At 35.3% G+C, this 72,089-nt stretch overlaps 3 protein-coding genes across 3 annotated transcripts in view; 1 reads left to right on the top strand and 2 right to left on the bottom strand.

Annotated features, from left to right (window-relative positions):
• Positions 1 to 12,978: 12,978 nt before the first annotated feature.
• aasdhppt (aminoadipate-semialdehyde dehydrogenase-phosphopantetheinyl transferase) lies at positions 12,979 to 30,928 on the bottom strand. Its single transcript, XM_056474469.1, has 6 exons — positions 30,581 to 30,928; positions 28,662 to 28,881; positions 22,675 to 22,796; positions 20,484 to 20,645; positions 13,304 to 13,372; positions 12,979 to 13,237 (listed from the first exon to the last, which is right to left on the bottom strand). Exons 1-6 carry the CDS (start codon positions 30,722 to 30,724, stop codon positions 13,073 to 13,075), a joined length of 882 nt encoding a protein of 293 aa, XP_056330444.1. The 5' UTR covers positions 30,725 to 30,928; the 3' UTR covers positions 12,979 to 13,072.
• Positions 30,929 to 31,072: 144 nt separating this feature from the next.
• msantd4 (Myb/SANT-like DNA-binding domain containing 4 with coiled-coils) lies at positions 31,073 to 42,219 on the top strand. Its single transcript, XM_056473992.1, has 3 exons — positions 31,073 to 31,132; positions 36,106 to 36,688; positions 41,134 to 42,219. Exons 2-3 carry the CDS (start codon positions 36,209 to 36,211, stop codon positions 41,893 to 41,895), a joined length of 1,242 nt encoding a protein of 413 aa, XP_056329967.1. The 5' UTR covers positions 31,073 to 31,132; positions 36,106 to 36,208; the 3' UTR covers positions 41,896 to 42,219.
• Positions 42,220 to 61,871: 19,652 nt separating this feature from the next.
• Positions 61,872 to 72,089, bottom strand: part of gria4a (glutamate receptor, ionotropic, AMPA 4a) — a 154,950-nt gene continuing 144,732 nt past the window's right edge. The window contains exons 11-13 of the mRNA XM_056474044.1: positions 72,043 to 72,089; positions 67,900 to 68,037; positions 61,872 to 63,039 (exon numbers count right to left, since the gene is read on the bottom strand). The exon at positions 72,043 to 72,089 is cut by the window's right edge and continues 68 nt beyond it. Coding sequence (XP_056330019.1) covers positions 62,875 to 63,039; positions 67,900 to 68,037; positions 72,043 to 72,089 — 350 coding nt within the window. The 3' untranslated portion in view covers positions 61,872 to 62,874. The remainder of the gene's footprint in view (positions 63,040 to 67,899; positions 68,038 to 72,042) is intronic.

Below are 72,089 nucleotides of genomic sequence, written 5' to 3'. Positions count from 1 at the left end.
ATGACCGGAAATGACCGTATTTTTACCATCTCTTACTTCATATGAGACCAGACGATGGCGACTGCTGTAGTTATTCCAGTTGTGTTTTTTTTTGGTATTTATCTTCAGGAAATCACTGAAGGCATATATCATCAGGGCTTCACATTAACACCCGCCAAATGCGGGTAGATTTCAGCGGTGGCGGGTAAGACAGACACTCCCACTAGCCACTTTGGCTGGTTGAAAATAATTTTCCCAGATAATAATTCTTAAGCAAAGCAAAGCAGGTGAATACCGAATGAGAGGATAATCACTCGCACTAACAGCTGAGGTCATGCGCGCGACTGTTTATAACGCGTGCGCGCTCTCGTTGCCTTTCGTGAAGCAACTGTGCCTAGATCGGTTCTCTTTCATATAAACTAGACAAAAAGTTATGAACGTATATCCACAGTCTTGCTGCTTTCAAAAGTTGACTTATTGTAGACTTATTTCAGAGTTGACTTAATGTAAGTAGCGCCATTGCTTTCGCTTTAACCATAATTTGAACAGATTATTTATGGGTCTAACATTACCCGTGTGTGTGATCACCCTTTCAATATCACATGGTATGTTTTTTTTACCTGCTTTCTTTTGCGTTAATATGGTTTAATTGTCATTTTTTACAATAACATTACTTTAATGGGAGATTAACTCCCCATTTTCAGTTAACTGGAGTTACTCTGGGACTGTTAAATTATTCTTTGCATCTTCTTCAGTAGCCCCAGTCCTCATGTCAACCTTTACTTGATTCCACCATTTTTGTTTTGGTCTTCCTTTGGGATTAGATTTCATCAACTTCTTCAGTTGACATTCTTCTCCTCTCCTCAGTACATGTCCAGCTCATCGGCTCCTTCTACACTTTATTTCACTTATGTCTGCACTGTTGTAGAGGTTCCTGATCTCTCTCTATTGTGTTTCCTTCTCCATTCTCCATGTTCGCAAGTAGGCCCCATATCAAACTTCATGCAGGGCTCGACAATTAAGACGCCTTGTCACTAGGGCTGTGAAATTAATCGAAAATACGGTTTCGATTTTGATTTTGGCTTCTAACGATTATGAAAAAGGATTAATCGAGATAAACGGTTATTGCATCATATACCGCCCCCTTTCCAGTTGTACACGTGTTGCTCTGCAAAGCTCAGTTTCACATGAAAATGACTAAAAGCATGTACTGTATTGTAACGTTTGCAGCACGAGATGTGCATCATTCATTGATATACATTCTAATCATTCATGCTTTTAAACGCAAGAAAGAGCGCATGCCGTTGTGTGTGTGTGCGCTTAGCCTCGGAGACGAGCGGAGCACACACATCTAACGGCTTCTTAATACGAGCGCTTTAATGGTCAAATACATGCACATTTGTATCAGAGCGCGATGTTTAGTAAATATTCATATTAACCTTCATTTGGTTGGGAATCAAAAGTTGGGAATCAAAAGACATGTGAAAGTGAAACCATATCAAAGCCGCACTGTTCTTAAAGTGACAGCACAATATTCCTCCTGCCGCCTGTTTTTATTAGTAATCAAACAACAAATGGAGAAAATCCCTCACTGCTCTTGACCGAAGGACTTTTGTAGCTGAAGTTTTTTTTTTCTTACATTGAAGATGCTTAAAGCACAGTTTTTCATATTTTTATTCTATTGTATTTATTTCCCTTTCCTTATTTACAGGGAGGAAAATAACTGCATATATACAGTTAAAATCAGAATTATTAGCCCTCGTGAATTATTAGCGGCCCAATTTCTGTTTAATGGAAAGATTTATTTTCAGCCCATTTTTAAACATAGTTTTAATAACTCATTTCTAATAACTGATTTATTTTATCTTTGCTATGATGACAACATAATATTTTACTAGGTATTTTTCAAGATACTAGTATTCAGCTTAAAGTGACATTCAAAGGCTTAATTAGGGTAATTAGGTAAGTCATGGTATAACAGTAGTTTCTTCTGCAGACAATCAAAAATATTGCTTAAGGGGGCTAATAATATTGAGCTATCAAAATAGGTTTCAAAATATTAAAAACTGCTTTTATTCTAGCCAAAATAACAATAACTAATAAGCTTTTCTCCAGAAGAAAAATATTATAAGAAATACTGTGAAAAATTCCTTTGTTAAACATAATTTGGGAAATATTTACATATAAAAAGTTCACAGGAATGCTAATAATTTTGACTTCAACTGATAATAATTTTGAATAATTGTGATTACAATTATGACCAAAATAATCATACGATTTTTCCCATAATTGAGCAGCCCTACTTGTCACTAAAGTTTCATTTTGGCTGCAACGTGCAAATACAGTCTTTAGGGTGCTTTCGCACCTAGACAATTGTGTGTATATATGTGTGTATATATATATATATATATATATATACTACTACTACTACTACTAGCGGGCTTCCAGCTAATTCTATCAAACCTCTTCAGCTGCTTCAGAACGCAGCAGCACGAGTGGTCTTTGATGAACCCAAAAGAGCACGTCACTCCGCTACTTTTGCACTGGCTGCCAGTTGCTGCTCGCATCAAATTCAAAGCTCTGATGTTTGCTTACAAAGCGACCTCTGGCTTTGCTCCTTCGTATCTGCTCTCACTTCTGCAGATATATGTGCCCTCCGGAAACTTGCGTTCTGTGAATGAACATCGCCTCGTGGTTCCATCCCTAAGAGGGAAGAAATCACTTTCCCGAACTCTCACATTCAATCTGCCCAGTTGGTGGAATGAACTCCCTAACTACATCAGAACAGCAGAGTCACTTGCTGTCTTCAAGAAACGACTAAAAACTCAACTGTTTAGTCTCCACTTTCCTTCCTAATCTTAACAGCCTCTCTATCTATACCACTAACTGTACTCTCTCTATATATATACACACATATATACATATACATATATACATACATCACAATTGTATCGGCCAGTAGAAAAAATCCTTAGCATTTAACCCTGTCATAAACAAATAGAATTTTAATAATCTATTCTGCTATGCACGATCCTTTGAGAAACATATTGTACACACTTTACTGTAAACACTTCAGAGTGGTCAAAGGATTGCTTTAATGCTGAGAGAACATGAGGAAGCGCATTAATGCATGTAAACACATTTGTTTTTATGCAAATAATGGTTAAAACATCTAGATTTATTTTCTTTTGCACTTTGCGTGTGTTAAAACAAGGCAGTCGTCTGTAACTTACAACATTCTTTCTTTGTAACCATGCCGACGCTCTTCATCTCAACAGCACATTGTGACGCTACACTGTTTTCAGTGTAATGCTTATGAAAGGCCCGACTGTCACTATGGTAACAGGGATCCTGTTCAGGTAAAACCACAAAATAACCAGCAAAGACAGACTCATTCAGGAGTGTTATTTTTAGTTTGTTTTTTATCCACACATGCACATACGCATAATGAGTCTGAGTCATTTGATGTAGTGATGTTGTCTCGTCACCAGTCTTCCATTACTGTGATGTCACTGAAATCTTCTATCCGCTCTTTCATTGGTCTCGTTGCACCACGTTTGCTTTTGTCCCCCACTGAATGCACATCCTTCTGGACAAACATGATGCGCATTAATGCTGAAAATAACCAACTAAATTGCTCCTTTTTTTTCATCTGTTGAGTAGACATTCTGATATTTAATAGTACAAATATATAGTGATCATGAACGTGGATGATAGTTATTGTGAGCACTTACAAAATACAGGGAATAATTATTTATTATAGAAACTTTTAGAAAGCTTTTTATGGAATATTCAGATCATTTGAGCCAAATAACTTTACACAGCTGCAACAATTAAATGATACAAGGAGAAAGTACTGAACATATTCAACACTTTATATAAAAGGCTTTGTTGGTGCTGGCAGCTTAAGGACGCCTCTCATATGGAGAATGAGGTCACATGCATTGCTCAGGTGTGTGTTTCTCACAGACTTCAAGAGAATGTCACAATCGTGATGCTTCAGTGGGTCTCGTTTATTAAATCTAAGCTTTATTTTGTATTTTCTATTGGATTCGCATCAGGTGATTGGCTGGGCCATTCTACAGCTTGATTTTCTTTCTCTGAAAGCATTTGAGAGTCTCCTTGGCTGTGTTTTGGATCATTGTCTTGCTGAAATGTCCACCCTGGTTTCATCTTCATCCTCCTGCTAATGTAGATGTTGGACTGAAGCAGCTGATATTCAGTTACACTGAGGAAGAGCAGATGGTTGCTAAAGAACTACTGAGAGATTTCAGCTGCTGTCTGGGCTTTCACTGCCGGAATACACCTCCCTTTCTTCATGTGTTCAATCTAGGGATCCTCAAAACTGAAAGGGTGCATTTGTATCCGATTAATGGTATCAGTTAAATGATTAAAAAATATTATTTTATATTATTTTTGCATTGAGAGGCGCATATTTTGAATGGTTTACTAACGGCTGCAAATGTTTTGCATGCCTGTTGAAATAGAACTCAACTCTGAGCGGGAAAAAGCACGTTACGTCAGTCGCGTCTTTTTCATTCTTCAATCAAATGAAAGCAGAGGTTGGGTTTCCGTTGAGAGGCCTGCAGTTTTTGTGCTGTCAAGACGACTATGGGGAACTTCTAATGAGGAGAGACTAGTGGTCATGGTTTCAAGATATTTTGAGCTGTATGACTTTACAAATCTTAAATATCACAATATTATTAAATATTACAATTATAACAACATCGTCAGCAACACTCGCGCACAATACGCAGCTAATTTAGTCGTTTTCTAGCGACATAAAAAAAGAACACCGTGCTTCTTTTTTCTTGTCAACGAAAAAGGCAGTGTGTGGTGCTCCTCATGTTTTTGGAACGGAAAAGCGTGTTCAGTGTGATCGGCCCCACCAAACTAAGGCTTTCATTTTACATCTTATAAAACACGTATGCAAATGCAATATCATATGTAAACAACAAAATTGAGCAAAGCACGCACACATGAACCGCGAGTGAGAGAGGAAATAAAAGCGCACGAACTCTAAGGTAAAATCAGATGCTTAAGACATAATATTTAATCTTTAATGACTTGTATTAAAAATGGTGACAGAGGCTTGTTATATAAGAATTACAGCGGAGCATTAATTAAATGCACAGGCCTATTTTCTGTGGAGGGATAGATTTGAGGTAGCCTGCTATTTTATTTGACAGAAGAAAAAAAAACATATGATGGGAAAAAACAGCCCTCAGGTGCTTAAACAGGTGCTTAAAAAAAGATTCAGTGGTTTTGTTTTGTAATCTAAATTTGTAATTTTAAGTGAAAAATATCTAGGGCAGGCCTATTTATTTTATTCTTTTTTCTATGCTGTTGGAAACACTGCAGGTGCGTGAAGATATTCTGTTGTTGTTCTGTTGTTAACATTTAATGTGTCACACAAAATAGACAAGTCAATTTTTTAAAAATTAAATAATAGTTAAATATTATCAGTTAACTGTTAATTTTCGTGCACGGGTGGTGGTTGTCGATTGGCAAAATTAACCTAAATGAGGATCCCTAGTTCAATCCTTTTCCATTTTAATTTTATTACGCATAACTTCATTTGTAAACCAATTAGATTTGTTTTCTTTCCATATATGGATTTTTTTGGTTGTTACCAACATCTGAGGAAAATTTCAAGCCAACAGCACCTTTAGAAATGTGTTGTAATGTGTTGAATACTTATTTTCCCCACTGTATATTTACTTTCATATTCAAACCATCAGCTAGTTATTTAAATTTTTAAGATCTGTGGTGAAATACCTGCTGCTTCAGTAGTATGGCAATAAATGTTACGCAAATTGGTATTTAAACTCAAATTGGGACCATTTAACACTGAACACAGCACATAATCAGTACCTGAGGTGATCATTGACATAGTATATGCTGTTGTTCTGGCACAACGTTGCAGAAATAAAAAGCATTTTTAAAATACAAATATAAAATCATCATCGCAGATGGTTAAGACAAAAAAAATTTACCATTGGGGAAAAAACCTTTTATTGCATATCGCAGCGTCATGTCGCATGTTGTTAGGACACGTTATTCTGCGATGAACTCCTAGATTAAATAATGAATCCTGATCTGTTATTTTGGTGCGGAATTACATGTGCTTGCCTCGTAATTCGCAAGGATATAAAAAGATTTTCACGTAAACCTATTCGTTATGTGTTCTAGACACATATTGTAGTTATATTAACGTACTGTTAACTTAATAACTAAATCATTTTGACTAAGGTATGTCTTTATATCGTCAGCAGTACTCTTTCAATGTTTAAACTAACTTTGCCATCTGAATAAACAAACAAAGACCACTGATCGCTTACCAAATCTGTAGAGACATGACAATCAACACCAACTGGAGTCTTACAGTCTTACAACTGGTGTCTTTTTTAAAAGGAAACGAGCAGCAAATCCGGATTTCACCATTTCCAGATGCGAAAAGCTCTCGGGTAAAAAAAATGTTCCTTACAAATGTATTTCTGTCGCGTGTATTGGAATCCACACACAAGTCCAGCTGTGCTCTCATAGCAGTGAAATGAAAACAAAACCTTTGTTGCAGCATATTAATAAACAAAACTGACGACCCATGTCTCCAAACAATTCTTGTTCTTCCACTTGTTTTGGCCACACAACGTGGCGTCTCTCTGCCGTCTGAACACTGTAACAGGTAAAAACAGTCTTCAAAGCTATCATGCATATTAATGAAGTTGCACCTCATACAGAATAGAGCGCGCTGATTGGTTTGAACCAAGTCTTTCTCATGAATTAATGCTGCACACTCGGAGATGTCACGATGTACTCGCAGGTACAGACATCCACTCTCTTTTCGTGACCCTTTACATGCCCACGACCACAATATCAAGCATGTTTACTATCGCAGTATATTCTAGTTCTGAAATATCGGCACATGTCTATGGCTGAATGGAGAAGTGTGAATTGGGATGTGGGCCGGATACAATATATCACTGTCATGATCCTGATGGGATGCTGCAGAAACATGATTAATGCAGCCGCTGATGCTCTGATAGCAGTGCTCATCCTGTCTGCTGTGTGTTAACAGCGATGATGCTGAAGATAGCGGAGCTTCATCTTCATCTTTTCTCGCTCTCTCTTTCTGCTGCCACACTTATGCTGATCACATTCACTCGGATGACTGCCTGTATCACACGTGCTCTTGTTGCCGTGGAAAAGCAGGCTGTGCTGGGATGGTTACCGAGGTAACCGGGGGAGAGAGTGTGTCATAGAGGAGGATGGGTGAGAAAATCAGCACTTTCTCTCACTCACATATATACAGTTGAAGTCAGAATTTTGATTTTGCCTTAAATATTTCTCAAATTCACAGTATTTTCTATAATATTTTTCCTTCTGGAGAAAGTCTGCTAGGGTATTTGCGGAAGTATGCTAAAGGACTTTTAATTTGTCAGTTACCTGGGTTAAGCGCTTCCGGTGAACTGTATGCTATTATAAAATCAGCGCGTTTAAGGTCTGTTTTCATTAAAAATCAGCGACCTCCACTGGCTGAGTGATATCCGATATAAAGTGGGTCTCAGATTGTACAAGAAGCACTGCATTAAATTAAAATTTCCCTTGCCATGTCTTTATAATATGAAGAATTATTTTAACCCAGTATATTCAATGGAGCTTCTGCGCTAGCCTGCCGATTCTGATGGTCGCGTACAAGTAAACAGCTTTTTGTCTAGTTTTATGCTACTAAATGAATGCCAAAGTCTGTTTAACTGATAATATTTTAATTACATTACAACATCGATGCTGTAAAAGGAACCGTATAACATTGAGAAAAGTCGCATTAACCGTTAACCGTTAGAAGAAACACTAGCTCGGCATATACCCTATTTGTTTTATTTCAGCTAGAATAAAAGCAGTTTTTAATTTTTAAAAGCATTTTAAGGTCAATATTATTAGCCCTCTTAAACAACATTTGTTTTGGGTTGTCTACAAAACAAACCTTTGTTATACAATGACTTGCCTAATTAACCTAGTTAGGCCTATAAATGCCACTTTAAGCTGTATTGAAGTGTCTTGAATAATATCTAGTCAAATATTATTTACTGTCATCATGACAAAGATAAAATAAATCAGTTATTAGAAATGAGTTATTAAAACTATTATGATTAGAAATGTGTTGAAAAATCTTCTCTCTTTTAAACAGAAATTGGGGGGAAAAATATAAGGGGGCTAATAATTCTGACCTCAACTATACACACACACTAGATTGTTGAAATTGAAACTAAATATATGAAAGACTTCAGGTTTACAGGTGTGGCTGTCATTCTTTCATCCGTTCATCATTGTGACTTATTCATCCAAGTCATTATGTATATTTACAATATTTCTTTCTTTCTTTCTTTCTTTCTTTCTTTCTTTCATCCACCCGTCTTTGTCTAAATATATCTACTGTATCTGTTGTTCCATCCATCCAAAATCTGTTGTCCATAACATTTCTTTTATTTATCCATTTAGCTGCCCATCCATTCCTCCACATGTCTTCCATCCATCCATCCATCCATAATCTGTTGTTCTGTCTATCATTCATTCCACCATTCATGTCTTTTATTATCCCTCCATAGCACCCATCTGTTGCTTTTACCAACAGTCTATTCTTTTTCTTTCCATTCATCCATGTTATTCTGTCTGTCCATCCATAGTATCATTTTTCCATTCATCCATACAGTATCTTTCTTTCCATCATCCATCTGTCGTCCATGAAATTTCTTTCCATTTATCCATCTGTCTATCCATCCCTCTATGTCTTTCATCTATCCATCCAGAATCTGTTGTTCCGTCTATCAGTCATTCCACCATTCATGTCTTTTATCCCTCCATAGCACATCTGTGGCTTTATCCATCAGTCCATTTCTCCATTTTTCTTTCCATACATCTATGTATCTATCTTTCCATCCATCCATCCACAGTATCTTTTTCCACCTATCTACAGTATCTTTTCCATCCATCCATCCATTTATCTATCCACAGTATCTATCTTTCTTTCTATCCATACATCTTTCCATCCATCCACAATATTTTTCTTTCTTTCCATCAACCATATCTTTCTTTCATCCACAGTATTGTTTTCTTTTTTCCATCCATCCACAGAGTCTATCTTTTGTTCATGCACAGTATTTTTCTTTCCATCCATCCTATCCATCTTATCTATTGCATCATATCCATCCATTCTACCATCCATCCAGTCTGTTCATAATATTTCTTTTCATTTATCCATCTATTCGCCTATCCATAGTATCTATCCATCATTCTTTCAATTCATCCAACTATATTTTTTTCCATTCATCATATGTCCTTCTGTCCATCCATCTGTCTTCCTATCCATGCATCCACAGTATCTACTCGTCTGTCCATCCATGGTACGATTCTTTCCATCCATTTCTCCACATGCCTTTCTTTTCATCCGTCTATCCATCCATTCCATAGTACCTAACTTTCTATCAATCCGTAATATTTTCCCCACTCATCCATTCATAGCATCTGTCTGGCCATTCATCCATTTAATCTTTTTCCATGCATGCATCCATCCATTCATACATAGTATCTTTCTTTCTTCCCATCCATCCACAGTATCTATCTTTCTTTTTATCCATCCATCCATCCACAATATCTTCTTTCCATCCATAGTATCTCTTTCTTTCCATCCATACATAGTCTTTCTTTCTTTCCGTCCAACCACAGTATCTTTCCTTCCATCCAGAGTATTTCTTTTTCCATCCTTCCACAGTATCTTTTTCCATCCATCCATCCATCCATCCACAGTATTCATTCTTTCTATCCATCCAGTGTCTTTTCTTTCCATCCATCTTATCCATTCATTCCATCGTATCCATCCAGTCTGTTCATATTATTTTCTTCCATTTATCCATCCATCCATTGTCATTCTGTCCATCCATCTGTCTTCCTATCTATGCATCCACAGTATCTTATCATCTGTCGTTCTGTCTATCCATTTCTCCATATTCCTTTTTATTTGTCTATCCATTCAATCCATAATATTTTCCCCACTCATCTATCATTCATAGTATCTGTCTGGCCATTCATCCATTTTATCTTTTTCCATGCATCCATCCATCCATTCATAGCATCTTTTTCTTTCCATCCATCCAGAGTATTTCTATCCATCCATCCATTGTCTTCCTTTCCATGCATCCAGTTTCTTTTTTTTCCCCATCGGTCCCTCTGTCTCTCCATTGTATGTTTATTTTCATCTGTTCCTCCTTATGCCTTTCCATCCATCCATCTTTATCTAACTTTATCAATTCATAATATACATCTTTTCCATTCATAGTATCTGTCTGGCCATTTATCCATCCATGCATAGTGTCTTTCTTTCCATTCGTCCGTCTATCCAATTCATTTATTCATTCCCTCTATCTTCTGAACCATCTGTGCTGTAAAGGCTCTGCAGTTTCACATGCCTGTGTGTTTCTGCAAGGCATCTGCGGCCACTGCGAGTCTGAACTCCATTTCGGCTCCCGCAGGGCCTCCATCACTGCAGTAGACCGAAAATCACAGTGATGCTGATTAACACAGTAAATCAGGAAGCTGGCGGATGGGCAGGACAGCGACCAACTAAAGTGTGTGTATGTCTGTGTGTGTGTAAGTCATGACACCTGAGTCCACAATCACAGAAAGCAAGCAAACACTGATCCGGCATTTGCTCAGTGCACGCTCGCTGTTGGGTGAACGAGTAAATCACAGACTGTAGTTGCTCTTTGTCTTGTGACCTTCTGAACAGAACAAACCCGCTTCTGAGTTTCGTTCTCATGGGACGGCGATTTTTGTGTTGTTTTAACCTCTGAACTTGGAAATAGTTTCCGTCAGATAGACAGAAAACAGACACGGAAAGTAATGCATCTCTCTCTCTCTCTCTCTCTCATTCAGTCCTAGATAAATCTTGAAGGGAAATACTCTGAGGATTAGAGATGTTCTCTTTAATGCAGCTCTCCTGTTTTTATGAGCATCTCTGTGTGTGTGTTTGATTTGGGAAGCGTTTGGCTGATGCTCTAGATTTCAGGAAAATAAGGAAGCCCTTTGTGAACACAAACTTAAACACACATCTGAGTATTTCAGGGTGTGTAGATACAGTTCTGTAATCAGTCTGATTGGATGAGCTGTGTTTGCAATTGCACGTTATTACAGTAAATCTAGTGTGTCTATATAGCAACCACCTGGAACACCATAGCAAGACCCTGGTGACAGAGAGAACACAATGATGGTGAGGTATGCAATGACCTTACTCTTTTTTTTTTTTTACTTCACTTTTTAATTTACAATAAAAATTAAATAGTTTTATATAAAATAATACATCTATGTAATTCATTCATTAATTTATTTTCTTTTCAGCTTAGTCCCTTTATTAATCTGGGGTCGCCACAGGGGAATGAAGTGCCAACTTATCCAGCATATGTTTTATGCAGCAGATTCCAGCTGCAACCCATCACTGGGAAACATCCATACACACTCATTCACACACATACACTAGGGAAAATTTAGCTTCCCCGATTCACCTATTGGAAACCGGAGCACTCGGAGGAAGCCCACGCGAACACGGGGAGAACATGCACACGAAAAATCCAACTGACCCAGCTGGGGCTCAAACCAGCGACCTTCTTGCTGTGAGGTGACTGTGCTACCCACTGTGCCACCGTGCTGCCATCTATGTAATTTATAATACATAAATTTGTATACTTTATCGGACAATAAACCTCATCAGTGTGATTTACTGAAAAAGCTAATAATAATATTAATACTAATAATAATAAATTACAATTAAGTTATATACACTCACCAGTAACTCAAATAAGCTCTTGTTACAACCGAGGTCTGCAGAAGAGCATCTCTGAACACAAACTTGAGGCATATGGGCTACAGCAGCAGAAGACCACACCGGGTGTCACTCCTGTCAACTAAGAACAAAAAACTGAGGCTACAATTCACACAGGCTCACCAAAACTGGACAATAGAAGATTGGAGAAACGTTGCCTGGTCTGATGAGTCTCCATTTCTGCTGCGACATTCGGATGGTAGGGTCAGAATTTGGCATCAACAACATGAAAGCATGGATCCATCCTGGCTTGTATCAACGGTTTAGGCTGGTGGTGTAATGGTGTGGGCGATATTTCCTTGCCACACTTTGGGCTCATTAGCACCAATTGAGCATCGCGTCAACGCCACAGCCTATCTGAGTATTGTTGCTGACCATGTCCATCCCTTTATGACCACAGTGTACCCATGTTCTGATGGCTACTTCCAGCAGGATAGCTTCGCCATGTCATGAAGAGAGAATCATCTCAGACATGGTTTCTTGAGCATGACAATGAGTTCACTTTACTCAAATGGGCTCCACAGTCACCAGAGCTCAATCCAATAGAGCACCTTTGGGATGTGGCTGGAACGGGATTCACATCATGGATGTGTAGCCGACAAATCTGCAGCAACTGTGTGATGCTATCATGTCAATATGGAGAAAATCTCTGAGGAATATTTCCAGTATCTTGTTGAATCTACAGTATGCCATGAAGGAATAAGGCAGTTCAGAAGGCAAAAGGGGGTCCAACCCGGTAGTAGTAAGGTGTACCTAATAAAGTGGCCAGTGAGTGTATATTTAAAATTAGTAATTGCAAATATAATTGTAAATAATATATATATTTTTTAAATGCTATATTTCTACTTTTAAATGTGGAAATAATATGAATGATCATGAAATCTAATTTGGAAATATATTAATCACATAAATTAAGAAGCATGATTATCCTTGCATTATAAATTTAGTGCATAATATTTTATAATCCACATCTTCATTTTAAAGCTGTTCAATAATTAAAGCTGTAATTTTTGAGTTGTTTAATATTAAAACTAAATAGGAAAAAATATACAGTATATACATTTTAAAATGGATCCTATCTGTGTTTTTGACTATAAATAATAAATAAATAAATAGTATACTGCATATGATACAAAATGTACACTTTATTATTCAAACGAGAGCACAGAATATAAATGGCCACAAAAGAAAAGTAATTATTTACAATTTTGCATCCAAGAGTCATTGCTGTTCACTTTGCCTTGAAGGTGCTTCCTTTTTCCTCTGAAACTCCTCCCAGTAGGCGGGGTCTTCATCTAGTAGGGGCGTGGCTTGTGACACCAGATCACCGAAACTCAATACTGTAAATGCAGGAGGCGGAGCCTCACGAGAACTTCCACCATCCTCCTATAACACATGATATGATGTGAACAGTGTTGAGGTGTTAAATTCTGTAAAATCATAACATTTTACCTGAGACATGCTGATATCTGGTTTTCCCAGTGCCACAGCGACATGATGATCTTTGTCCAATAAACTCTCCTGGAAAAAAAAAAATAGAGTAAATCTGGTTTAAAATAATTCCACACAATATCATAATTAGCTTTTTTGTTTATGCTAGCACACATCGGGAGTCTTAACCAGTTCAACTCTGCGGGTCCGTGACGCCATCGACTTTCGCTTTAAGATTTAACGGGCTAGCATTGCACCAGACCCCCTTAAGTGGTTTCGTTTGAAAGTGTAGAATCTATATTTTATACATCAATTTGGTTTTTACTCTACTGTACAAAAGTTATTCACACTTAAATACACAGTATTTTGGATACCCGAGCTGGGTATTGAACATTGGTTCATTTTCATGTTTTTCATATGGTTCATATATGACACATGTACAAGTTATAGCTGAAATGAAAGCTCTTGCTGGTGCTCATACAGTTCTCGCATTCTTTTTACTGAATTATATTCTCATATCAAACAGTTGTCGAATGAATCGCGGTGTTTCCATGGCGCAGAAGTGAAAACAATACATTTATGATCAATAAGCAGCCCCAGATAGCACAGACAGCTGTCATCTCTTACCTTATGCTGTGCGCTTCAGGGCCATTTCTCCTGTTTTTGAGGTGATGTGCATAAGTAATCCTTTTATATGTCTGACGTGGTCCAAACACAGTGAATTATGTTTGATCAAACAAACGAATAGTGAAATATGAAAACAATGGCCGGTCCCTGACCTCTCATCAGTTGGAATACAATAACTTCAGCATAGATTATGGTAGAGACATTTTTCTTTTTTCCTATGATTACAGACATGTGCAGGAACCACCAAAATTAATTACAGCAAGCTAGACCACACAGAACCTAAAAGATACACTTTCAAATTTGAGTTTATAAAAAAAAAGTGCCTCTTTTTGTAGGTGTTTGTTATAACACAGACAAAATATACAGTTATTTTAAACACTTTCAATGGTGTTTTATGAAAATTCAAAGGGTTTTCTTTAAAATGAAACCAAATTTTTGCATTTACACCTCTGCATGTGGATTTGGGAAGCTTTTAAATTTGGGTAGGCAAAATCCAGGCGGAAATCCCAAAATGGTTTGTACAATTAAGGTTGTATTTTTTCATAATAGCTCGCCGCCGAAATAAATAAACAAACAGGTCAAATTCAAATAAAATTATAACAAAGAGAAAAACCTTTTACAGTACTGTATAGACAATGCAGCTGTAAACCAATTGAAAACATAATTCAAATAAATTAATACCTACATGATGACAGAAATGAATAATCTGACATGTTTACTGTGCTCTTAAAGTCAAACAATATTAGTGATGACATTTAAACCTGTTCACACAAATTTCTTTATATAGATCAGTTAAAGGAGAAAGTCTTAATTTGTTTTAGAGTATGTGATCCCTTCATTAAATATTGAATTTTCTCTCATTTGAAATACAAAACCAGATCGCACATACACATAGAAAGCTTTAGATGGGGCTGCCGATTTCCATTCAAGTAGTATAGGTCTCGCTAGTAAGCTTTTTATTTGTCAATGATGTTTTATGTTCAGGCATGTCAAAAATAGCTGTTTCCACAGTAGGATATATTCAATATCAGGATATATTTTTGAGAGTCTACACGTTGTGTAATAGGCCCGATGGTTCATTTTAAATTGTATTGGTAATCAATCTAACTAATTACTTTTGCTCTGGAATGCAGTGTTTCTCTGATTGGGTGCAATATGCTTAGCCACGCCACTTCGACCTTTAGTTTGCTGTAAGTGAAAGATAAGAGGAACAGGGCAAAACTAAAACCCTGCCCCCTATTTAATATTCACTATCAGTTGGAAATACATCATCATACTGAAAAGAAAAAGTCTGTTGCAACTTCTGGTTCATGCAGACTTGAATTTCAGCTGTTCTGTGCTTTTTTTGGTGCCACTAAATTGTATTATAATTTAAAGAATTAGAACAATAATAAGTGTTTAATAAAGCTTTTACTTATTTATTTTTGTTCGGTATATAAGAATGTGTTCGTTTAATTTCTATATTCCCACAAGCAGCGACTTTGTAGCTGCCTGTCGCTTTGGGTGGCGACTAGCTGCAAAGCAGGTCTGTGTAGGTATATACAGCACGAATACAACTGCCCACTGAGCGAGCATAGAGAGGATCACGTGAGCTCTACTGGTGCTCCTATTGGCTGTCGCTCAAAGTCGCTCTTCATTTGCATAATTTGAAGGATACAACATATGCTGGATAAGTTGGCAGTTCATTTTGCTGTGGTGGCCCCTGATAAATAAGAGACTAAGCTAAGGGAAAATGAATGAATGAATGTCTGTTATGCTGAATGATGATGGAACATTTGACTCCTAATTTGATGTTGCGGTTTTGCAAAATGTATTTGAAACCTAAAAGCAGGCCTGAATTTATTGTTCTAAGTATATAAAGTCACTTGTGTAAATGTAATTAGTTTCAGGCAGTAAAGTGTGGCGTCTGCTCTTTGACCCATATACGTGCAGAATGAAGCGCTGGAGAAACGCAGCTCTATCGAGGAAGTGAGAATTCTCGTTCACATGCTCTGACAAACACTGAGAGATCAACCAGCACTGCAGGAACACACACACACAGGCCATGAGAAACACACACACACACATAAATGCATGTGCACAAACAAACACCTTATAAGTGCACACAAACTCTCTCTCTCACACACACACCTCACAATCTCTCACACAAACGCATGTGCACAAGCAAACTTAATCACACACCTCAGAAATGCTCACACTTACACAATGTGTGTGTGTGTTCTACTCTCTAACATACACACATAGACTAACTAATACTTACAAACACCCCACGCAGACACCTTCCCTGCACAAACTCGCACACGCACACACACACACCACAAACATGCATTCCCCTGCATTAACACACACAAAGTAACAAACAACACACCACAAATGTGAACTTGTACACACAAAAGCTAAACTCGCACTAAGAAACACACACATCACACCACAAACAAACAGAAACACAATCCCCCCCCCACAAACACCCTACAAGCAAACAAAACTCACACACCACACACACACACAAACTCCTATACATATGAACAAACAAACAAAAACACACACATACAAAACAAAAATATACACAAACTCACACACAAACAGAAACACACACAAACAAATAAATGAACACAAGCAAACAAAAAACTCTCACACCACACACACAAACAAAAACACACACAAACAAAACACAAATATACAAACTCACACACAAACATAAACACACACAAACAAATGAACACAAGCAAACAAAAAACTCACACACACCACACACACAAACAAAAACACACACATACAAAACAAAAATATACACAAACTCACACACAAACAGAAACACACACAAACAAATAAATGAACACAAGCAAACAAAAGACTCTCACACCACACACACAAACAAAAACACACACAAACAAAACACAAATATACAAACTCGCACACAAACAAATAAATGAACACAAGCAAACAAAAACTCTCACACCACACACACAAACAAAAACACACACAAACAAAACACAAATATACAAACTCACACACAAACAGAAACACACACAAACAAATAAATGAACACAAGCAAACAAAAAACTCACACCACACACACAAACAAAAACACACACAAACAAAACACAAATATACAAACTCACACACAAACATAAACACACACAAACAAATAAATGAACACAAGCAAACAAAAAACTCACACACACCACACACACAAACAAAAACACACACAAACAAAACACAAATATACAAACTCACACACAAACAATGAAACACACACAAACAAATAAAAATATACACACACACACAAACAAAAACACACACACAACAAAACACAAATATACACAAACTCACACACAAACATAATCACACACAAACAAATAAATGAACACAAGCAAACAAAAAACTCACACACCACACACACATATACACAAACCTAAACACACACAAATAAATAAATGAACACAAGCAAACTAAAAACTCACACACACACACACACACACACACACACACACACACACACACACACACACACACACACAAACAAAACACAAATATACACAAACTCACACACAAACATAAACACACACAAACAAATAAATGAACACAAGCAAACAAAAAACTCACACACCACACACACACATATACACAAACCTAAACACACACAAATAAATAAATGAACACAAGCAAACTAAAAACTCACACACACACACACACACACACACACACACACACACACACAAACAAAACACAAATATACACAAACTCACACACAAACCTAAACACACACAAACAATTAAATGAACACAAGCAAACAAAAAACTCACACACCACACACACAAACAAACACACACATACAAAACAAAAATATACACAAACTCACACACAAACAGAAACACACACAAACAAATAAATAAACACAAGCAAACAAAAAACTCACACACACAAACAAAACACAAATATACACAAACTCACACACAAACATAAACACACACAAACAAATAAATGAACACAAGCAAACAAAAAACTCACACACCACACACACACATATACACAAACCTAAACACACACAAATAAATAAATGAACACAAGCAAACTAAAAACTCACACACACACACACACACACACACACACAAACAAAACACAAATATACACAAACTCACACACAAACATAAACACACACAAACAAATAAATGAACACAAGCAAACAAAAAACTCACACACCACACACACACATATACACAAACCTAAACACACACAAATAATAAATGAACACAAGCAAACTAAAAACTCACACACACACACACACACACACACACACACACAAACAAAACACAAATATACACAAACTCACACACAAACCTAAACACACACAAACAAATAAATGAACACAAGCAAACAAAAAACTCACACACCACACATACACACATATACACAAAAAAACACACACAAACAAAACACAAATATACACAAACTCACACACAAACAAATAAATGAACTCAAGCAAACAAAAAACTCACACACACCACACACACAAACAAACAAAAACACACACAAACAAAACACAAATATACACAAACTCGCACACAAACCTAAACGCACACAAACCAATAAATGAACACAAGCAAACAAAAAACTCACACACACCACACACACACACACACACACAAACTCATACACACATACATAAAAACAAACAAACAAAAACACACACAAAGAAAAACACACATGAACAAATAAACACACAAACATAAACAAACAGAGACTCACACACATAACCCACATCTTCAGCCTCATCCACTAGATCCAAGTTTCAATCCTTAACTCTGGCATTCATAAAATGATTCATAAACTGCCATTAACATGAGTTTACTGAACGAATGACTCGTTAGTAAGTCATTAATATATATTATAGAGCTGGGCGATATGGCAAAAAAATGATCATGATAAATTTTTTTTATATCGGTCGATATCGATAATTATCACGATGAATGTCAAATATTCATATCTATCAATTTTATAGGATTTTCAGCATGCCAATCCCTTACAGAGATGTCTTAGCTGTCTGACAATCTAAATAAAATAATAAGCAAAAGAACAATCTTAACTCAGCATTTACTGTTCAAGTTTTCAACAACCACAGACAATACCTACAAGTTATTGGATATTATTGTTCAACATCAGAAAATAAAACAGGTTTGGAGCAAGTAAAAGGTGAGTTAATGGTGACAGAATTTTCAGTTTTGGATGAACTGTCCTTTTAATGGTGAGTATGGTGAATTTAGGGTGAAATATCCTTTAATATATTGTATTTAGGGATGCTAACAAATACTTGATAATCTATAGATTGTCGATAACGCTTTAAACGATGACTGATCAAGCGTGGACATTTAAAGGTTTAGTTATGCTTTGCGCTGTGAGACGCGTCCATGCATTACATTATAAAGTGTGTGCAGTTTACCTTATTATGGAGTCACCCTCTTGACATTGCATATTGCGGAACGCATAAAACCCGCTGATCTCCGTTATATCCGCGGGTGTTGTAACCAAATTCAAGAGAACACGGAAGCAGCCTGCAGTGGAAAGCGCGAATATGTCTGCGATCTGGAGGTGTTATAAAGTTGATGATGACAACATTGACATTGCAAACTTTGAGATATCTAAACTTGGAATTGCCTGCCGGGTATTTTAAGTTGAGGTGCTGTTTGTTTTATATTCGATTATCTTTTTATTTTTTTAGATCTACTGTTGCACTAAAGTCTAAATGTGAAGAATTTGTTATATATTACTTGATTGTCCAAGCTACCTCACAGAAGTGCTGTGTTTGTTAACAGAGATGTCGAATGTTAAAATAAGGTGAATTAAATAAAAATGAACATCCTGGATCCGTTTTTTCGATCTTCTTTATTATTTTTATGCATTACAGAAGTATCGAATTGGGTTTCGTTATCGGTAGATATTCAAAATCAAATGACTCTGACTCGAGGGCAAAAAAACCTGACCGGGACATCCCTTATTGTGCCAATTTTAATCCCTGTTTTGGAACAAAACAATCGATCTACAGGTGTGAAAGCTCCCTTAGTTACTTTTTACGATAAGTAATGCATTACATTACTTGAGTTACTTTTGCGTTACTACTTTTCCTTATTCAACGTGACTAATTTTAATTTATGAGTTTTTTTTATTTTAAAAGCTAATACATTTAAATTAAAAAGTAACTCAAATATCATTACTTTAAAGTAATGTGTTACTTTAGTTGTTACTTAGAAAAGTAATATTATTACGTAACTCGTGTCAAGCTGCGGTCACACTGGGCTTTTCCTCCCATAGACTTCCATTCATACGCACTCGAATGCATCAGACAGGAAAAGTAAGGTCATGCGTTAAGTTTCGCAGCTCGCTGCGGTGCAAAGTTCAAGCTTGGTGAACTCTGACCTGCGATGTCCCTATTTGATATTTAATGTCTAATCATCTTGTTTAATCCCGCCCCTTTTCGCAGCGCCGCAAGACAGAATTTCGCACACACAAAGCCCAGTGTGACCGTAGCTTTACTTGTAGTGCGTTACCCCAGCATTGATTGTGACCACATACACACCTCAAATGTCCAGTCCTCCTCTTCTTCATTGTCCAGGTACATGCGTGTCTGCCGGTACACCTGCCCCTCTCTCATCTGATTGGGTGAGATGTGAAACTCCGCCCTCTGCAGATCAAAGCCCAATCCTGTGCCAATCGCTTTAATGAAGCTCTCCTTTAATGCCTTGATGAACAGACAAATTGACCAATCAGAGGCTTCTAAAGTAATTACCTTACAGTATAGCACAAAACCACTCTTTCCTGTAGCATGTAGGACAGACTCTGTACAAAATGATGTTCATCTAGATGTACTGAGCAAATATTGTGTTGTGGTAAATTTTGCAACAGTAAACAATTAATTTAGTACTAGTTTATAATTATAAAAATATCACAAATTCTAATTTAAAGAAATGACAATTTATTAGCATTCAGCCATCCTTTCTTCCTTTCTCCTTTTTGTTTGTTCTGTAGATTCTTTTCATCCATTTATCATATTAATCTATCATTCTTTCTTTTATTACATCAATCCTTCATTTTTTCTTTTGTTCCTTTTATCCATCCATTTATCTAACCATCATTCTTTTTGTTCCATCCATCAATCATCATTCTATCCTTTGTTCCTTTCTTTTTGTTTTTTAGATTCCATCCATCATTTTTTTGTTCCATCCATCATCATTCTTTTTGTTCTATCCTTTGTTCCTTTCTTTTTTTCTTTAGATTCCATCCATCATTCTTTTTGTTACATCCCTTCATCCAGCTGTCATTCTGTTACATCAATCCATCATTATTTTTGTTACATTTATAACAAATTCATAATACCATCCATCCATCTGATTGTTTTACCTTTGTTTTTAGTTTTATTAATAAATATGTTAAAACTTTGTCGGTTCTCCGCCTCCTCCTTCCCGGCGGCTAAAGGGCCATAAACTTCATTACACCATCCATCCTTTGTTCCTTTCACCTTTCTTTTTGTTCTTTAGATTCCATCCATCCGTCATTCTGTTCCATCCATCCATTATTCTTTTTGTTCCATCCATCATTCTTTCTTCTTTTTGTTACATCCATCCTTTGTTCCTTTTTTTATTCTTTAGATTCCATCCATCATTTTTTGTTACATACATCCATCCATCATTCTTTTGTTCCATCAATCCTTTGTTCCTTTCGCCTTTTTGTTCTTTAGATTCCATCGTTCCATCCATCAATCATTTTGTTACATCCTTCTTTTTGTTCCATCCATCCTTTGTTCTTTTCACCTTTCTTTTTGTTCTTTAAATTCCATCTTTCCATCTATCTGTCATTTTTTTGTTTCATCCATCATCATTATTATTTTTGTTCCATCCATCCATCCACCATTCTTTCTTTTGTTCCATCCATCCATCTATCCTTTGTTCCTTTTATTCTTTCTTTTTGTTCTTTAGATTTCATCCATCATTCTTTTTGTTGCATCCATCTTTAAATGTGCATATTTAATTTGTATGATAAACATGTATTTTATCCAAATATAAATATTCTCAAATAAAAAGATTTATTAAGATTTAAATGATCAAAGTAACAATTTCTTACATGACACTGTATATCCAACATGCTTCATGTCAAGCCAAAACACCCTGGTAACTTCAGTGAAATCAGTGTAATACTGATTCCACACTAGAGGCGTATTTCATCACTTTACATCATCTAGTTTTGAATGATTTCTTTTTAAAATACCTGTCAAAACAATCTCATCCCATAATCAAAATGATATAAAGTATTTAGCAACAGTAGATAATTCTGTGGACAGTAAAATGATTCCTGAATAAGTCAAATAATGTTTTTTTTTAAACCAAAAATCTAAAACATGTATAACCCCTTTTTGTATGGTTGGATTTGGAAAGCCATGTAAGCGTATGAGTGCTTGTAATGGTTATTGACCACATTCTCACCTACAGCGCATTTTATTGATGCCAGTACAGTGTGTGTGTGTGTCTGTGTTTGAGTCCTCAAATGACCACAGACTGGCATAACTGAGTCATGCCGAAGTGATGAGATCACATCGCCATGGAAACAAGGATCAGAATTGGAACAGTTTCATCCAACACAATTTCTCTCCCGCTGCGATATGCTTATAGATGTGTGTGTGTGTGTGTGTGTGTGTGTGTGTGTGTGTGTGTGTGTGTGTGTTGTTGCCTGGAGGTGATGATGATGCTACAGTAAGCGGTGGTTGCTATAGTTACCCAGTGTCTATAAAACATGTGCAGTTGGTCCCAGTCTGATCCCGCCATCCGGATGTTCGTCCACTCCATCTCTGTAAACTGACGATTCATGATACGGAAAAACTCCTGCACGGAGCTGCTGCCTGACACACACACACACACACACACACACACACACACATACACATAAACAGACACATAAAACATCCAAATGCTCTGTGTTAGTGTTAAATTCTGCACTAAAGATGTAGTTTCTGTGCTCATTTTCAGCTCTTTCTCTGATCTAACGTCTTGTTAATTCAGAATTTTACATGGCTCACTTTTCCCATAGAGCGTCTCCCATTTTAAGTCATGAATTAAACTAATAATAATAATAATAATAATAATAATAATTCCTTACATTTATACTGCACTTTTCTGGTCGTTCAAAGCGCTTTACACATTGTGGGGGGTGGGGGGGTTATATATGCAGCCATATTGCGACCACACACCAGCTGATGGGTGGAGAGGAGATTGAGTGATAAAGCCAATTATGATATGAGGATGGTTAGGAGGCCATGATGGACAGGGTCCAGTGGACAAATTTGGATGCCAGGGTTAATCCCCTACTCTTTTCGAAGGACATCCTGGGATTTTTAACGACCACAGAGAGTCAGGACCTCAGTTGAACATCTCATCTGAACGACAGCGCTTACTGAGCAGTATAGAGTCCTGTTCACTATACTGGGGCATTAGGACCCACACAGACAGTATGCTGAGCGCCCCCTGCTGGCCTCACTAACACCACTTCCGACAGCATCCTAGCTTTTCCCATGTGGTCTCCCATCCAGGTACTGACCTAAGCCTGCTTAGCTTCAGTGGGCGACCATGCGAGAGTTGCAGTCAGTCAGTTTGTGATCCTCTGAGAAAACAGGTTGATGGTTGCATATGAAACCTATGAAACACCCCCCCACCACCAAAAGTGGAAAAATTTGTAATCCATCCTCCACAAAAAGTCACTGATTCGCCTCGCGGCAATCCTCACACTAGTTGATAGAGCATAACAAATAAAGCGCAAGTATTGAATTGTAATAGCCTATATTATTTTTTGCCTTATACATCATTGTGAATAGTGATATTTTTGTTATTGAATTTCAAATAGGGCCAATTTAAAGGCCAAAGTCTTACATTTTTCAGTTACAAATGGCCTACTGATGTTTTGCTTTTATATTTAACATTAGGCTATTATTCATTCATTTATTCATTTTCTTTTCGGCTTAGTCCCTTTATTAATCCGGGGTCACCACAGCGGAATGAACCACCAACTTATCCAGCACATGTTTTATGCAGCGGATGCCCTTCAAGCTGCAACCCATCTCTGGGAAACAGTAGGCTATTATTTGTGCATAAACATTTCTAGATATAGTAATAAACAGACATTTTTCATGAGCGATAATATCATTAAATGTGGAGGGGGGGCCTTACAATATTTTCTGGGGAACAAGGGGGTCTCAGGCAAAAAAAGGTTGGGAACCACTGATGTAGACTATACGTTTATCTGTTATATATACATATACATATTTATCTGTTATATATACGTTTATCTGGAAGATATCCGCATGGGGAAAATTACTATAGTAATTTACCATAAACATGTTTTTACAAGTGTATAACTCTTTGTTAATGAATGCTACCGAATACTGTAGTATAGTAAACTGATAAACTGTAATAAATACTGTAACAGTGTAAACTGTGGTGCATTGAGATTATAGTGTAGAAAACTGAAGCCTATTGAATAATTAGTTTATTACTACAGTTGTGTTGTACCCCAGCGACAATATAATTACTACGACAGTTTAATTAAATTATCTATAGTATGTTTCCAAACACTATAGTATTTTTTTCATGTAACGTATTTGCTTATACAGTATCTACTGCCTCGATGTCAGGCAAATATATATTAGTTCAATAGAAAACTTCATGGTATAAGGATCATGGCCCAACATATGTGGTTATTTTCTATTTACAGTTGAAGTCAGAATTATTAGCCCCCCTGTTTATTTTTTCCCCAATTTCTGTTTAACGGAGAGCAGATTTTCTTTAACACATTTCTAAACATAATAGTTTTAATAACTCATTTCTAATAACTGATTTCTTTTATCTTTGCCATGATGACAGTAAATAATATTTGACTAGATATATTCAAGACACTTTTATACAGCTTAAAGTGACATTTAAAGGCTTAACTAGCTTAATTAGGTTAACTAGGCAGGACAGGGTAATTAGGCAAGTTATTGTATAATGATGGTTTGTTCTGTAGACTATCGAAAAAAAATTAGCTTAAAGGGCTAATAATATTGACCTAAATTATTATTATTTTTTTAATTAAAAACTGCTTTTATTCTAGCCGAAATAAAACAAATCAGACTTTCTCCAGAAGAAAAAATATTATCAGACATACTGTGAAAATTTCCTTGCTCTGTTAAACATCGTTTGGGAAATATTTAAAAAGGGAAAAAAAGGGGGGCTAATAATTCTGACTTCAACTGTATATCTCCTTTTGAAATATGCAAAAATATAGACTTCCCTCTACGTCTCCCATTCATTTTTGTCAATTCCTGGCCTCCATCTGAATTTCGCGAGTCACCAGAACCACGTGATTGCAAACAACCTATTCCTTTACTTCATTAAAGTAAATGCAGGATTTAAAGAGACAGTTCACCTCAAAAAAGAACATTTCCTCACCATTTACTTACACTAAAATAGTTCTGAACATTTCCACTATTGAAGTCGATGGCGTATATCTGAGCATATCTTCATTTGTGTTCAACAGAAGAAACTTAAATTTTTGGCTGAACTATCCCTTTAGAACATGAATCAGACAGTGGATATGTGTGATTGTGGGCGGGGATATGTTAATGAGCACATAGCTGTGACGTCATGATTATGTTTGTTGTTGTTTTTATCATTTAGTTCAGTAAAACTGTTATTTGCCTAAAGAGGGAATTTTATGTTTTACTATAATATACTACAGCAGCATTCATGTTAAAACATTATCATTAAAAAAACAAGGTTAAAAAGGACATCGCATTCTTCACATAAACATGATTTCTATAAGCTAATGCAGGTTTATATCGCACAGCAGAGCCAGATATGATGAATTTACCAAGCACAGTATTAGAGCGACATCTGGTGGCCATTGATGAATCCGCATTGCGTATTGTAAAAGACTGGCTTCTTAAAGGGGCAGTTCACCCGAAAATTAAAAATTTCATCCTTTCCTCATCTTTCATGTCATAACATTGCTTTTTTTCTGTTACGCACAAATAAAGACATACTGAAGACTGTTGGAAAGTGATAGCCATTGACTTACATAGTATTTGCATTTTCTACTATAGTGAATGTCAAGTAGAATGGGATCTACGCTCAAATACTAATAGGATTATAATACAATTATTCTTTTAACTCAAGACATGAGGTTATTTATACAAGCTTTGACACATTAGACTCACTGGTGGACATTTACTTAAAGGAGAAGTTGCACCAAAATGCCAGTTTTGTAATAACATCCTAAAGTAAAACGCATACTTATAGTAATTGTATTGCTACAAGACAATGTTTTTTCTCGAGCGACTTTAAAGGAGTCAACTTTAAAAATGATTCTTTTAATTACTAAATCTTAAGTAAATCTTAAACTGTTCTACATTGTACATGTAGATTGTATATATTGTTTAGATTGTACATATATATTGTGGTTGTTTATTGCTATTAATCTATGCATTATCTTATGTATTATTATATGTGTTATATATAAAATGTTTGAAAATGTAATTTGATTTTGCCATTGATGTTGACATGGCAATAACCTTAAAAATATTTCTCTTTTCCTAATGTGGATCTCAATGATTACTGGCTAACAAACATTCTTCAAAATATCTTCTTTTGTGTTTAACAGAAAAAGGAAACAACCTCATGAAGGTTTGGAATCACTTGAAGGTGAGAAAATATAGTCAACTATACATTTATTTGTTAGTTGCAACTTTTTATTTGCAATGATAATGAAAATATGATAATAATAATAATAATGCATTTTATTTGCAATGATAATGCAAATAGGATGATGATGATAATAATAATAATAATAATAATAATAATAATAATGCATTTTATTTGCAATGATAATGCAAATAGGATGATGATGATAATAATAATAATAATGCATTTTATTTGCAATGATAATGAAAATAGGATGATGATGATAATAATAATAATAATAATAGTAATGCATTTTATTTGCAATAATAATGAAAATAGGATGATGATGATGATAATAATAATAATAATAATAATAATGATAATAATAATAATAATGCATTTTATTTGCAATGATAATGAAAATAGGATGATGATGATGATAATAATAACAATAATAATTATAATAATAATGCATTTTATTTGTAATGATAATGAAAATATGATGATGATAATAATAATAATAATAATAATGCATTTTATTTGCAATGATAATGAAAATAGGATGATGATAATAATAATAATAATAATAATAATAATAATAATAATAATAATAATAATGCATTTTATTTGCAATGATAATGAAAATATGATGATGATGATAATAATAATAATAATAATAATGCATTTTATTTGCAATGATAATGAAAATAGGATGATGATAATAATAATAATAATAATAATGCATTTTATTTGCAATGATAATGAAAATATGATGATGATGATGATAATAATAATAATAATAATAATAATAATAATAATAATGCATTTTATTTGCAATGATAATGAAAATATGATGATGATGATAATAATAATAATAATAATAATGCATTTTATTTGCAATGATAATGAAAATAGGATGATGATAATAATAATAATAATAATAATAATAATGCATTTTATTTGCAATGATAATGAAATAGGATGATGATAATAATAATAATAATAATAATAATGCATTTTATTTCCAATGATAATGAAAATATGATGATGATGATGATAATAATAATAATAATAATAATAATAATAATAATAATAATAATAATGCATTTTATTTGCAATGATAATGAAAATATGATGATGATGATAATAATAATAATAATAATAATAATGCATTTTATTTGTAATGAACTTTTTCTTTTATTCATTTATTTGTTTATTTTATTTTTACAGTACAATATAAATTTTTTTTTTCATAAACTGGTGGTTACATACCAACATAAATGGGATGGTATAGCAACAACAAAAACAAGCCATGATGTCCAAGTAAAATATTAAATTGAAAAATATATATTTATAAATTAAATACAAATATTCCAGCAACTGTGATACGCCAACACAATCTGCAGAATGTACTTTTCCTAAACCCTAAGCACTACAGTAAAAATTAAATGCATAAAGAAACCTTAAAATACACCAGCAATTTACTTGCAAGCATTGTAAATGCTGTGAAATTAATAATTAGTATGATTACTGTGAAATTAATAAGCACTGGAACATGGTACATTCCATTATTATCATTAGTATTTTATTTATTTATTTATTTATTTACTGAAAGCAGTCACTTTTTTTTCTTTTCTTTTATTCATTCATTCATTTTTCTTCAGCCAAGTCCCTTTATTCATCAGGGGTCGCCACAGCGGAATGAAACGCCAACTATTCCAGCTGCAACCCAGTACTGGGAAACACCTATACATACACATAGACTACGACCAATTTAGCTTATTCCCTTATAGCGCATGTGTTTGGACTGTGGGGGAAACCGGGGCATCCGGAGGAAACCCACACAAACACAGGGAGCGCATGCAAACTCCATACAGAATCACCTGGTCCAGCCGGGACTTGAACCAGCGACCTTTTTGCTGTAAGGCTACAGTGCTAACCACTGAGCCATCATGCTGCCCGTTTTTTTTGTGCTTTCAGAAGAACTTAATTAAAATACTGTCCTGTACGTGATCTAACAGATGATCCTGGGGATGAGAGGCAGTGTAAATCACCTGGTCTGCTGGTCTTCATCACATCTGTGCCCACCTGACGTCCTGCTTCTGCTGCCAGAATGGCGTAATCTCCCTGATGGGAAACGTTGAAGCTCCAGCTAGGGGCAGACGAGGTCTGTGGCAGGTACGGTTTACCCCGTTCTGTTCGTTCCAGTCGAAACCCGTCCCATGCAAAACCCATCTTCTCACAAACCAGCTTTCTGATGAGCAGACGTCCAGCCTGAGGCACATAAACACAACTTAAAGATCCCGTGAAATTTAAATAAGATGTTAGTATTGTTTGTTTTTAGTATATCTATTAGCCAGTGTGCTCCAAAACAGTGACAATATTCATGTTTAGAAGATATAAACATGATATAAACATGTAAACGCTTGTAGTTTCCCATCAGCCCAATCGGATGAACAGTTTTATTCAGTCACCTCATACTTCAGTTTCTCATCAAATCTTCTGACCAATCAAATGCTCTCTAGTGTCACATGAAAACAATACTATAGTAATTCATACTAAATAATGGGTTTTTGTAGTGTTTTTGAAGCATACGATAGTAAAGTGTATTATGCTTTCTATATTGTAGTACACTACCAGACAATTCTTGTCGTCAATGCCAGTTGTAAGAGCAACAAATAGTAACATGACTTCTAGTTGATGATTTGTAAAAGTGTCAGAAAGTGGATTTTTCTGCTGAATCATCTGTTGATCTGCATCCCAATCATCACAAATACTGAAGAAGACATACTGGAACCCGCATGGACCCAAGATTCTCACAGATATCAGTCAAGTTTGGTGGAGGAAAAATTATGGTTTGGGGTTACATTCAGTATGGGGGCGTGCGAGACATCTGCAACATCAACAGCCTGAGGTATCAAGACATTTGTGCTGCCCATTACATTACAAACCACAGGAGAGGGCAAATTCTTCAGCAGGATAGCGCTCCTTCTCATACTTCAGCCTCCACATCAAAGCACCTGAAAGTACAGAAGGTCAAGGTGCTCCAGGATTGGCCAGTCCAGTCACCAGACATAAACATTATTGAGCATGTCTGGGGTAAGATGATGGAGGAGGCATTGAAGATGAATCCAAAGAGTCTTGGTGAACTCTGGGAGTCCTGCAAGAAGGCTTTCTTTGCCATTCCAGATGACTTTATTAATCAGTGATTTGAGTCATTGCAGAGATGTATGGATGCAGTCCTCCAAGCTCATGATGGAGTCAGACACAATATTCATTCTGTTTCCACTGCAGCATGACCACATATTCTATACTGGACATTATTTCTGTTCAGTGACAAGACTTTTGTCTAAGCACAGTCAGACCTTACTGTCCTAATTAAGAACCAAGGCATGATCATATTTTATTTTGGTAAAATAAGTGTAAGCTAGAGCACTTTGCCTTTCATACAAGCCACGTCTGGTACCAAATGATCAACTAGTTATTATTTAAGTTATTATTTGTTGTTCCTAAAACTGGGATAGGCGACAAGACTTTTGTCAGGTAGTGTATTTAGATAGTGAGGTAAAGTATTTGCAAATTCATTCAGTGACAACTCGACATGCTCCCTATATTGTTTGTTTACAGCTACTTATCCGGTAGGAAAATCACGTAAAAATCACTTCAAAACAACATTGGCACTATTTAATTTAACTGAACAGTGTTATATTTGAGAAGTCATTGGCTAATATTATGATTTCCATAATCAGAATTCGCAAAGAGTACTTTATTCGCAAAGAGTACTTTTCCTGAACTATATTATTAAGGAGAAAGTCCCAATATGTGAATATAAATCCCAGTTTAACTCATTTTTACAGCACTTTGTTTAATGAGTGCTACTGCATACTTTGCTATAGAATAGTTCATAATCACTAGTCTTATTCATAATGCCAAAGGTGGCGTTAACAGTAGCACCAGTGTCTGCGGTACTCACCATAGCGGATTTGGCATCTTTAGCGAACACGAATTGTCCGATTCGCTGTTTTTCCTCCTGCTGGACACACCGGGCAGCGAGGGTCCACTCGGAACGGCTCGGAACCCACGAACCGCAGCGGAACGCCCACCGGACCCCTTCCATCACACAACTCTAAATGACAACTATTGCTAAACTCCTAAAACACTGCGACTAATAGCTGTTAATACATTATAATATGCGATTATGATAATAAGTACTCGTTATTATTAATTATTAACATTATGTCGTCTTATGCAGTAAGTATAATGTGTTTTGCTTCTCTGGTTACGCCAGCAGCTGCACATGTGTTTTTAAACCACACACGCATACAGAGGAGCCCGGAAGAATATGTTGTGGGCGGGGCTGTGTGTTGAGCGTCGCACCTTATTGGCTGACGGAGGGGGCGGTGACGCTCGTTGACCAATCGCGCTGGGGATTCGTGCGTTGTCGGAAGTGTTCGGCAGATTTCGGCGGCGCCGTGGAGGCGGGGCGGGACTCGTGTGGATGAGTGGATGATGCTTTTCTCCACCGGTGAGTGTTTCGAGTAAATAAATCAAATATCCGTGTCTGTATTTGCTTTTGTTCGTTACGGTATTGATATTATGCTATGTGAAGAAGTGTACTTGTGGAAAACGTTGCCTGCGGAAGCCTTTTATGTCGACATGTTTATAACTGAACTGCCAAAGATAATAGCCGTGCTGTTGTGTTTATGTCCGGTGTGAAGCTATCATGATTTATTTTAACGATATATTTCTAATATTTGTGCTGAATGTTGATGTACTTGACCAAATATACCCTGATTATTATAGCTTTGACTAAAATCTCTATTATTAGTACAATTACTCCCTTTATACAAACTAATATTGTGGTAGTGGTATTAGGTGTAAGGTTGTTACATATCTATGATCTTAATTTACCACAATATTTACATGATTACATTCCTTGCTAATTCAAAAATATCATTATAATACAATGAAACGTGCAAAAACATATTTCCAAGGTGCTTTTGTGAAATTAGTGATGTTGCTACTGCTAAATCATAATACATTGCCTTAAAACATTGTTAAAAGCTTTCCAAATCATTCTGGGATTTAAAAAATTCATTCATTCCTTTTCCTTCGGCTTAGTCCCTTTATTAATCAGGGGTCCCCACAGCGGAATGAACTCCTAACATTTCCAGCATATGTTTTACGCAGCGGATGCCCTTCCAGCTGCAACCCATCACTGGGAAACATTTATACACTCTCATTCACACACATACACTACGGACAATTTAGCTTACCCAATTCACCTTTAACGCGTCTTTGGACTTGTGAGGGAAACCGGAGCACCCGGAGGAAACCCACGCCAACACGGGGTGAACATGTAAACTCCACACTGAAATCCCAACTGGCTCAAACCAGCGACCTTCTTGCTGTGAGGCGACAGCGCTGCCCACTGCGCCACCACGCCACCCAGATTAAAAAATATATATATATATAGACATTATATTATGCAAGTGATACCAATTGACCAATATTGACCATTTTAAGGGATGTAAACAATAATAATGGTCCTACATGTATTTCCTGTTTTACATTTTTAATTCCCATAAGTCTACATATTAATAAAAAAAATGTTATGATAACCGTTTTAACATGAAGATATGACTGAATTGTCTCTTGTTACAGTTATGAAATATTATGATAACAAGCAGGAAATGTTCAAGGGCCAATGACATTACCACATTGAAATGGTCTATATAGTAAGTGTGTATTTCGAAAGTTACTACATAGAGTTTAGTATTTTTTGAACTTGTAAATAAAACAGAGATCCCTTCAAGAAAATAAAATGCTTTCTACTTAATGATTCATATTTAATCATTCAGAAGAAATTACAAAAAATTGGGTGATGTTTCTTTAAAAAAATTCACACATCATTTAAGCCTATAGCTTTTATCAAAAACCTAAATTGGGGTTACACAGGATATGCCATGCTGTTAAAAAACATGTGTATTCAATAAAAATGTAGCAATAAATGTTAATTAATTTAGCTTTTCTATTCACCAGAGAATTATGTAGAATGTAATATTTTCACAAATATTAAGCATCACAACTGTTGTTTTAGCATCAAATCAGCCTTTCAGAACCATTTCTTAAGGAGTAATGATGCTAAAAATTCAGATTTTTAACTTGTGAATGAATTAATGAAGTATAAAAAACAAAATGTGTTTGAAATTGTAATATGTCATCATATTAATCCTATTTGTTTAACTAATAAATGCAGACATGAGATGGATAAGATTAGACAGTCAATTTATTTTCAAACATTTTCTCATGTTAATCTTGCATATGACACTGAACATTTTGTTAACTATACAGTAAATGCGACATGGTTAACATCAGTTTTTTTCAGGCACTGTAATGAAAACTACAAAAGCATCTAATAAAAAATTTGAATGATACTCTGTATATTTACTGTTTGTACTTTACTGTTTTGGATGGGTTTAGGGTTGGGGTAAGTCAAATGAGCATGCTAAACAATACTGGGTGACTCAGAATAACATTTGTGGTGGGCGAAAATTCAGTGCATCTCTAATTCATCATTCATTTCCCTTCGGCTTATTCCCTTATTTGTTGCCACAGTGGAATGAACCACCAACTATTTCGGCGTATGTTTACGCAGCGGATGCCCTTCCAGCCGCAATGTAGTACTGGGAAACATCCATACACTCTCACATTCTCACACACACACACACACACACACATACACTACGGCCAATTTAGTTCATCCAATTCACCTATAGCGCATGTGTTTGGACTGTGGGGGAAACCGGAACACCCGGTGGAAACCCACGCCAACACATGCAAACTCCACACAGAAATCCCAACTGGCCCAGCAGGGACTTGAACAAGTGACCTTCTTGCTGTAAGGGGACAGTGCCAGCCACTGTGCCGCCCCTTTCATCTGAAATACCAACACAATTAAAAATGTCCAGAGCTTATCGTCATTATCGGAATCAATTTTATCGTGATTCGATATGAGATCGTTAATCGGCCAAGCCCTAAGCTTAAATTAAAAAGGTTATAACACTATGTGTGTGTGTGTGTGTGTGTGTGTATATATATATATATATATATATATGTATATATATATATATATATATATATATATATGTATATATATATTTATATATATATATATATATATATATATATATATATATATATATATATATATATATAATGTATGTATATATATATATATATAATGTATATATAATGTATGTATGTATGTGTAAATATATGTATATGTATGTATGTGTATATATATATATGTATGTATGTTTGTATGTATGTATGTATGTATGTGTATATATATATATATATATATATATATATATATATATATATATATATATATATATATATATATATATATATATATATATATATATATATGTGTGTAAATATATGTATATGTATGTATGTATGTATATACACACATATATATATATATATATAATCTTATAGCCGTGCAATATTCTGCCAGTAACAGCTGTAACATCCAGCCTTTTCACCCTTTACCCTTTTGTATTACTCCACCCACAAAAGGCAACAAGCAGCATAATGTACTTTTGAGGCTTTTTTAGTTGAGAATCTAGTTGTTTAAATTGCAACTATGCTGTTTAATTATGAGGATATTTAAAAAATATTTATAATTTTTGAAAGGCAGCGCGTCGGCAGCCATTAGCATGTCATTGAGCAGACCAATGACGGTTGACGCTGTCCGCCCACAAGATGGCGACAGAGACCACATGATAAGCACTTAGTAGAGGAAAAATACAGCGTAAGTTTAAACTACAACTGATCAAATCAGTATAAAACTGGTAAGTGACTTTATAAGTCGATCTCTCTCTTTTGTATGTTGTAGTGCAATATTTATACCATAGAAATTGTAGTGTGTAGAGTGTGTGATAAGACTCATCCTAAAGTCCTAAAACCGTAGATGGCCGGTTCTGTTTGTAATGAGTCTCCTGTTTTCGTTACTGCAGAATAGTTCAGTTAACAGAAAGAACGAAGAAATGCCCGTATGTGTTTAGCGTTTTTCCTTATCGCAAACACAACTGTAATCTACTAGTGATTGCGTTGCTTTGGGTATTTCTGGGTTATTGTGATCTCCCGATTGCAACAGAGAAATACTGGGAAATCTCTGTAGACTGATGGCATTTCATGCCGTTCAGCCTTATAAACTTAGAATGTGAGCAAAATCAGCTGATTTTTGTCATCACTGTAGACATTACTCTAGAGAATCATTCAAATACCAGCTCTAAGATGACGTTGGTAAAGTATCAACGGTTTCTGCTGTTCTGACGTCAGAATCAGTTTTATTGCCAAGTGTGTTTCACACACACAAGGAATTTGTTTTGGCTACAGAAGCTTCCAGTGTACATAAAGTGACAACACAATATAATAAATATGAAAAAAAAACAAAACAGAAAAAAAGATGATAAACATTAAACAGACGCAGTTAGTCAAGAAACCTGGATGTTGAGTTGTATGTACAGATTGTTATAAATATACAGGTTATAAGGTGCTGTGTACAAGTGCGAATGTAGAAGGTATTGCATTGTATATTGCTATAAGGTGCTGTGTACAAGTGCGTATGAGAAAGTATTGCACATATTTATTGCACATGCAGATGTTAATGAATGGCAGAAGAAAGAAGTTCCTCTTACAAAAGGATTTTAACACTCTGTGTTTGATTTTTATATTCTATTCACAATTATGCTGTGAAACTGTTGTATAATCCCAATCTCACACTCGTAGCAGTGCAAAGTGGCTGTATATCGTCACTGGTGGTACACTGACGCACGCCTCCCACCAGTGCCAATATACAGCCACATCGCACTGCTACTCGTGTGATATTGCACATATATATATATATATATAGCTCCAGCAAATAATTGCCACAATAAAATTTGATACCAGCAAAAGCCTACTACTAAACATACAGTTGAAGACAAAATTATTCTCCCTACTGTGAATGTTTTTTTTTTTTTAATATTTCTTAAATGATGTTTAACAGATTAAGATATTTTTTCTTCTGGAGAAAGTGTATTTGTTTTATTTCGACTAGAATAAAAGCAGTTTTTAATTTTTTACACCCATTTTAAGGTCAATATTATTAGCTCCCTCACGCAATATTTGTTTTGGATTGTCTCCAGAACAAACCACTGTTATACAACGACTTGCCTAATTACCCTACTTAAGCCTTTAATTGTCTCTTTAAGCTGAATGCTAGTATCTTGAAGAATATCTAGTCAAATATTATGTGCTGTCATCATGACAAAGAGAAAAGAAATCAGCTATTAGAACTTGCTATAAAACTATTACGATTATTCTTTAAACAGAAATTGGGGAAAAATATAAACACAGGGAGGCTAATAACTCAGGTGGGCTAATTATTTCAACTGTATGTATTGTGTGTGTGTGTGTGTGTGTGTGTTTGTTTGTTTGTTACAGGAGATCTGCATTTCAGCACTAAACATGTGTCAGCATGAGATTGAGGATTAGTCTGCAGTGACAGAAGCTGTTCAGCGTTTCTCAGCGGTTGACTGTCTCCAGCATGGACTTCCTGCAGATGAAGCACCTGAAGAGGAAAAGGAAGAGCAACTACAGCGTGAAAGAAACTCAGACTCTGATCCGTGAGATCCACAAGCGGCGCGAGATCCTGTTTTCACGCCAGCAGAACATGGCCATCAACGAACTGAAGCGGCGTGCGTGGGAGGAGGTGGCGGACAGTGTGAACGCGCTGGGTGAAGGAGAGCTGCGCACGGCAGCTGAGGTCAAGAGGCGATACCTGGACTGGCGAGCGCTAATGAAGAGGAAGCAGCTGCAGGCTGAGCTGGCGTCAGGGTTAAAGCAGGAGTTTGAGCCATCCTCTCCTGATAATGATGCGTCTCTGGGTGGCGGTGACCAGTCGCTTGACCTCAGTGGCTTTCCCAAAGATTCCTCGTGCGACTGGCAGGACCTGACGGATCTAGGAGAGCCCAGCACACACACGCCTGGAGTCAAGATGGAGGACGACGAGGCCAGCAGCTACAGGGTACGTGCTGGGATTAGATGATGTACTCTCCTTATTTTGATATGCATATAGTAGTGCTTGTTTTAAATGCTGTATCCTTGCACTTCGTTATTTTCTAAAAAATTTATTTGCCATCAGAATCTTTAATCAAGTATCATAACATTCTCTATCCATCAAAATTCCTCACTTCTGGTCACATGTAATGCCTTTAGGGCGGAGCTATCAGACATTTAGGTCGGGACTGTCATTCATTTAGGACAGGTCTTCTCAAACTCGGTCTTGGAGGTCCGGTGTCCTGCAGATTTTCGCTCCAGTTTGCCACAACACACATGCAAGGATGTTTCTAGAAAACCTAGTAAGAGCTTGATTAGCTAGCCCAGGTGTGTCTGATTGGTGTCGGAGCTAAAATCTGCAGGACACTGGACCTCCAGGACTGAGATTGAGATCCCCTGATTTAGGGCATGGCTGTCAGTCCTTTAGGGCGGGGCTATCAGTAAGTTAGGGAGGGCTATCAGTCATTTAGGGTTTGGCTATCCATCATTTAAGGTGAGGATATTACGCCCCATTCACACGGGGCGTCAGCTTCAACGCTTCCCATTCACTTTGAGTCAGGCGTTGCCGAACTGCATTGTGGATCCGTCGGTGCCGCTTCAGTGTCGTTGCTCGCTGCAGAAGTTAGGACTTTCTCAACTTTTCAAGCACCGGCGGAAGCATCAGCCAATCAGATCGCTGTATGCAAATACACCAGCTCAGACAGTGGCCTATTGCTGATTAATTTCATTGGCTGACGCTGCTATGACGTTCGCGTCAGCCCCAACTTCAGACACGCCCTCTGTCAAGCTTTGACGCTGAAACCCCGTGTGAATGGGGGGTTAGTCTTTTAGGGTGGGGCTAGCAGTACTTTAGGACAGTGGTCCCCAACCTTTTTATCACTGCAGACCAGTCAACGCTTGACAATTTTAACGCGGAGCGGGGGGGCGGGTGGTGATAAGCTGACAAAACATTGCTGTCACTGTGATACAAGTGTATTTATGGAGAAAATTACAAAGCACTGCAATGTTTGGGTGTTCTGTGTTTGTCTGAGATGGTTAGTCTTGCGGCATTCATTCAACTGGGTGCGTCTGGAAGGCGTGAGCGCATGCCGCTTGTGTGCCCAAGCCTCGCACCTCCATTGAAAATGATGAACTTGTGTGAACTCTAGAAAAGACGTGATTTGCGAACAGCCCCTAAAAGTTCGGCATCATTTGTGACCTCCAGCAGTTGATCTTCTTACATGGACATGCTGGATTCACCTGATTCGTTGATAAATGGGTTGTAGATTCATTCCTTTGTTTGTTCATGGGTCCTTCACTTTTTCAAATTTTCCAAAGGCGTCTGTTTCTTACTCATTTTGCTGCTTCTGGGTTAAATTTTTGGCACTCAAGTGACCAAGATGTAAGCGAGAGAATATTGTCATTTTTCAAAATAAAAGATTCAAAATTATTTTGCAACACATACAGTTGAAGTCAGAATTATTAACCCGCCTGAATTATTAGCCCCCCTGTTTATTTTTTCCCTAATTTCTGTTTAACGGAGAGAAGATTTTTTTCAGAACATTTCTAAACATAATAGTTTTAATAACTCATCTCTAATAACTGATTTATTTTATCTTTGCCATGATGACAGTAAATAATATTTGACTAGATATTTTTCAAGACACTTTTATACAGCTTAAAGTGTCACTTAAAGGCTTAACTAGGTTAATTAGGTTAACTAGGCAGGATGGGGTAATTAGGCAAGTTATTTTATAACGATGGTTTGTTCTGTAGACTATCGAAAATTTAGCTTAAAGGGGCTAATAATTTTGTCTCTAAAATGTTTTTTTTTAATTGAAATAAAACAAATAAGACTTTCTCCAGACGAAAAAAACAGAAGAAAAAATGTTATCAGACATACTGTGAAAATGTCCTTGCTCTGTTAAACATCATTTGGGAAAAAAAAATAATTATAATAATTCAAAGGGGGGCTAATAATTCTGACATCATTTGTATTTTCCAGCAATTCAATCAGTTCCCAAAGGATGAAACATGCATGGTTTCAATAGGATGTGCATCACTATATGGAAAAAAAGGACAATCTTAACTTCTGTTTCACACTTCTTGTAATTTATCCCACAGCTGTTGTACTTCCAACTGAAATGGAATATTGAGTAGGGGCGGGGGGTTGGGCATCATTCCCTCATAGCAAACTAATGGTGTGATGGGTGTGGTTAAGAATATTGTGGCTGGAGCTGTAAAATTAATGTCAACAGAAGGTCTGCCACTCCCTCCAAACGTGGAAGCAGAAGCTCAGACTGATTATTTATTTATTTATTTATTTATTTATTTTTTGAGAGTTTAGTAACAATTCAAATCCAATTAGAACCACTGGTTTGGTAAACTTACGTGAAACTTACTCTCACATAATACATCTACTAAAAGACAGAAAATACTACAAACTCCATTGTACATAAATCATATAAACATGAATATCATTCAATATTATGGCTGCACAATATATTGTTTTAGCATCAATATCGCAATATGTGCAATAGTCACATCGCATGATCTGCATTGTTGAATTGAGATTATATTTGACCCGCAGGGACAGTCAATGAAGATTTTTACCATGATGGAGCAAAGATTTATCATTTACTTGTTTTTAAGACCCGTGACTATGTGAGCATATAAAGAAAGTTTAAAGCATTCAACCACAACAAATTGTACCATTTGTAATTTTAATACAAATGATTTCACATTATTTACAGAAGTCTATGCAGTGCTATTTTACATTACATTTTTATTTCTGTACCTGAATTCTTACTAAACAGAGCTATTTAAGTAATCTGGTGAAAATGCGTTCATATCGCAATACATTTATCACAGAAAAACAAACATCTCAATGTCAGATTTTTCCAATATTGCGCAGTCCTATTTAATATAAGATTATTTATTGTTCAACATAACTGAATAAATATATGTTCACACATATTTAATTAATTAAATAGACTCGATAGGAAAAAAATCCTGAAAAATCGTTAAAATTTTCTGTCATTTTGATTCTCATGTAAACGTATCTTTTTGTAGATGTATTGTTTTTTGGAAAACAGGTAGAGGAAATGCCTTGCATTAAAACGTAACCCTTCTGTGTTGATAGGGATGTTTTCATCCACTCTGGGGTGATTTTTGATTCTTAATTTGGCCACAGCTTTCTCTGTGTTTCAGCAAATGGTATGATTTTTGGTGACATCTTATTTTGACACATTTTAGAAAAATGCTTTGAAAATTTTCATAAATTCAACAATAAAATCTGGGCAAATTGACTACAATTTTGTTATGCTGGTGGCTGTTTTTGCCCCTTTGACTTTCATAAAAATAATAAATTGTACCTCTTCCCATCAGGGAAAACCACCAACAATCAAGAATGCATGATTATATGCTGTCATGGCTTTGCAATCAAAAAATATCCTTATAGTTGAAGTCAATGGGGCAAAAACAGCCCCCAACATAACGGAAGGGTAGTCAAGTTGAACAATACCTAAGTTCCTTTAGAGCAAGTTATTTAACTCGGCAGCCATTTTGAAACGCCTCTCGGGCAGTATGCTCAGGCATTCTGTCTAAATGGGGAAACATCAAATTCTCCAAAACTGTTTGCCAAGCTTACGATTACGTTACATATTTTGAATCACGAATAAAACGAAACAACATATGTCCCATGAGCTTAGTTTCTAAACGTCCAAATCAAACTAAATCTGCATATTTTCAGGTTGCCCAAGCTAATGCGCATACGCAGTCAAAGCAACGAGATCACGACACAAACCTTATTTATGGCTGTGTTACACATTGTCATCCTCTGGATAATGCTTCGTCAGATCTCGCTGGTGTTCTGAAGTAATTCACAACTTTGTCTTCATGGCGAATCCCCTCCAGAAATGACAGCGACTCTTCTGTTTACAAGTTTGTGGGCATTTGAGTTGATGCTGTCATGTGACGTGCGTTTGACAGCACTGACTGTACCTCGCGTTCATTTCATACAGATTACAAAAACCAGGAAACTTTTGTTTTCAAGTGCACTTGGTACATTTTAAAGTACAAATGTCAAGCTTTTTGTGGATGGGTTTCGTGTCTGTGAAGCAAATATTCGCTGAGATTCCAGTGTGTTTGTTGACCACAAAACTGTTGTAAAAGCACACATCTGGTCCAAGCTTTTCCCCTGGAGAGACGTCAGTCTATAGTGATCGATGATTGGCTCCTGTACTTGTAGGCGGAGCTTCATTTGCCATATTGACTGTTTTCCCATTCAAAACTATACGAGTGACATGTCTTGTGTGTTATATAGTCTTTGACAGTACACAAGGGTTCACATGTAACCTTTAAACTTGTTTTTTTTTCTAAAATCCCCTTCATGATTTCTGCTTTCCTTGTGTGTCTAAATGCAATTCTCTGCAGTTGGAGGCAGATGTCGGAGAAGGTGTGGAGGGTGAAGACGATGAGGAAGACTGTTTTCCCTCCATCCTCCCTGATATGGACCGCGAGGGCCGAGTTCCTGAGGTCTTCGCTCATATTGATGAATTTGGTGTCCTGAGCTCCACCAAACCCACATCAGGCCAGACTACAGTCCGAGATCTGGGACTCGGAGTGGGTGGAGTAACTGGCATGGGTGTAGCCGGATTGGGCATAGCAGGAGGAGAAACCACAAGCCTGCTGGTGGCGCTAGAAAGGCAGCGATTGGACCTGGAGAAACACAGACTGCAAGTGGAGTCAGAACGGCTGCAGGTGGAGAAAGAGCGCCTCCTGGTGGAGAAGGAGAGACTGCGGCAGGGCGAGGTGGAGCGGGAGCGGCTGCAGCTGGAGAAAGAGCGTCTACAGGTGGAGCGGGAGCGTCTGAGACTTGTTTTACATCAAAGTACGCCTCTCCAACAGAGCCCCGCCCCCTCTACATCTGTAGCCACGCCCACCACTTCATCCTCTGCCCCCTCGTCGTCCTCATTGGATGGAGAGAAGGACAGGAAGCTAGTTTGGCCAATGGTGGTGGATTTAGAGGCGGAGAAGCTGAAGTTGGAGAAAGAGCGCCTCCTGCTGGAAAAGGAGAGACTGCAGTTCTTTAAGTTTGAGTCAGGCCGGCTGCAGATTGAGAAGGAGCGCCTGCAGGTGGAGAAAGAGAGGCTGCAGCTGCAAAAAGATGGACAGCAGATGGTGCTGCACTCGTGAAACTACACCAATGCAGTTAGTTATGAGGTAGGAGGGGAAAAAAAACATGGGTGCCATAGTTACCCATTCGTTTCTGTGGGGGAAATTAATTGTGCTTTTTTACTCTTTTAATTAAAGGGGTGAAAATAATTGGGAGACCTTTAAAACAAAAAAGAGGATGAGAAATAAATGCAAGGAATTTATTGAAAATATGCATGTGGACTCATTTATGAATGTTCCAGAAAAATTCAAAACTTTTGTTATTGTTTTTAGTTTTGCTGTGGACCCTTTTCACAAGATGGTTATGATGCGTTTGAAAAGTTTTTTTAATATCTTTTTTTAATATTCCTAGATTCTGTTGGTTTACGCATTTCCCGAATTTTCAATGCCAATGTAACCCCTCTTAGTTCGTATGTTTCTTTTTTTTTTTTTTTTTATAGTAATGATCAAGCGAAAACAGTTTAGCTGAGCAGATTAATTTTTTAGTGTTCTTTGGAAAAGACAGAGCACCACACAGACAACAAGTGTTACAGGTCCGGTCACAAAAACTGTTAGAAACTAGTACACAATGAATCATACGAATATATGAAATCAGTAGGAGAGCAGAACCATTTTTCACCTACCATCACTCTCAACAGCTTAAGTGAACTGAGAAAATGGCTGGCTGACTCCACCCATTATACCCCCTTTGTCACCTGTAGGTGTCTATCTTTCTCCAAGATGTGTTATACAACTTGACAATGAACATAAGATTTCCATTTAAATAGAACAAATATTTTAACCAAAAACAAGCATTTTGACACCATTCAAAATTAATTTATAGTTTCATTTTTTTTCCCCGTTACACCAATCTTAAAGGCTGTTTTATACTTCTACGTCAAGTACATGCGGTTGCATAGCCCGTGCCGTGGCTAACGCTAACACGCACCTCTGAAAAAATGTAACTACACATTTCAATCTCAATGGTAGCGATGATGAGCGTGGGCAGTGCTAAGAGCCGTGAGCCCAATGGAGCGAGTGCAAGTGTCAAGTCCTGTGAAGGAGCTCCAGATGAAAACTTTTGTTTTGTGTTTACCTTATGATTAAAGTTGTTGCACGACCGCCGGTTCTCGCCTCTGAATGACCGAGTTTTAGCTACTTGTACATAAAGGTAATGTTCATAAAAAAACAAAACACCTGCAAAGAAACTTGACACAGAGGAACATAACCTACTGGCAGCTAGCGTTTTGGAGGTGTAATTGCAGAGCAACACAAACAGCGAGCAAAAGTATAATGGCTACGACGCAGAACTATAAACCAGCCTTAAGCCAATTATAATCGTTTGTTTTGAATTTGGAATTTCCCCAACCATTGCAGAGCCCGGAAGATAAGAGTGAGCGCTTCAGCTTGGCTTCACCCTGATCCGGTTTTAATATCTTGATTTAGTTTTTTGTTTATATCATCTTTGCATTAAAAGACCAATGTTTCTAGTGCTGTGTCTATGAGTGCGGGACAGTAAATCTAATAGTGTTCTCTCTTCTGGCTGTCTCACACAATTTTTTTCCTTTCTCTGAAAGTCTTAATAACACCATCGCAGAGTTTTTTTATTTATTTATATATTATTTGAGCAAATAGGAACACAAAAAAATTATTTGTTGTACTCTCCCATTCACTGCGCTCTAAGTTTATCTCGACTTCTGCTTCTGAGAAACCTGGAAATGTGAAAAGGGTCCATGCTTTCCTAAAAATAAAACGTACAAATTGTTATCAGTTATTGATTCAAATCTGAAATAAAATGACCTAAAAATAATAATCAGAAATAAACAAACTTAAATGTTGCTTCAGTGACTCTTTGTAAGTTTTTGCTAATGCTAATAGTAAAATGCTAATTTTACTAAAATTCTAATCATTTAAAAAGATTGCAATCACATTCACTGTAATAGCACTTAAATTAAATAACTCCAACTTTACAGCTTCCTTTATTCACTAAAATATCAATTTAATTATATTATTGATTATATATTTTTTATTTCAGTCAAATTTATTATTATTAAACTAATGCTAAAATGTCTTTGGAAAAAGTGTTGCCAGAAAAATGTGCCTGGAAAAATATGATTTATTATGCTATTAAAAGTGCAAAAATCAACATATTTTTTGTGTTTGTCTTTCTAAAAACAACCTAATTTTATTTATTATAATTTTTTTGGTATTATATATAATAGATTTTCCCCCTGAAATGACTGGATATCTATGGTAAACAGGATTTATAGAGGTGTCCTCAGTAAGCGATGCATAGCTGTATCTACAGATCAGGTCAGCCCACATGATTGCCTTCTGTTCATGCAAAACTATCATTTAACACCGATTAGGTTGAGAAAAGTGTAAGTGTTCATTAAATGTGTGCAGTAGTAGATGTACTTTTCACTCACTTGAAAAAACAAAACAAAAGTACAGATACTGCTGATTACCTTTTCACAAGATGCGTGTATGTATGTTGTTACCATACTGTGTATAATGTGCAGAGTAAAAAGAGTTGGACTGTATGTTAAAGGGCTCTTATAAGTAACTGCGTTCACTATGAAAACCCGGGGCCTCGTTTATGTGGAATCAGTGTAAATGTGAATGTATGGTGATGTTAGTCATTCCTGTTAATGATTTTTATAGTTAAAGACAAAATTATCAGCCTTCCTGTCAAATTATTTCCCAATTTCTGTTTAACGGAGAGACTTTTTTCAACACATTTCTAAACATAATAGTTTTAATAACTCATTTCTTTTATCTTTGCTATGATGACAGTAAATAAAATTTAGCTAGATATTTTTCAAGATACTAGTATTCAGCTTAAAGTGTTATTTAAAGGCTTAACTCGGTTAATTAGGGTAATTAGGCAAGTCATTGATTAACAGTGGTTTGGTTCTGTAGACAATCCAAAAAAAATCTTAAAGGCGCTACTAATATTGACCTTAATTAGCTCTTTAAATTACTTTAATTTCATCCAAACTATGAAACATGACTTTCTCCAGAAGAAAAAAATGTAAGGTAAATAATTTGAAAAATGTTCTTGCTCTGTCAAACATCACTTGGGAATAGGGTTGTCATGATACTGAATTTCGGTATCCTTTGGTACTAAAGTTTTAAAAATGTCCATTTCCTGCTAACATTTGAGCGCTGTTGAGTGCGTTCTCAAACAGCGCTGATTCACCATTGTGTTCACATGCTCAACAGAAATGACTGTGATTGGCCGTGAAGGTCATCAGTTCACCGCTGTGCAAACATGGGCTGCGTCTGAAATCACCTACTACTCAGTAGGTAGTGCATTTGAATTTAAACGTACTACTCAACCATTAGAAAAGTGCGTTCTCTATAGTATGAATGTGAGTAGTATGAATGGAACTCGGATGTACTACGTTTACCATTTTGTGATGATCATGTGACCTACCAGCGTCAGTTGCATTGCTTCACTCCCATTCACGAATTCTCTCATGGTTCATCATGGGATAGCGTAGCATCCATTAGATGCGCACTTCAGAATCTCGCCACTTTAGAATCTCGCTCAAGTAGTAGATTGTCGGGGTACTTCTCACATACTGCTTTTTCGAATTCTATGAATTCGGACACACTACTCGGCTCTCATACTGTTTTTACCATACTGTATAGTATGGAAGGGTGCGATTACGGACGCAGCCACAAATACAAGGACACTGGATCATTTAAAAGCCGAGAAGATCAGTTGATTCATCAGTGGATCGTTCGTATGTCACCTCATAGACACACCAGCTGATCATCGCAGCTTTGAAACGCTCCAGTGTCCCTGTATCCGTGTTTGCACTCAGTGAACAGCGGTGAACTGACGAACAGTGTTGGGGAAAGCTACTTTAGAAAGTAATGCATTACAATATTGAGTTACTCCCCAAAAAAAGTAGTTAGTTGCGTTACTTAGTTACTTTTTATGGTAAGTAATGCATTACATTACTTTTGAGTTACTTTTGAGTTACTTCTTCTGACCTGACTGAGGCTCGATCTCTTTCAGAACTAAAATAGAGGAGCTCTGCAATTAACAACACACTGCATAACCTACATCTACATTTACCTTTAAAAAAAACACAAAAGAATTAAGGAAGGATAATGATATCTTCGAAGAACTTCCTGACCAGAGCTCTACATGCTGTATATACAAATTAATGAAAGTTTAAAGCAAGGCGTTTGCTATTTTTTGTAAATCACTGTAAAAATCACTGTCCTTTCAGATAATCCTCTTTTCCTTTACTTCAGTGTGTTCAAAATAATGAGAATATTTGTATCACAGAAATGTAAGGCTCTGCTATCTTGGTTTCTGTCTGTTCCTGCATTCTCTCGTTGTGTGCGATTTCAACAGGACTACGTTCATTTTAATGCAGCAACTTTTTAAAAGCAAATTAATTCGACTAAAAAGTAACTTGCATTACATTTTTTAAAAGTAACTCAAAGATCATTACTGTTTTGTTTTTAAGTAATGTGTTCTGCTCGTTACTTAGAAAAGGTAACTTGCATTACTTGTAAACCATTACCCCCAACACTGCTGATGACCTTCATGGCCAATCACAGTCTTTTCTGTTGAGCATGTGAACACAATTGCAAATCAACAGCTCTTAAATGTTAGCAGGAAATGGACGTTTTTAGCATTAAAATACGGATTGGTACCAAAATTCAGGATCGTAACGACACTACTTGAGAAATATTTGAACATTTATTTAAAAATGTCATTAATAGTAATTGTAATAATTTTGTTTTCAATTGTACGTTCATATATGCAAAAAAAAGAGGCTTCGCTTTTATTTTGAAACAATCAGGTTTTCATTTCCCTTAATGTCTTTTTAAATAAGCTAAACTGAACACAGATGAATGTGTTTGCAAAAACTGAGGTGCTCGAACTGAGTTTCGCTTGTTCACACTCACAGACATGAACGTGAACAAAGCAAAATAAAGTAAATCATTCATCATATTTAAATGCAACCCAGAAATTGCTGTAAATTTCACAGTTATTTTACAAACAAAAAGCAAGTTGCTTCTTGAATTATATATAGATGTGTGATATTTTGAAGTAGACGATCTGAAAGTGGTTATTTTTGTATCTGTGCTTTATCTTTTTTTAAACTGTTGTTCTTTGTTACTTAGCATTGTGACAATTAATTGACAGCATTTCTTAAAGGGATAGTTCACCCAAATATACACATTTATTCATTATTTACTCACCATCAAGTGTTTGGGAGTAGGCATGGGCCGGTATAAGATTCTGACGGCATGATAACCTTGGATAAAAATATCACGGTTTCACAGTATTGTGAATATTGCTCTAAAATATCTTCTTTTTAAATGTCTGGATAAAAAAAACCCGAATATATATTCAATTAAAAAAAAAAAAGATGTATGATATTTTGGAGCAGTAAACATATCAGGCTATATAATTCAAATAAATCATTGACTTCTGCTCTCTTCATTTGTTTCAAAAACACAGTTTTTAAATTATTATTATTATTTTTATACAATTTAAAACAGCAATTTTATACAATTAAAATTTTTTTTACTACTGGAGATACTGCTGTCCTAAAAAAACAACAAAAAAATCTAACTAAAAAATCTTGCACATACCCTAGCAACAGTTTTACAGAAAAGGTTTGGCAGTTTTAAAACCTTGATATTTCCAAACCGCGGTATTCACCTTATTCTTCGCGTACGAGTGGGCGCAGCCATCTGAATCATTTTGGCTTGAAACTTCCGGTCTCATTCACTTCCATTCATTTTTAAACATTAAAAACAGCTCGTTTTGCTGCTTGGTGTTGCAAACTGATATTTTCTCATTATATTATTCTACTTTGTCTGTATTCTAATGCAAACACTTGTTTGTAGAGTAAGTAGTTTGACCGTTTTTTGCCGTTTATTATTCCTAGTCATTTCTCCCATAGGCAGCTGAATCGGAAGTTCTAAAACAATCGCAAAAACGAGTGCACTTTCACATTGAAGAATAAGGTCAATACCTTGAAAAATGGTTATCGTCTATATGCCTATTTGGGAGTTTCTTTTTTTTTTTACAGTAGAACACAAATTAAGATGTTTTGAAGAATGTTGGAACTTGGCAATTCATATCTGTGATGCTGTGAATGAATTTTCAGCATCATTACTCCAGTATTTAGTGTAATGAAGAAATTGGATGATTTAGATGTTTTAAGTGGCTGTTTTTGCAGTTTTATTTCATTACAACACATCAGAAGGAAGTTTTATTGGTAGTTTTATGGTATAGTAAACATTCTGATTTCTGGCTTAGGTTTTGTGTTCAAATATATAAAATAATACCCTAGAAAAAGTCAAATATTGCTGTTAAATGACTTGTTTTCTGTGTGAGCTTATTTTTGAAATGTACTTCATTGTACTTTATATTTACAATAACATACAATTACTCCAGTCTTTAGTGTTAGTGTATACTCAAGTCTTTTTTTGTAGTTTAATTACAACAAAATAGACCAGGGAGGAAGTTTTTATGGTCATTTGAAATAAGTTAACCACAAAAGAAGATATTTTGAAGAATGTTTTAAACTGTAACCATTAACAATCATAGTTAAATAGATAAACCAATACTATAGTCGTCAGTGGTTGCAGGTTTCCAACATTCTTCAAAATATCTTCGTTTGTGTTCATAAAGTCAAAACAACTTGATTGTAACATATAAAGTGTGAGTAAAAGATGATTTTTTGTGTGTGTGAACTATCCCTTTAAGTGAGTTTGATTATTTGATTTCACAGGCTTTGTGGGATTTCATGATGAAGGCCTGTAATGTGAATGTAGTCCATGTTTATGAGTGTGTGTGTGTTTGGTGGTTGTTTGATGATCTCAGAAGTGCAGATTGGTTTTCGCGTCTGTTTCTGTAGTCGTGAAATTGCTGGTTGCGTTTACATTTGTGTCTTATCCAAAGCAACTTACATAGCATTGAAGAAGATAGATAGAGGTTATTGTTCATGCTGTTCAATCGAATCTGTGACCTTACTGTTTGAGCTCAAGAGATGTTTAAATGCGGTCCTTAGGAGTTTCATTCAAGTGTGTGTGTGCAAATTGTGTGTAAATGAGCCTTTCTGTGTTAATTCTGTATTATGTGTTTTTTTTTTTCAGTGGAATATGGTTTTTACTGGTGTAAACACAGCCTTAGACCCGTTTACACCTGTATTTACAAGCATTTTAATTGACATCTGGCTGCAAATGTGGTTCGTTTTTGGTACATTGTAAGACAACACCATTAGCTCAATCCTATTGTCATAATTATGGCTGTTACTCTCCCTCAACTTGTTCCTAACCGTTTAGTTTTTATTTTAATCTGTTGAACACAAGAGAAGATAGTTTGAAGAATGTTGAAAACCGGTAGCCATTGACTTCCATAGTAATAGTTTTTCCTACTACGAATCTCAAATGCTCTTGTGTGTGTTTGACAGGAGAAAGACGCTCAAATGTTTAAAACCATACATTTTTGAGTAAACGATCACTTTATTAGTGCGAACATTTGCAACATCGGCTCATTAGAAATACGTGCTTCAGCCTACATTCATGTCAAACTTCAAAAACGTACTTAAACATATACATTTGACTGCAGTTTCTAGGTAAAATGAACACTAGGGGGCAGTATGATGGCAACAATTTTTGATCCTTTTCGCACTTAAGATATTCACAATCTTGTATAATCGACAAATAAAGGACTATTTTGGTGCAGCTCTTTGCACAACACCAGATCAACACTATAAGACAACTTAACGCTGTTTATGTTTTGTGATCAAATATGTTTGCTTCATCTATCTATATCCACGTGGATGTTTCTGGCGTGGTCAGTTTGCTTGGTAGCTCACATTGTATGGTGTTATACTTGTCACGCATCAAAATCAAGGTAAAACTACGTGGTTGCAGTGCACTTTTATTTAATGTTTGCTTTTAAAAACTATTATTTGAGTTCAGGTCGGTGGTTTGCTAGATGATCTTTACAACAAGCTCTGACTTCGCATTGTACATTTACAAGAAGGACGTGTGTCTGAAACATACAAAAAAACACACTACACGTAACATGTTTCAGACTAGCAAAAATGTAGACAGCACCCTCTAGTGGATTTGTTATCTGAAACGTGCAATAAAATGTACCTGGAGCAACGTATTTTAGATTAAAAAAATAATATTGACTGTGCCCTCTAGTGGATTTGTCATCTGAAGCATGCAATAAAATGTACCCGGAGCAACGTATTTCAGATTCTCAAAAATATAGACCGTGCCCTTTAGCTTACAGCTAGATTTACAGCTGAAACCTGCAATAAAGCATACCCTGAGTAACTTATTCAAAATTCGCAACCATGTACACACCCCCTCTAGTGGATTTATTATATAAAGTCTGCAATGAAACATACCAAAATATATACATTTCAGATGAAAAAATGTATACAGCGCCCTCTAGTGGATTTATCAATTGAAACCTGCAATGAAGCATACTTAAATAAACGTATTTCAGATTCGCTAAAATGCAGACATTGCCCTCTCGTGAATTTGACCTCTGAAACTTGCAACAGAACATACCCTAAATAAACGTATTTCAGATTTGCAGAAATGTAGACAGCGTCCTCTAGTGGATTTATCATCTCAAACCGGCAATGAAGCATACCTTAAATAAACGGATTTCAGATTTGCATAAATGTAAGCAGCGCGCCCTCTAGTGGATTTATGATCTTAAACCTGCAATGAAACCATTCTGAAATACGTTTAATTAGGGTTCGCAAAAACGTAGACGCCACCCTCTGATGGATTTATCATCTGTAACCTCGAATAAAGCTTACCCTATAAACTTATTCAAAACTTATCATCTGTAACCTCAAATAAAGCATACCCTATAAACTTATTTCAGATTCGCAAAAAATTTAGACATCGTCCTCTAGTAGATTTATCATCTGAAACCTGTTATAAAGCATACTTTAAACAAATTTCAGATTCGCAAATATGTTGGCAGCGCCCTCTAGTGGATTTATCATTTGAAACTTTCAATGAAATGTATCTGGAGCAACGTATTTTAGATTTGCGAAAATGTAGACTGCACCCTCTAGTGAATTTATCTGTTGAAACTTGCAATGAAGCACACCTAAATAAGTGTATTTCAGATTCACAGAAATGTCAACAGCACCTTGTTGTGGATTTATCATCTGAAACTTGCAACAATAAAATACCCCAAGTAATATATTTCCAGTTAGCAAAAATGTTGACGGTGCCCTCTAGTGGATTTGCCGTCTGAAACGTACAACAAAACGTACCCATGAAAATGTATTTTATGTTTGAATTTTATGTTTGGATTTATCATCTCTAACCTGCAATGAAGCGTACCATAAATAAACTTATTTCAGATTTGCAAACATGTAGACAGCGCCCTCTAAGCAATTAAATGTACCTTGAGCAACGTAACTCCTATTAGCAAAAATGTAGACAGCGCCCTCTAATAGATTCATGATTTGAAACCTGCAATGAAGCGTAGTACCCTAAATAAACGTATTTCGGATTTGCAAAAATGCAGACAGCCCCCTCTAGTGGATTTATCAGCTGAAACCTGAAATAAAGCATACCTTAAACATATTTCAGATTAGCAAAAATGTAGACAGCCCCCTCTAGTGGATTTATCATCTGAAACGTGCAATAAAGTCTCTAGTACACATGTATCAGATTAACAAAAATGCAGACAGCCCCCTCTAGTGGATTTCTCAGCTGAAATCTGAAATAAAGCATACCTTAAACATATTTCAGATTAGCACCAATGTAGACAGCCCCCTCTAGTGGATTTATTATATGAAATCAGGAATGAAGCAAACCAAAATTTTCAGATTTGCAAAAATGTAGATGCCACCCTTTAGTAGATTTATCATCTGAAACCTGCAATGTAGCATACCCTAAATAAATGTATTTCAGATTCACAAAAATGTAGACAGCGCCCTCTAGTGGATTTATCATCTGAAACCTGCAATAAAGTCTCTAGTAAACATGTATCAGATTAACAAAACTGCAGATGGCGCCCTCTAGTGGATTTGTCATCTTTAACCTGCAATGAAGCGTACCCTAAATAAACTTACTTCAGATTCGTAAATATGTTGGCAGCGCCCTCTAGTGGATTTATCATCTGAAACTTTCAATGAAATGTATCTGGAGCAATGCATTTTAGATTTGCGAAAATGTAGACTGCACCCTCTAGTGAATTTATCAGTTGAAACTTGCAATGAAGCACACCTAAACAAGTGTATTTCAGATTCACAGAAATGTCAACAGCACCTTGTTGTGGATTTATCATCTGAAACTTGCAACAAAAAAATACCCCAAGTAATATATTTTCAGTTAGCAAAAATGTTGACGGTGCCCTCTAGTGGATTTGCCATCTGAAACGTACAACAAAACGTACCGTAAAAATGTATTTTGTTTCGCAAACATGTATTTCCATTGAGCTGATCATTCTCCATTCTACTGTTAGCACATACAATAGTAGCTCTGAAATGACTTCATTTCTCTCTCAGCACAGATGAAGTGTGTGTAAAACAGGCCTTACGCTTCAGTTCAGCTTCTCTTTGCATTTCTCTGATGAAGTGGAAAACCAAAGCCATTTGGTGCCATGTTCTCTGTTGTCTGTGAAGCGGTTTTCCTCTGTTGAATGTGTTTTCATGCTCAGATGAAGGTTGTGTTGTTTAAGGACAAAAGGATTCATGGATGTTTAGTTTTTTGTGAGCTGGTGCTGTTGGTGGACTTAGGAACAGTGTTTTATTGTACTGTATGTGCAATATGATAACGGTTTGTGTGTGTGTGTTTGTCTTAAATGTTCCTGATGTGGAAAAGCACAACAAAATAAAGAGTTTAAAGAAATGAAATGGTTTGACAAAGCATAGTTTTCTAAAGTTGTGATTTTTAAACTAGTTTTTATAGTTAATTCAATAGAAGGTCTGGGGGGGAGTGAGTTTCTATAGTATTTTCATATGAACTCTTTTATTTTCAAAGCTATCTGTTGCTCATCAAGCAGCAGTTATTTGAAAAAATAGCAAAAAAAAATAGCATTTATTTTGATGCTTTATAATAGTAAACGTTTATTGCAATTTAAAATGACAATTTTCTATAATAATTGCTCATAATTTAAATGCAAGAGGAAATTCGGCTTATATTGGTATATTGCTAATGAAATTATATCATTGTTCAATTTCAATATGTGATGTCAAAATGCTTTTAAATTGTCATCTAATAATGGCGTCAAAAACACTCTGAAAATGCAAATCGATTTGATGTCAACTACCTTGATGTCAAAACACCATCAATTAACGTTAAAATATACCCTCTGATGAAAAAACGTTCATAAAAAACGTTAAAAATGCAAATCGATTTTGATGTCATTTAAATATCTTGATGTCAAAACACCAACAAATTGACATCTACCATTGCCATCAAAAACAGGTTAAAAATGCAAATAGATTTGATGTTAATGGACTACCTGGATGTCAAAATGTCATCTAACATTGCTGTCAAAAAACACATTAAAAATGCAAATCGATTTGACATCAAAACGCCTTGATATTGACGTCTAACATTGGTGTTAAAAAACATGTTAAAAATGCGAATCGATTTGATTTCAGAGCATCATCAAATTGACATCTAAATTTGGCGTCAAAAAACATGTAAATTGCAAATCAATTTGATGTCAATTTGATACCATTTTAACATCAAGGTTGTCAATTGACATCTAATAATGGCGTCAAAAACATGTCAAAAATGCAAATCGATCTGATGTCAGTTGACTTCCTTGATTTCACAACGCCATCAAACTGACATCTAACATTGGCGTCAAAAAACACGTTTAAAATGCAAATTGATTTGATGTTAATTGACTACCTTGATGTCAAAACAACATCAGATTGACATCTAACATTGGCGTCAATTACACATCAGAAATGCTACTCAATTTTAATGTCAATTGAAAACCTTGATGTTAAAACACCATCAAATCGATTTGCTCTTTTGACGTGTTATTTTGATGTCTATATTAGATGTAAATTGACAACCTGGATGTCAAAATAGCATCAAATTAACATTTGACATTGGCGTCAAAAAACACGTGAAAATTTCAAATCTATTTGGTCAGTTGGCTACCTTGATGTCACAACGCCATCAAATTGACATCTGAATTTAGCGTCAAAAAACACGTCAAAAATGCAAATCGATCTGATGTCAATTTGATACCATTTTAACATCAAGGTTGTCAATTGACATCTAATAATGGCGTCAAAAACACGTCAAAAATGCAAATCAATCTGATGCCAATTGATTTCCTTGATTTCAAAACACTATTAAATTGACATCTAGCATTGACATAAAAAACGTTAAAAATGCAAATCGATCTGATGTCATTTGAATATTTTGATGTCAAAAAACCAACAAATTGACATCTACCATTGCCATCAAAAACAGGTTAAAAATGCAAATCGATTTGATGTTAATGGACTACCTGGATGTCAAAATGCCATCAAATTAACATCTAACATTGTGATCAAAAACACTTTAAAAATGTAAATCGATTCAACGTCAGTTGATTACTTCAATGTCAAAACCCCATCAAATGGACATCTAAAATTGATGTAAAAAAAACAGATCAAAAATACTAATTGATTTGGATGTCAGGTGACTACCTTGATGTCAAAACAGCATCAAATTGACATTTAACATGGGCATAAAAAACAGGTTAAAAATGCTTAATCGATTTGACGTCATTGACTACCTTGATATCACAAAGCCATGAAAATTACATCAAATATTGGCATCAAAACACATTAAATGGAAAATCGATTAAATATGAGCTGACTACCAGGGTGTCAAAACGCTATCAAATTAACATCTAATACTGGCATCAAAAATGCTAATCGATTTGATGTCAGTTGACTACCTTGATGTCAAAACGACATCTAACATTGCTGTCAAAGAACACATTAAAAATGAAAATCGTTTTGACGTCAATTGACTATCTTGATGTCAAAACGCCTTGATATTGACGTCTAACATTGGTGTTAAAAACATGTTAAAAATGCAAATCGATTTGATTTCAGAGCATCATCACATTAGCATCTATATTTGGCGTCAAAAAAACATTTAGAATGCAAATCGATTTGATGTGAATTTGATATCATTTTAACATCAAGGTTTTCAATTGACATCTAACATTGGCGTCAAAAAACACGTTTAAAATACAAATTGATTTGATGTTAATTGACTACCTTGATGTCAAAACAACATCAAAACGATTTGCTGTTTTGATGTGTTATTTTGATGCCAATATTAGATGTAAATTGACAACCTGGATGTCAAAATAGCATCAAATTAACATTTGACATTGGCGTCAAAAAACACGTCAAAATTTTAAATCTATTTGGTCAGTTGGCTACCTTGATGTCACAACGCCATCAAATTGACATCTAAATTTGGAGTCAAAAATGCAAATCGATCTGATGTCAATTTGATACCATTTTAACATCAAGGTTGTCAATTGACATCTAATAATGGCGTCAAAAACACGTCAAAAATGCAAATCGATCTGATGTCAATTGACTTCCTTGATTTCAAAACACTATTAAATTGATGTCTAACATTGGCATAAAAAACGTTAAAAATGCAAATCGGTTTGATGTCATTTGAATATTTTGATGTCAAAACATCAACAAATTGACATCTACCATTGCCATCAAAAACAGGTTAAAAATGCAAATCGATTTGATGTTAATGGACTACCTGGATCTCAAAATGTCATCAAATTAACATCTAACATTGTCATCAAAAACACTTTAAAAATGTAAATCGATTTGATGTTAATGGACTACCTGGATGTCAAAATGCCATCAAATTAACATCTAACACTGTGATCAAAAACACTTTAAAAATGCAAATCAATTCAACGTCAGTTGATTACTTCAATGTCAAAACCCCATCAAATGGACATCTAAAATTGATGTGAAAAAAACAGATCAAAAATACTAATTGATTTGGATGTCAGGTGACTACCTTGATGTCAAAACAGCATCAAATTGACATTTAACATGGGCATAAAAAACAGGTTAAAAATGCTTAATCGATTTGACGTCATTGACTACCTTGATATCACAAAGCCATGAAAATTACATCAAATATTGGCATCAAAACACATTAAATCGAAAATCGATTAAATATGAGCTGACTACCAGGGTGTCAAAACGCTATCAAATTAACATCTAATACTGGCATCAAAAATGCTAATCGATTTGATGTCAGTTGACTACCTTGATGTCAAAACGACATCTAACATTGCTGTCAAAGAACACATTAAAAATGAAAATCGTTTTGACGTCAATTGACTATCTTGATGTCAAAACGCCTTGATATTGACGTCTAACATTGGTGTTAAAAACAGGTTAAAAATGCAAATCGATTTGATGTTAATGGACTACCTGGATCTCAAAATGTCATCAAATTAACATCTAACATTGTCATCAAAAACACTTTAAAAATGTAAATCGATTTGATGTTAATGGACTACCTGGATGTCAAAATGCCATCAAATTAACATCTAACACTGTGATCAAAAACACTTTAAAAATGCAAATCAATTCAACGTCAGTTGATTACTTCAATGTCAAAACCCCATCAAATGGACATCTAAAATTGATGTGAAAAAAACAGATCAAAAATACTAATTGATTTGGATGTCAGGTGACTACCTTGATGTCAAAACAGCATCAAATTGACATTTAACATGGGCATAAAAAACAGGTTAAAAATGCTTAATCGATTTGACGTCATTGACTACCTTGATATCACAAAGCCATGAAAATTACATCAAATATTGGCATCAAAACACATTAAATCGAAAATCGATTAAATATGAGCTGACTACCAGGGTGTCAAAACGCTATCAAATTAACATCTAATACTGGCATCAAAAATGCTAATCGATTTGATGTCAGTTGACTACCTTGATGTCAAAACGACATCTAACATTGCTGTCAAAGAACACATTAAAAATGAAAATCGTTTTGACGTCAATTGACTATCTTGATGTCAAAACGCCTTGATATTGACGTCTAACATTGGTGTTAAAAACATGTTAAAAATGCAAATCGATTTGATTTCAGAGCATCATCACATTAGCATCTATATTTGGCGTCAAAAAAACATTTAGAATGCAAATCGATTTGATGTGAATTTGATATCATTTTAACATCAAGGTTTTCAATTGACATCTAATAATGGCGTCAAAAACATGTCAAAAATGCAAATCGATCTGATGTCAATTGACTTCCTTGATTTCAAAACACTATTAAATTGATGTCTAACATTGGCATAAAAAACGTTAAAAATGCAAATCGGTTTGATGTCATTTGAATATTTTGATGTCAAAACATCAACAAATTGACATCTACCATTGCCATCAAAAACAGGTTAAAAATGCAAATCGATTTGATGTTAATGGACTACCTGGATGTCAAAATGCCATCAAATTAACATCTAACATTGTGATCAAAAACACTTTAAAAATGTAAATCGATTCAACGTCAGTTGACTACTTCAATGTCAAAACCCCATCAAATGGACATCTAAAATTGATGTGAAAAAAAACTGATCAAAAATACTAATTGATTTGGATGTCAGGTGACTACCTTGATGTCAAAACAGCATCAAATTGACATTTAACATGGGCATAAAAAACAGGTTAAAAATGCTTAATCGATTTGACGTCATTGACTACCTTGATATCAAAAAGCCATGAAAATTACATCAAATATTGGCATCAAAACACATTAAATGGAAAATCGATTAAATGTGAGTTGACTACCAGGGTGTCAAAACGCTATCAAATTAACATCTAATACTGGCATCAAAAATGCAAATCAATTTGATGTCAGTTGACTACCTTGATGTCAAAACGACATCTAACATTGCTGTCAAAGAACACATTAAAAATGCTAATCGTTTTGACGTCAATTGACTATCTTGATATCAATACACCTTGATATTGACGTGTAACATTGGTGTTAAAAACATGTTAAAAATGCACATGGATTTGATTTCAGAGATTCATCAAATTAACATCTAAATTTGATGTCAAAAAACATTTAATATGCAAATCGATTTGATGTCAATTTGATACCATTTTAACATCAAGGTTGTCAATTGACATCTGATCATGGCGTCAAAAACATTTTAAAAATGCAAATCGATCTGATGTCAATTGGTTACCTTGATGTCACAATGCCATCAAACTGACATCTAACATTGGCGTCAAAATACACATTTAAAATGCAAATTACTTTGATGTTAATTGACTACCTTGATGTCAAAACAACATCAAATTGACATCTAACATTGGTGTCAAAAATGCAAATCGATTTAATGTCAAATGACTACCATGATGTCAGAAAAGCATCAGATTGACGTCTAACATTAGCATCAAATACACATCAAAAATGCTACTCCATTTTAATGTCAATTGACAACCTTGATGTTAAAACACCATCAAAGGCCGCATTTACACTGCACTGTTCAGGTGACTCAATTCTGATTTGTTTCTCCCATGTGGCACAAATCGGATATGGCCCATGTACGTGTAAGCAGGAACAAATCACATGGATTCCGATTTACTCAAATCAGATTCAGGCCTTGTTGATATGTGGAAATTTATCCGATACGAATCGGATCTGTGCCTCGTGTCTGCAGTAAAAGCAGGTAGATCGGATTTTCACCTGTCAATGTGAGTCGCATCATTCAAAACCATAGCGAATGACGTCAAGTCTGATGCTTTCATTTCAGAACAGACTTCAGCCGAGTCCCAAACCTTAAATCTGATACACGAAGACTTAAACAGCTTTTATACTGTCATAAAGCACAGGTATTTAAGCATGTTAACAAGAGCGAGAGAGCGCAATGTCCGCCACGTAACCAATATAAACTAATGTAAAACTAGTGCATTACGTGCATAAATCATGCCATGGACATGACATTAAGATGGCAGAAGGTTTAAAAAAGCCTATATATCAAAAGAAGATTGACAAATAAGAACATTTCTGTCATAAACTATAGTAAAACATCTTGTCAAAAGCTGCGAACAGATTACGAAGAATCAGAAGAATCAGAATCAGTTTTATTGCCAAATGTGCTTCACACACACAAGGAATTTGTTTTGGCTACAGAAGCAAATTCCTTGTGTGTGTGAAGCACATTTGGCAATAAAACTGATTCTGATTCTTCTGATTCTTCTCTGAGCCTTATAGGCTTTTTTAAACCTGGCATCTTAATGTAATGTAAGATTACATAGAGGAATAGAGAAAAGTGCACTCTTTAATTATCAGCTGTTAGTCAGCGCCCGCTCTTTTTTTTTCCTGGTCATTGCGTCTTTGCTATGTGCTGTGTAAATGCAGACGATCGGATACGAGTCATTTTTAAAAGATGATGTAACAGGCCATCAAAAGAATCGGAAACAGTCACAAAATCGGAATTGACCATCAAGATCTGCAGTGTAAATGCAGCCTTTGATGTAAATTGACAAACTGGATGTCAAAATAGCATCAAATTAACATCTAACATTGGCGTCAAAAATTCAAATTGATTTGGTCAGTTGGCTACCTTGATGTCACAACGCCATCAAATTGACATCTTCATTTGTCGTCAAAAATGCAAAGCGTTCTGATGTCAAATGACTTCCTTGATGTCACAATGCCATGAAACTGACATCTAACATTTGCGTCAAAAACACGTTTAAAATGCAGATGGATTTGATGCTAATTGACTACCTTGATGTCAAAACAGCATCAAATTGACATCTAAAATTGGTGTCAAAACTGCAAATCCATTTAATGTCAGGTGACAACCTTGATGTCAAAAAGGCATCAGATTGACATCTAACATTGGCATCAATTACATATTTTAAATGGCAATCGATTTGATGTCAATTTGATTCTGATTTAACATCAAGGTTGTCAATTGACATCTAATAATAACATCAAATACACATCAAAAATGCAAATCAATTTTGATGTCAATTGACAACCTGGATGTTAAAACAGAATCAAATTGACATCAAATTGATTTGCTCGTTTGACGTGTTTATTTTACGCCAATATTAGATGTAAATTGACAACCTGGATGTCAAAATAGCATCAAATTGACATCAACATAGGCGTCAAAAAATACACGTCAAAAATGCAAATCAATTTTGATGTCAATTGACAACCTTGATGTTAAAACAGAATCAAATTGACATCAAATTGATTTGCTCGTTTGACGTGTTTATTTTACGCCAATATTAGATGTAAATTGACAACCTGGATGTCAAAATAGCATCAAATTGACATCAACATAGGCATCAAAAAACACGTCAAAAATGCAAATCAATTTGATCTCAATTTGATGTCATTTTAACATGTTTTTGATGTCAGTTGACTACCTTGATGTCAAAACACCATCAAATTAACATCTACTGTAACATTGGTGTCAAAAAACACATAAAATAAAATTCCTTGACTGTCCTCACTGATTTTTGATGTGTATTATGACATTTTTTAATGCTGTTTTGTGCCCTCTAGGCTACTGCTCCAGCAATAATATTCATCTTTCATGTCTATTTGAAGCACACTAACCAAAGTGTTTGTGCTAGTCCACGTTAAGCCTGCGGGATTGAAGCGCCAGCAGTCTGGGAGATGAAGACGAGTGCAGAAAACTGTGATGTCTGATGAAGTGGAGATCTCCAGAGCGAAGCGGATCCTCCCCGATGATGGAGAGCCTCAGATGTGTGTGTCTGTAAGTGAGAATGAGCCAGAAGTCTCTCTTTTTCTTCAATACAGTCTGTTGAGGTTTATAAAGCCTGGGTTATACCTCAAACATCTTTAGATAAAGTATACTGGGGTCATTTCTTCTTTTTTGTTTTAAAGATTCAGTGTTCTTGAGTTGTTTTTTGATGCTTTGACAGGTTTTCTTTCTTGGGAGAAATGTGTGTTGTAAAATATGGTTATCATATGATATGGTTTTACACTGAATATATATATATATATATATATATATATATATATATATATATATATATATATTATATATATATATATATATATATATATATATATATATATATATATATATATATATATATATATATATATATATATACATAGGTATATATATATATGTATGTATATATATATATACCTATGTATATATATATATATATATATATATATATATATATATATATATATATATATATATATATATATATATATACATACGTATATATATATATATATGTATGTATATATATATATATATATATATATATATATACATACGTATATATATATATATATGTATGTATATATATATATATATATATATATATATATATATATATACATACGTATATATATATATATATGTATGTATATATATATATATATATATATACATACGTATATATATATATATATGTATGTATATATATATATATATATATATATATATATATATATATATATATATATATGTATATATATATGTATATGTATATATATGTATATGTATATGTATATATATGTATATATATATATATATATATATGTATATATATGTATATATGTATATATATATATATATATATATATATGTATATATATATATATATATATATATATATATATATATATATATGTATATATATATGTATATATATATATATATATATATATATATATATATATGTATATATATATATATATATATATATATATATATATATATATATATATATATATATATATATATATTTGTGTATATTTGTGTGTATATATATATATATATATATATATGTGTATATATATATGTGTGCCACCCTTTGAATGACATTAGGGTGAGTAAATCATACTTTTGGTTGAACTTTGAAACTGTAATTCAACAACCCCAGTGTCATCAGCATTTGTTCAACATGCAAATAAAAACAGTCGTTTATAGTATAAATGTTCCAGTTTTATTTGAATTGGTGGGTACAAAGAGAAAAGCAAATGAACGCAAAGAAAACAAAACCAAACACCAAACGTGAGAGTCAGGAGTCAGTGTGTGTGATCCTGCTGTGATGATGCGAGGCGGCGTTCACATACGCTCGTTTGTGTGTCTGTGTGTGTGTGTGTGTTTGTGCGAACGGTGAAATGCGTGGACATTCATTAAAGACAAAGACACGAACACACACTGCGTTACATCAGTTATCAAAAACAATTGTTAACAGAACAGATGCCATGGTCTCACACGCAAACGGTGCTGTTTTTAGTCCCTCTATTATATAGATTCATTTCTGTAGATATAATAATAATAATACTTGTGTGTTTTATAAAAGGTCTCTTAATTACAAGTCAGGTCTCTCCCTATGGTCATTATTGCAATGAATTATTACCTAAGATGCTTTATAAAAGAATCGTGTTCAGCTTTTACTACTGGTCTATTTACAATTCAGTCCCAAAAAGATACAAATAAAATGAAAAAAAGCAAGCGGCTCCCATTTTTTCCACTCCCAAAATGAACGTCGTCGTCCTCCTTGGATGGCTCCTGAGAGAATATCTACATACGGTTTAGTAAATACAGCTAGTGGACCAAATGCGTCGTTCTGGTGTGAGTTAATACGTCTAATAATGCTGAACAGGGAAGCGCAGCTAATGTCTTTACATGTACAGTTATCTGGTCGTCTACGTGAATTTTGTTTTCATCTCAATGTTGTTTTTTTTCTCCCCAAAGGCTTCAGTTAAGGCATCACGGATCCTTGATGCTCGACTGCGTCAAAACGTTCATCTCAGTGTTCGTTTACAATTTTTGACGTCTTTTTTTTTTTGTGTTTGTTTTTTCCTCCCGAGGGCTGAATTGTTTTTCTTTTCAGGTCCAAATCCCCGGGAAGCGCAAGCCGGCGCGTTTCTGAACTTCGGATAAGATGGTTTAAGGCACAAGGTGAGTTTTTGGTTTCTATGGGAGGTCGGAGGACACCACGGCGAGGGCGGGGCCATGTCGGTAGGAGCGGCCAGAGTGCACGGCCTTAGGGCAGTCTGGCGTCAGGACACGCCCATTTTCCCCCAGGCTGCCCGTGATTGACAGGCGGGCTTTGTTTCTCATGGCTTCCGAGAAGGTGAGCTAGAGGAGGGGGCGGGATGAGAGGCGGAGTCAGAATACGTGGAACTCTCTGGGGGAGGGGCAAACAATATGACACAGTGTGACATCACAACCACTGGAGACACATTCATATAGACAGAGAGAGAGAGAGAGAGAAGCTCAAGGCCACTGCCAAAGACAAATACAGAAAACATCTCAATCAAAAAATAGACAACATGGCTAGACATCTGCATTTCTAACGCAAGCGTGCAGCCCTTCGCTCATGTTGTTAAACCCCGCTAATTCTCTTTATTTTTTGAGTAATAGTGTCCCATAACACTTTATACGTTCATACTGCTAATGCTTCGTAGGTGTGAGTCTAATATATGAAGCATCATTAGGCATCAGTACAGCATTATAGATTGGTTTGTTGATGTCACTTACAACAAAAAGACAGTCAAACGCAACCGAACATCATTAAACCAACAGCCGTTCGATCTATAATGCCCTGCTTGTGCCAAATAATGCGCTGCACGTACTGTAGCTGCTGTCTATAGCAGAGGATCTCAACTGCTTTTGTTTTGAAGTTCAATGGGAGAATTACACAGTTATTGAGTTATTTTTAACCCTTGTATTACGTTGCATGCTAATTAGAGAAATGCTGTAAAAATGGTGGTTTTAATGGTAAAGTTCTATAAAATGCAACAGTAATAATAACAGCAGTGCACCGCGGTAGGCAAAGGATTATGGTGACGGTCGCGTGAATCACGCTAAGTGGGAGAAGGGGGTAACGGTCGCAAGAATCAAGTTTGGGGGGAGGGGGGGTTGTGACGGTCACGTGAATCACGCTAACTGAGGGGTGGGGTGACGGTTGCGGGAATCACGCTAACTGAGGGGTGGGGTGACGGTCGCGGGAATCACGCTAAGTGGGGGAGGGGGTAACGGTCGCGATAATCACTCTAAGTGGGAGGAGGGGGTAACGGGGGGTTGTGACGTTCACGTATGTCACGCTAACTGAGGGGTGGGGTGATGGTCGCGGGAATCACGCTACGTGGGAGATGGGGGTAACGGTCGCGAGAATCACGGTAAGTGTGTGGGGGGGGGGGGGGTGTCGGTCAAGAGAATCTGGCTAAAGCTGCGGTCACACTTGACTTTTCTTTCCATAGACTTCCATTCATACACACGCAAATGCGTCAGACCGGAAACGCAGGGTCATGCGTCAAGTTTCGCATGTTGCTGCGGTGCAAAGTTCAAGCTTGGTGAACTCTGACCTACGAAATCACATCACTGGACTGCGTTAGACCAATCGAGGATCAAAACAGGACCTCTCTGGACAGAAATTTAAAACATGGAACAATCACTAGTTTTTTTTATGTCTAATCATCTTGTTTAATCCCGCCCCTTTTTGCAGCGCCGCACGACATAATTTCGCACACACAAAGCCCAGTGTGACCGTAGCTTAACTGAGGGGTACGGTGACGGTCGCGGGAATCACTCTAAGTGGGGGGGAACGGTCGCGGAAAGCGAAGTGAAGAACGACGGGGACAGGGGGCGCAAAATAGGGATGGGCGGAATCACTGGAGGGGCGGGGCTGGGATGCGTTGGAGGGGGAGGGAGGAGGTACAGGCTGAGGGGGCACTTCAGCCAATAAGGGCAGAGGGGCAGTGGCTCTAGCCACCGGGCCTGAATAACAGTATGGATAACAGCAAGTTTTCTTGGTACATATATGGTGAATAGCTGTGAATTGAGTTTTGCAGAAGTTCCCGCATGACACTTCACTTATGTTTTGTTTGTTGTTGACGTTATTATGTTTTTTTAACCCCTTAATGAACACCAATCTTCAATCCTTGGTCTCATTTTAAAGCTGAGACCAAAGCTAAAGTGAAAAAAAGTTTCAATAATATTAAAATAAAGGTTATGTGCCTTTAAGTTTATGAAAGTAATAAATCGATAAATGTATATTTTATATTATATATATATTATATAACATATATATATTTAGCTCAATAGCTGAACAAATTATATTCCAAATTTGGAGTTGATATCCCAAAAAATGAGCTTTCACTAAGATTTTGTTTAACTGCAGTACCAAACATGACCACTAGATTTTACATTTACTATTTAAGAGCGCCCTGATTTCGGTGTGTTTTGAGGAATATGAGCCTTTTTTAATACTTTCGACAATGTTTGTAAAAGTTATGTACCTATAACATTATAAAAGTAGTAAAACAATAAATGTATATTTCATTATATTACATAATAATATATTTATATTTCACAGAAAACCGAAGCTAAGAAATTATAATCCAAATTTGAAGTTTATATCTCAAAAAAGGTTTGCTGTGCCAACTTGACCACCAGACGGCATACAGTTTACATTGGAAGTTAACTGTTAATTTTGACATTTATTTTACGGTTTCTACTGTATTTTTAACGTCAAAAATCTTCCAAACCAGAGCTGCCATTTTCTAGAGTAAATTTGACCATTTAACTTACAGCATATAACATTTTCTCAATTAGGATCATAAAAAGACATGTAAAGTGTCAATTTGTATTGAGCGTGGTGTAAATTTCAATGACCTCACACAAGTATTTCTAAACCTTTATGAGCTTCTGTTGAACACAAAAGAAGATATTATGAAGAATGTTGGTGAAAATCAGCCATAGCTGGAACATAAAATACAAGTCGGTGGTTATTTTAAATCTTTGTGTTCGACAGAAGAAAAAAACTCAAACATTAAAGTCAAAGTGAAGTAAATGATGACAGAATTTTCATTTTTGGGTGCAGTGTTGCAAACTTTTTGCAACTTTTCAGACCTCCTTAGCGACAATTTAAAAAGAAAAAAGTGACTAGCGACAAATCTAGCAACTTTTTTTATAGACTCTAGATTTTTATAGACTCTCGTGTGTCCGTACTGTACTGTTCAGTACAGCAGTTTCTCCCGCCTACAGCCAGAGAGCAGATCAGCCTCTGCGTATCGACAGTAAATGATTTAGCACCGGCAGCAATGTGAGCTATTTCCCTTGTACAGTCAAACCGATCTGCTTCTGCTTTATTTTAAATATAACAATTTAATTTGACTATTTATTCTTTTCTTGTTCACAATCACAGATATTTTAGTGACAGTTTCGGAACTTGTCTGAGTTTATTACGTCTGAGAGATTACTACAAATTCACTACACATCTATATTAATATACTGTATTCAAACAGCAATAAATCTTGTTAAATTAACATGCATATATAAAGCGTAGTGCAAATATAAATACCCACTTTATTAACCATAGGCTGTTAAACAAACAGAAACGGTAGAACGTGATGACGTCAGTAATATGCAAATTGACGTATGACGTAATCATTGAGCAACTTTTTGGGCAGAGCGTAGCGCCTTTTCGTTGAAAATAGTTGGCAACACTGTTTGGGTGAACTAATCCCTTTCATACTTCTCAAACATTACAACTTGAGCTTAGTTTTTGGAAAACTTTACTGTTTTACCTGCTTTTTTTGGTGGTAAAGTTGCATTGAATTCTCCTTGGGTCATTTTGAACTTGACCATAAAAACCCCACTCTGAATTGTTTATGCAATACAAGGGTTAAACAGTTTGTTTCATAATTAATATTTATAATAATAACATAATTCATAATTAATAATATTTTTAAGCTCATTTAATAAGACTTTTCTTAAAAAGTTGACTGATTCATAATGTAAACAACTGTATAGTTGTAGTCAGAATTATTAACCCCCTCTATAATTTTTTCCCTAATTTCTGTTGAACGGAAAGAAGAATTTTCTAAACACATTTCTAAATATAATAGTTTTAATAATTTCTAATAACTAATTTCTTTTATCTTTGCCATGATGACAGTACATAATATTTGACTAGATGTTTTTCAAGATACTAGTATTCAGCTTAAAGTGACTCAACTAAGTTAAATTAGGCAAGTTAGGGTAATTAGGCAAGTCATTGCCACTGTAACAGTGGCATTTGTTCTGTATAACAGTGGTTTGTTCTGTAAATAATAATAAAAAACATATATAGCTTAAAGGGGCTAATAATATTGACCTTAAAATGCTTATCAAAAAATTAAAAACTGCTTTTATTCTAGCTGAAATAAAACATATAAAGCTTTCTCCAGAAGAAAAAATATTTTAGGAAATACTGTGAAAATTTCATTGCTCTGTTAAACATCATTTGGGAAATATATGAAAAACTTCACAGGAGAGCGAATAATTCTGACTTCAACTATACATGCTTAGTCACATGATTTGACAGCATTGTTTATATCCTATTAAAACAGCAAGTTGAGAAGCGCTGGTCTATAGCAGAGAGTATCTCTAAAGCATCTCTAAATAAACAATATATAAGCAGCATTCCTATATAAAGTGTTTTGATGGTCGTACACGAAATCTTTGAGATCCTAATGGCAATATGGCAGCTTTGTCCATGTATATGTGTGTGTTTATATGTTCTCCGTCTTGTGCCTTTTTTTGCTTTAATGCAGGTGTCTGAAACAAGAAAGCCAACAGTGCAAACACCAGCAACTGCAGCCAGAAGACCAAACTGATGCCATCATCTAGTCAAGGCAACTCCAGAAAAAGAACAGAACGAAAATAAATGAACAGATGTGAAAGGAAACGACAGGCGACAGAAATGAAGGGATCTCTTTGAAAGAAAAACAAAAGAAAACGTAAAGATGGGAAAGCGGTCACAACATTAGCGGGACGTCTGACGAGGGTCAGGCCGAACACCCCTGCGACCGCAAGCAGACGTATACTGTCCTACCCCTATATCTTTACTGCGTCAGAGCCGTACACGTTGTATCCCTCTCTATAAGTGGCTAAGTTCTGCACACTGTGCGTCGGGCTGGGAGCGGGGCTAAAATTCAGTTCAGCCGATTCCACCTTCAGTTTCTTGGCCTCGGCGCGGGACTTATAGCAAAACTCGACCAGGGCCACCAGCATGGCCAGACCCAGGCCGCCCACCAGGATGTAGAAAACCCCCGCCACGTTGCTGAGGCTCAGAGCCTGCGAACTCTTGTCCTGGGAGAGCGAGGGATGCGAAGGAGAAAAGGAGAAAAGATGGCGTTAGCGGGATGCAGGAAGTGGCAATCACGATTTCAATACATTTACACAGGGCAGATGTTAAACTGTTCAATCAATATGGAATCAATAGTCTATATCTAACCAAAAGTCAGTATTTGATCAATATTTAATCAATACTCATTCAATATTTAATCATAGTGAATATCTAAACAATAGTCAGTATTTTATTAATAATCAATATTTAATCAATAGTCAATATGCAATCAATAGCCAATATTTAATCAATTGTCTGTGGTATTTACAGTCAATGGTCAATATTCAATCAATAGTCAATATTTCATTTATAGTCTATTCAGTCGATAGTAGATATTTAATCAATAGTCAATATTTCATCAATAGGCTGTTTAGTCAATGGTCAATTTTTCATTAATAGTTTAATTAATCAATTGTCAATATTTAATCAATAGTCTATAGTATTTGATCAATATTTAATCAATACTCATTCAATATTCAATCAATTACTAATATTAAATAAATAGTGTTTTCAATCAATAGTCAACATTTCATTAATAGTCTATTAAATCGACAGTCAATATTCAATCAATAGTCAATATTTCATCAATAGGCTGTTTAGTCAATGGTCAATTTTTCATTAATAGTTTATTTAATCTATAGTCAATATTTAATCAATAGTCTATATTATTTGATCAATATTTAATCAATAGTCAATCAATAACTAATATTAAATAAATAGTATTTTCAATCAATAGTCAACATTTCATTAATAGTCTATTCAATCGATAGTCAATATTTAATCAATAGTCAATATTTCATCAATAGGCTGTTTAGTCAATAGTCAATTTTTCATTAATAGTTTATTCAATCAATAGTCAATATTTAATCAATGGTCTATATTATTTGATCAATATTTAATCAATAGTCTATATTATTTGATCAATATTTAATCAATAGTCAATCAACAACTAATATTCAATAAATAGTATTTTCAATCAACAGTCAACATTTCATTAATAGTCTATTCAATCAATAGTCAATATTTAATCAATAGTCAATATTTCATCAATAATCTATTCAATCGATAGTCAATATTTAATCAATAGTCTATAATATTTGATCAAAATTTAATTAACACTCATTCAATATTCAATCAATAACCAATATTTATTCAGTTGTCTAAAGTATTCACAATCAATAGTCAATATTCAGTCAATAATTAATGAACAGTATTTTTAATCAGTAGTAAATATTTAATTAATAGTCCATTCAATTAATAGTCAATAGTCGATATTTAATCAATAGTCAGTGTTAACAGTAATATATATTTAATCAATAGTCAATATTTAATCAATAGTCAATGAAATCAATAATCTAATCAATAGTCAGTATTTTGTCAATAAACAATATTTAATCAATATTTAATTAATAGTAAATATTGAATCAAGAGCCAATATTTAATCATTGTCTGTATATTTTTCAAGCAATAGTCAATATTCATTCATTAGTCAATATTTCATCAATCAAATTATAAAAAAAATCAAAAAATCAAAGTCAATGTTTATTCAAATGTCAAAATAATCAACATTTAATCAACATTCAATATTGTGTTAAGGTTATATTCAATAATAATCAGTATTTAATCAATATTTAATCAGTTGTCTATATTATTTTCAATCAATGGTCAATCAATATTGAATAAATAGTATTTACAATCAGTAGTCAATATTTCATCAATAGTCAATATGTTATCTATAGTCTACGTCTTATCAGTATTCATTATTTTATCAAGTCAATATTCAATAAATAGTCAATATTTAATTAATAGTCAAATATTAATAATAAATAAGTCGATCATTTATTAATTATAACATAATAAAGTGCTTTAAAATAACTAATAGCTTTAATTAGTGGTGCTGTTGATTTATTGTCCTAAAGTTCTGTTATACGCAGATTGAAATCTGAAGGCTTTTAGATTTTAAATATGAACAAATCTAAAAATCCTAAAGATTTTGTTGTGTAATTATTAGATCATATTAGAGCAAATTAAAACATGACATTTTTAAATCCAATTTTGTTTAATCCATTTGTGGATGATTTGTGTTATCACATCCTATTCATCCACAAATTAACAGTTGTAAAAAAATTATTATAATCAATTTTTTTAAATATATTTTTAAATGTAACAATTTTTTTATCGTAATTATTTTCAATTGTAATTATTTGTATAATTAATAATCATATCAATCCACAAATTAACAAATGTAATGTTATTAAAAATGTCATTCATTTTTCTAAATTTAATAATTTTATTTTGTATCAGTCATTTGCATAATTATTAGATCATATTAATCCACTTTGCAAATACATAGAGATATACACTCAGGCCACTTTATTAGGTACACCTGTCCAACTGTTCGTTAACAAATTTCTAATTAGCCAATCACATGGCAGCAACTCAATGCATTTAAGCATGTAGACATGGTCAAGACGATCTGCTGCAGTTCAAAGCGAGCATCAGAATGGGGAGGAAAGGGGATTTAGGTGACTTTGAAAGTGCCATGGTTGTTGCTGCCAGACGGGCTGGTCTGAGTATTTCAGAAACTGCTGATCTACTGGGATTTTCATGCACAACCATCTCTAGGGTTTACAGAGAATGGTCTGAAAAAATATCCAGTGAGCGGCAGTTCTGTGGGCGCAAATGCCTTATTGATGCCAGAGGTCAGAGGAGAATGGCCAGACTGGTTCAAGCTTACAGAAAGGCAACAGTAACTCAAATAACCACTCGTTAAAACTGAGGTATGAGTCTCGATTTCTGCTGCGACATTCAGATGGTCGGGTCAGAACTTGGCATCAACAACATGAAAGCATGGATCCATGCTGTCTTGTATCAACAGTTCAGGCTGCTGGTGGTGGTGTAATGGTGTGGGGGATATTTCCTTAGCACACTTTGTGTCCATTAGTACCAATTGATCACAGCCTACCTATTGTTGCTGACCATGTCCATCTCTTTATGACCACAGTGTCTCCATCTTCTGATGGCTACTTCCAGCAGGATAACGCACCATGTCATAAAGTTCTGTCAGACTGGTTTCTTGAACATGACGACTGTACTCAAATGGCCTCCACAGTCACTAGAGCTCAATCCAATAGAGCACCTTTGGGATGTGGTGGAACGGGGGATTTACAACATAGATGTGCAACTGACAAATCTGCAGCATTTCCAGTACCTTTCTGAATCTATGCCATGAAGGATTAAGCCAGTTCGGTAAGGCAAAACAGGGTTCAACCCATAGTAAGGTGTACCTAATAAAGTGGCCGGTGAGTAGATTATGTAGAGAGAGTTTTCTTTTATACCAAAGTGTGCATTAATCTTGTTTTATTTTAATTATTACAATTTAATTATCTAAATAATTTATAATTGTTTTCTTATTTGTAAACGGCATTTAAGTACACTTGTCGTATATAATATAATATAATAAGTAATTTACATATTCTATAAAATAAATTTATTTATTTTTATTAATAAAGTATTATTTTTCAAACTAAAACATAGACTTAAATTTATATGTCTCATTATTATATTGTCTTTTTCAGACAATCTGGCTCTCCGAGTTGAAATGAAATGGGGTTCTACCAACAAGCCTTGAAGCTATATGAGTGAATAAGTGAACATTATCCCACTCTAGTCTTTTTAATAGTGCAGTATTCTCTCGAAGTAGTATCTGTACTGTACTGTATCTAAGTATCTGTTTTATTAAACTCGTCCGTATTGCAACAAATCTGCATTCTAGAAAAAGAACACTGTTATGATGTCATGAACGTCTAACCATGACATCATAGTTCGGAATTGTGTCGCATTCTAAAAGTTCTATTGTGATCGTTCCGAACTTCAGTCTGGAGACGACAGTGACGTGTTAAGACTACTGTCAGCAGTATTTGTGCTTTTCAGAAATCTGCGCTTTTCAGCTTTTGCCGGAAACTGACCTTACTTCCCGAGTCCTTGGGTCCACACTCGCCCTTATCGTACCACC

The sequence above is a fragment of the Danio aesculapii genome, chromosome 15 (assembly GCF_903798145.1).
Source record: "Danio aesculapii chromosome 15, fDanAes4.1, whole genome shotgun sequence".
Taxonomy (NCBI): domain Eukaryota; kingdom Metazoa; phylum Chordata; class Actinopteri; order Cypriniformes; family Danionidae; genus Danio; species Danio aesculapii.
Note: the sequence above shows the minus strand (reverse complement) of the source record. Positions and strands in the feature narration are given on the sequence as shown.

Excerpts from the sequence above, each read along its gene's own strand:
- aasdhppt (XM_056474469.1), bottom strand. The coding sequence starts at position 30,724 with ATGGAAGGGGTCCGGTGGGCGTTCCGCTGCGGTTCGTGGGTTCCGAGC. Across the intron at positions 20,646-22,674 it reads ACATGTTTTATAGACACTGG|GCATTAAAGGAGAGCTTCAT; the intron begins GTAACTATAGCA and ends CTGTTCATCAAG. Across the intron at positions 13,238-13,303 it reads CAGATATCAGCATGTCTCAG|GAGGATGGTGGAAGTTCTCG; the intron begins GTAAAATGTTAT and ends CATGTGTTATAG.
- msantd4 (XM_056473992.1), top strand. The coding sequence starts at position 36,209 with ATGGACTTCCTGCAGATGAAGCACCTGAAGAGGAAAAGGAAGAGCAAC. Across the intron at positions 36,689-41,133 it reads ACGAGGCCAGCAGCTACAGG|TTGGAGGCAGATGTCGGAGA; the intron begins GTACGTGCTGGG and ends AATTCTCTGCAG.